Below are 72,089 nucleotides of genomic sequence, written 5' to 3'. Positions count from 1 at the left end.
CTGTTTTCTTCACTCTGTTTTCCTCTTCTCCATTGTTCTTTCCTTGCATACTTTGAACGACTTTGGCAAAGGGATATGGAGCTCCAAAGCTTGGTTCTTCATGAATTTGAGCTTCCAAAAGCTTTGCCATGAACTATATACAGCTCTCCCTCATTCTTGGATTGCTTTGGTGTAGCTAAAAGCTATCAAAAACACCAAAACTTAACACAAAATGGTTAAAACCAATTACTAAGGATCTTAATGAATTAATTGGGTTAAATGAATATGATTACTACTCAAAGGTGCTTAAAACCATTATAATTAGGTCTACAAAATAGCACTTTTTGGTAGTAATCACCTCCTCAAAGACAAACTCGGTGTCTTGGGCGCACTCTGTAGGCGAGACGCGAACAGTTTCGCTTCTTAAATATTCCTCTAGATAAATATATGAATGAGTGGAGAGGAAAACAGAAAGTTGGAAGGTTTAGAAGAACTCTGTGAAAATTGGTAAATTAAGAGTTGAGGGGTGACCTGCTTTTATAGGCCACTAACACAATCCTAACAGGACTTTACTTGTAATCAAAACCACTAACATAGTCCCAATGGTCCCAAGAGTTTGCCAAATGGAATAAAACTAAATTCAAAAAAAATATTTTGAATTTTATAAAAATTAGCCAAGGCCATGCGCGTACGCAGGGGGGCATTAAGGAATTTTGGCCCAACCAACCCAAAGCCCCACTCATTAGGCTAAGGAAAGTGGGCTAGTTTACCCACTAAAGGTATTCCTCTTTTTCCTATGTGGGACAAGCTAAAATACTTAAACCACATTTTTCACATTTACACTCTTCCTACAAACTATACTATTAGGATGTTGTAACATTTACCAGCAAAGGTCAAGAGATAAGCTTATGAAGGTCCTAACTCTCTTCACTTCCATTGATTTCTCCTTCAACAATTTTAAAGGCCAGTTGTCATCAAAAATAGGAAACTTCCCTTTCAATCTTGGACCTCTCCTTCAATCAGTTAGTAGGAAGCATCTCAACAGGTTTGTTGTGATTCCTATAGCAATTCCTAATGAGAAAATTAGAGAAAACAAAAGAAAAATACATAGATTTAATGTGGTTCAATAGAATGCTTACATTCACAGGAACAAGGTTGAAGATTTTCACTACTCCAAAATTAGGGTTACAAGAAATGGTATTTATACTAACCCTCGGGTATTGAGAAATTCCAAAAATACCCCTAAACCGTACACTACCCGAGTGGAACGGAGCAAAACGACGACATTTGCTATTTTTCTTCATATATATCTTTCACTCAATATGAGCCACATACTACAACAATCTCCACCTTGGTGAATATTCACCATTTAGGAAAAAAGAAAAACATAGCTTGGAACTCCACCTGGAACAATAGGTTGGGACATCTCCTATCTAACATATGGAGACATTAATCAAGTTCAAGCAATGCTTGAACTTTTCTATGGTAACAAGTTTTGTCAACATGTTTACTGCATTCTTAGAAGTGTGAAGCTTCTCAAGTAACAATTCACCAGAAGAAACCAATTCCCTGATCTTGTGAAACCTCACATCTATGTGTTTGGTCCTTGCATGATACACCTGGTTCTTTGCCAAATGAATGGCACTCTGATTGTCACAATATAATTGAACTCCACCTTATTGAATACCTAACTTCTTGACCAATCCTGTAAGCCACAATGATTTCTTTATCGCCTTAGCCACTGCCATATATTCTGACTCAGTAGTAAATAGTGCAACCAGAGACTATATCATAGACTTCCAACAAATAGGCCCTCCACCAAGAGTGAATACATAACCTATGGTAGACCTCCTGTCATCCAAGTCTCCTGCATAGTCTGCATCTACATATCCCTCAACTAAAAGATCACTTTGTTGTCTACTGAACATGATGCCATAGTCTGTAGTACCCCTCAAGTATCTAAAGATCCACTTGACTGCATCCCAATGCAAACTTCTCGGATTTGATAGAAACTTGCTCAACACACTAACAGCTTGTGCCAAGTTTGGTCTTATACAAACCATAACATACATCAAGCATCCCACTGCAATTGCAAATGGAACCTTTGATATGTCTTTCACTTCATCATCTATCTTTGGGCACTGATTAGTAGATAATCTAAAATGATTCACCAAAAGTGTACTTACTGGTTTTGCATTATCAATGTTGAACCTCTCCAACACTTTTTAAACATAACTACGCTAAGATAACCATAATCTCCCTGAAGTCCTCTCCCTGTGAATCTCCATCCCAAGAATCTTCTTGGTTGCACCTAAATCATTCATGTCAAACTCTTTGCTCAACAAAGACTTCAACTTATTGACCTCACTCATACTCTTTGCAGCAATTAACATGTCATCCACATAAAGTAATAGAAAAATAAATGAATCATCATCTAGGCTCTTTACATAAACACAACAATCAGACTCACATCTCTTGTAGCCAATCTGGATAATGTAGAAGTCAAATCGCTTGTACCACTATCTTGGGATTGCTTCAACCCATAAAGTGATTTCCTCAATTTACAAACCAAGTGCTCCTGTCAAGGTTGAATGAACCCTTCTAGTTGTACCATGTTGACCGATTCCTCCAAATCACCATGAAGAAAAGTTATCTTTATGTCCATTTGCTCTAACTACGTATCAAAATGTGCTACCAAACCCAACACTGTCCTAATGGAAGTGTGTCTGACCACGGGGGAAAAAATCTCATCATAGTCAACCCTTTTCCTCTATGAGTAACCCTTTGCTACTAAACAAGCTTTGAACTTTTCACCCTCTTTTTCTAAAACTGTTTTTTTTCTTCTTGTACACCCATTTACATCTTATTGCTCTCTTCCTCTCTGGAAGCTCCACCAACTCTCATGTCTAGTTCTTATGTAAAGACTGCATCTCCTCCACCACATCACCCATCCATCTACTTCTCTCTTAGTTGTGTACTGCCTCTTGGAAGGTAGTAGGATCCCTACTACTAGTAATTAGTGCATAAGAAGCCAAATCTTCAAAACCATACCTAGTAGGTGGCCTGATAGTGCGTCTGTGTCTGTCTATGGCTATACTATGATGTTGATCTTCTAAACTAGACCTCCCTACATTCCAAGCATTGTCTTCTATTCCATGGGTCTCTAGTTCCACTTGTATCAGTTGCTCATTTCTGCTACAATTTTTTTACTCTTGTTTCTCTTCTTTTTTAGTACACTATAACATGGTTTCTCATCAAAAACCACATCTCTACTAATCAACACCTTGTTTGCCTTTGGATCTCAGTGCTTGAAGTCTTTCACTCTTTTCTGATACCCCAAAAAAATACATTGTCTAGACTTCACATCAAGCTTCGATCTCTCCTCATTAGGAATGTGTACATAGGTTGGGCACCCAAACACTCTCAAACCAGAGTACTCTACCGCACTTTCTGTCCATACCTCCTCTACTGCTTTCATATCTAATATTGCCATAGGTGACCTGTTGATCAAGTAACATGCCATGTTCACTGCTTCTGACCAGAATTTCTTTTCATGTCTTGTATTCAATTTGAGACAATGAGCTCTTTCAGCTATCGTTATGTTCATCCTTTCTATTACACCATTTTGTTGTAGTGTCTTGTGTACTGTGAAGTGTCTCTTAATCCCATGTTACTCACACAATTTCGTGAACTTTGAATTTGTATACTCGGTACCATTGTCTGACCTGAGGCATTTTATCTTCCTTCCTGTTAGGTTTTCTACTTCAGTTTTCCACAACTTAAACTTGGCAAACGTATCTAACTTATGACGCATTAAGTACACTCAAACCTTTCATGTGTAATCATCAATAAAACTCACAAAATACGTATTTCCTCCCAATGATGCTACCATTACTGGTTCCCAAACATCTGTATGGACATAGTCAAGAAACCTCTCTATCTTGTGTGTGGTTGTCTTAAACTGCACTTTATTCTATTTCCCAAAAACACAATACTTGCATAAATCAAGTTTACATGTTTTGACGCCCTTCAATAGATTTCTCTTAAGAAGCTCCATCATCCCACGCTCACCCAATGACCTAACAGCATATGCCATAAGACTATACTGTATGACTCAGACTCTACGGTTGCAACTCTACCCACAATTGTGGTACCTAACAGTTTATAAATATTTCCTACTTGCTTCTACCCTTTCATCACTGTCATAGCACCTTTACTCACCTTCATTACTCCACTTGTAGACTTGTAACTAAACCCATTACAATTTAAAGTCCCCAATGAAATCAAATTCTTCCTTAAATCAAGTACATGTCTAACATCACACAACGTTCTAACAACACCATCAAACATTTTAATTCTGATATTCCCTATTCCAGCAACTTTACATGAAGTATAGTTACACATAAGAACATAACCAAAATTTACTAATAAGTATGTGTTAAACCAATCTTTATTGGGTTTCATATGATAAGAGCATACTGAATCCAAAATCCAAGAATCTACAAGATGATCTGAACTGGATGAAGCCGATAGCATATCACCATCACCACTCTCTGAGTCTTCTTCTGCCACTACATTCGTAGATTTTGATGAACCCTCTTTATTTTCTATACCCCATTTCTTTTTCTTTGGACAATCTCCTTTCATGTGCCCCATTTTTACGCACTTATAACATTGTATGTCCTTTCTCTTCCTGGATTTAGATTGAGATTTGTTGTTACTTGATTCACTCCGGAACTTGTTTCTCCCACACTCCTGATTTCTCCTTGCCACAAGCCCTTCACCCTGTGAACTCTCATCATTGGTTTTCTTTCTTTGATTAAAACCTAATAGAATACTTGTGATCTCCTCCAATTTGAGAGTTTCTTTTCCCCACATTAGAGTTGTGACCGGATTTTCATACATAGAAGAAGCAAATAGGGAATTCAGTAACATCAATGCATTGTCTTCGTCTTCGAACTTCACATCAACTCGCTTCAAATCACTGATGATATGGTTGACCACGTTGATATGCTGGCTTAGATCTGAGCTCTCTACCATCTTAAGACCATACAATTTCTACTTAAGATACAACTTGTTTGTCAACGACTTAGACGTATACCGACTTTCCAATTTCAACCAAATTGCAAATCGATGATTCCTCATCCATTACATGGTACATCACAACATCAACTAAACAAAGCCTGATAGTTGTCATTGCCTTTACTTCCAAATCCTTCCAATCTATGCCATTCATTCCTTCTGGTTTTTTTCAGAATAATGCCTTCATAATGCCTTGTTGCACTAACAAATCCTTAACCCTCCTCTGTCATAGACCGCAATTCCCAGATTCATCGAACTTGACTATGTCGAACTTTGTAGAAGAAATCCCAAACATCGGAACCTGATGCTTTGATACCAATTGTTGTGATTCCTGCAGCAATTCCTAATGAATAAATGAGAGAAAACAAAATCAAAACACACATATTTAATATGGTTCGGAAAAATGCCTACATTCACAGGAACAGGGTTGAAGATTTTCACTACTCTAAAACTAGGGTTACAAGAAAGGGTATTTATACTAACCATTATTTGACTCCAGCATTTGCCCATTTTTCTCTATATATGTCTTTCACTCAATATGAGCCACATACTACAACAAGATTCCCAACATGAAAGATTTTAAGAAGCTTTTTTTTAAGGCAGCAAAGGATTGTGTAGGCACCCTCTAAGTGTAAGTTGCCAATATGCTACACCACCGAGATTTGATGGCAGCCACTCACAACCTACATTTGATGGTAACCACTCACCACTGACATCTAATAGCAAGCAGTTAGGTTCCAAGATAGAGATTAAATGGGAAGACATAGCTCCTGAAATTGGATTCGTGACAAGGTTAGCAATTGTGTATTGGTCTCTAGTGTTGTGTAAGATATAGAGGAAATGCTACTACAAACATGTTGATAGAATTCTTTCAAGGATTCCCTGTGGGCAAGACCAACGAAGAGCAAGTGGTAGAAGAAGAGCTCACAGAATTCAGAGGTAGAGAATGTAGCACTGGTGCAGAGGGATTTAGTTACTCGTCAAGAGTCTTATTTCCATTAATGCAATCCTATGTTACATAGAAGAAATATTATAAGGTTTTTATTTAATAAAGAATTTAAACTCTAAAACCACTGATTCATGCCTAATTGGTGTCTCAGCTGGTTCGTGTCCAGCTGGTGCTCCTTGATGGCGAGAGTAATCAACAATATTTATAACCTATAACACCATGAACTAGGGTAGCAAATACAAAGCTACTATAGCATAGTGGCTCTAGGATCGTTCCACTGGGAAGGGTACTCAAGTTGAAAATGATACCAATTCAAAGTGAATTGGTGCTGTTTCATTTCAAGATTAGCTTAAGAAATAAAACACAAACTTTGGTTGAAAAAGGTTAAGCTCAGGTTAACAACACGGCAAGTGATGAAAATTACTTAAGAAGAAAAGCATTCCTTGGAGATTCAGGTTTACAGGGGAGGTTCCTCATGCAAAAGCATAGCTCCGATCAGTTGGTTCATTTCCTCACATTAGAGAATTAACATTAAGTCAATTCTCTAACATGTGCTGCATAAATACATCCCTCAATTGGATTTCAGCTCTAATTCTCTCACTGATGCAACTTGCAATGGTTTGAGCCTCTCACTTAGCCTTTACCATTCAAGGTGATCTTTAACCTTGGATTACCCGTCAAAAGCTCGCAAAAGGTAACTAATGGATGTCTCCTAAGAGTCCAAAAGCTTACCAAGTGTTGGCTATTCTAGAAAATCCTACCTTCAAGTCACCTACCAGAGGCTCGCAAGGGGTAAACTAGTGCATCTCCATGGTTAGAGATCACTTGCCTTACCAAGTATTGGCCCAGGTGACTCCAAGGTGTTTTAAGTTAACTAAAAACATTAAAAACCATTCACGGGACACACTCTCTCTTCATTCTTAGCTGAAACCACAAAGCTTCTGATTGATGCACTTGGAACCTTTCCCAGCAACCTTAACTCCAAGGAACTAAAGGTTTAGTTACTCATTCTCTGGGAAAAACTCCTCAGAGAGTGCATAACTAAGTAAAATAAAAATAATACAATCAAATTGATCAGGTAAGGCAAAGCTCAAGCTCTATATATTTCTTCCTTTGAAACTTTTTACAAAAGGTTCAACACTCTAACGCCCTCAGAACAGGCTCCTCGGGCTCTATTTAAACCTAAATTACAATGATAGCTATTACATAGATATTTTTGCCAAATTCCTAACTTATAAACTAAGGAATCCTATCATTGGTGACTTACAAGGAGAATTTGGGCATTTAGGCAACAAAAATCTAATGAAAAATATCTCCTGGTGTCGGTTACAAATATCGGGAAGCACTAAGGACCACTTCGCAGGTGACAAGTGAGGTCTGCGAAATTTCGCAGGTGCACAAGAGGGGCTGCGAAATTTCTTCATAGCAACCAGCTGCTTCAACACCTTCAAAAAGTTGACTTCCATCTTGTGGTGCTTGGCTTCCATCGCGGCGTGAGGCTTCAGGGGAATTCCATAGCACTGTACAAAAGTGTTGCGAAATATCTCGCAACAAAAGGCTGATTCCGCAGCACTTTTCTGAATCCTTTCTTCAGCTTGGAGCGGTTATCTTCCAAAGGCTGTAACTTCCTCATTTCAGCTCCAAATTGCACACGGTTTGAAGCATTGGATTGTTGACTTCCTAAGCTTTCAAATGACATATAGCATGCATAAATTGGACTTCAGGAAGTACTCCAAAATTGGCTGCAGTGACTATCATCAAGAATGCTTCATGGCTGGATTCTCTTTGCTTCCCCTTGCATTTCCACTTTGCTTATGGCAAAAGTGCTTCAAAGCTTTGATTCTTCATACCTCTAAGCTTCCCATTCTTTTCCAAGGATTCCATAAAACTCTCCTCAATCTCATAATGCTTTGGTGATCAAAATACTAACAAAAACACCAAAACTTACACAATTTGATTAGAATTGATTGCAAGGGGCCTTAACATGCTAATTGGGTTAAAAGACACTAACTACTACTCAAAAGTGTTTAAAAGGATTAATTAAAAGCTATCTAATAGCACTTTTTGAGTAGTAATCAACCACTCCACCAAGCTTTTCTACAAATATTTTAGTCATAAAAGTCTTTTTTCAATCATTAAATTATATTTGATTCTAATGAAGTATTACCAAAAGAAAATAAAATATTAACGAAAATTATTTTCTCATATTCATTTATTATATGAATAATGTAAAAAAAAAAAAATCAAATATAACCAGAATTAATTAAAAACTTATACATTTTCAAATTATTTAATCTTTATATTTAAAAGTTAAAATAAGTTAAATGAGTTTGCAATAATATATAAAAATAATTTATTCACTTTAAATTTATTTTTTATTTTCTTTCACACTTTTTCTTTTTCTACTTTTCTTTTCTATTTTCTTTTCCTTACATTTTTATTGAAAATTTTCAAGAACCAAGCATAGTCTTAAACATTCAAAAAATTAGCTAATTTAAAAATATAATATTTCAAATTAAATTTCTTTTACGTATTAAATAAAAAAAATTGTATGTTCTACCTACATGCAGAAAAGCTTTCTATTCAAAATTACAGTCTAAACTATGAGTGATAATTCATATTAGTAGGTCATATTCATATCATGTCAAAGTTTAAGTATTCTACTATATAGTTTAGGAAAAATTGTGTTTTAGACTTAGTTAGACCCAAAAATTAAGTTTTGGTCCATATAAGTTTACTATTTAAACCCAAAACCTAGAGGAAGTGTGAAAATTAAGAAGAAAAATATGAATTTTTTATCTTTCCAAAAATGACTTTTATTGACTATGAAAAAAAAAAAGTAGAAAAACATTAATTTAAATTTTATTTCTTTTGTAAACCCCAACAAAATTTAATTTAATTTAGTGATTTGGAAAAAAAAATACACCTTTTTTCAAAAAAAATAAAAATAAATTATTATTATTATTATTATTTAAAAATCAAACATCTTGGAAAATATATATTTTTAAAATTGTATATATAAAAAATAACTAAAAATTTGTCAAAATTATTTTTTTTTAAATGATATGTTTTTAGAACATATTTTTTAAAAAAAAATAGTTTTCTAAAAATAATAAATTTTCAGAATAATTATTAAAAAAAATTAAGATAAAAAAGTTTGTCAAACATTGTGGTAGAAAATACTCAAAATAGTTTTGAAGGGTATATTGGTCTCTTCACATTTTACATCCTTCCCATTAATTATGCAACTTTTATAGACCAAATCTTAATTTTTGGGCCCAGTTGGTCCAAATTGCAATTATCCCTATAGTTTAACCCAAATCCAACATAAATAACAACTCATGTCAAAAATGTAAACCCAAATACTAATTAATTAGTGAACATGTAATACGTCATGTAATTCATTTAATCCATTTAATAATTTGATCCTCCTGATTAATAATCAAATTGAGTTAGATTTGTATATATCTGTATTATTAATATGTCAATCAAATATATTTATAACCCAATTGACTTATTTATTTAAAAATAAATTTAAAATAAGTAAAATATGAGTTAAATAGTTTAAAGATATAATTAGGTTAGTAGCGGGATTATTAAATTGGTCAATTCGAAACAAATTCATGTTATTGAATTAAAAATTATCTATTTATTAAATGAGTTATGTAAGTTGATACGAATTTGATCCAAACTTATTTATATTCAACCAAAACCTACAAAAAATGTGTTGGATCCATGTCATGTTGAGGAATCATATCAAACTTTAATTTGAGAGGTTCATAAAGTAATCTTAGCTGAAAAGGAGACTTGGTTAAGAATTAAGATGAGTTGGTTGGGTGTGGGCTGTTAAAAAATTCTGAGGCAGGCCTGGCCCATGGTAGAGCTACTGAATGTGGATTATTAAAAATTCTGAGTCTGGCCTGGCCGATAGTAGAGTTGGCTGACCATGGGGTTGCTAAAAATTCTGAGCCTGGTCTGGTCCATACAGGACTCCACTGAGACTGCTAGGCCAACATTTAGCCATGAGGGCCTGAGTTGGGAAAAACTTGGCTGGCTGGATTCGGGTCACAACAACAAATATAGGCCTGATTTGTACAAACTAAGACCAAGTTAAATAGCTAGGCCCATATCCACCCCAATCAACACAGCTCATATTGAGCCTAGGGGCCTCTTTTGGGAAACAGTATTCTAAGGTCTTATTTGCACACTTCTTCTGTGTTTAAAAGATAGAAACTTTTATATATAAAAAGTATTGACTTATCTCATATTTTTAAAATTCACTTTCAAAAATTTTAAAGTTTAAGATAATATAAATGTTTTAATACTCAATTTTATAAAATAGTTTTAAAAACAATTGCATTTTTTCTATTTTTAAAAATAGAAAATAGAAAATAAAAAATAAAAAATAAATCCAAACAAATATTAGCAAACAAATAATATACCATACTAATTAGCAAGGTCTTACAAGTCCTTGTTCTGGAACTACACCTAATTCAACTCTCTTTTCTGTTCCAATTTTCCTTCAACTTTTTCCTAGAATAGAACTGATCTTTGAGTCTTTGGTACTTCTCATCATACATGAGTTCAGATTCTTGGCTATTTCTGTCTCCCCTCACAACAATTTCTAATCAATTTTCTTGTTGGAAAAAATTCCATTTGGGTCTTATCAGGAAAGAGGTTGGCATCCAATCTTCACACAACAAATGGTAAGATTAAATGGAAGGAACAAAGGGGTGAAGAGAAACATGAGTCAAGATCCCATGCGCTCCAGTTTCTAGAGAAAGGGTGGGACCCAATTTAGGCAGGGATTTGATTACCTTGTCTAGAAAACAAAGGGGTTGGACCCATGAAAAGAAATTGGAGGTTGGCAGGTTTTGAATTTTGCTATTTATTGGTTGTTGGCATGTATACACCCAGTCAAGTTTTATTAGGAGATGGTATTTTATTTGGCGCCTGTTGTTAGTGTTTGATTATGGTATTTGAACCACCAATTGGTGTGGGACATCTAGTCCAATTTAATAAGTGTTGAGAATTGAAAGTAATAAAGTTGTTCATCAAATTTACCTTTTGACAAACTTTATGGAATTTCAATTCCAAAGAAGACAAAATGTGTAGCATTCAAGTGTGACAATGTAATTATATAAGTTAGTCCCATGTGTTAGACCCCACATTGAAAATTTTATAATAGCTAAACAACTTTTTTGCACAACATTTCTTAATGAAATTTACGTTTGTCAAAAAGCTTGAATTAAAACAAAAAGAATTTTGAAACTTTTAAACATGCTATTTAATTATTATTCCAGTAATTTTACCATATTTTGTAGACAAAAAATAACTACATTAATATGCATTAAGATAACTCACGATTTACTTTTAAGCCCTATTGGAATTAACTTCTAAAGGCCAAAAATTTCTTTTAAAATTTAATGACAACTTCTTTATTTGTTTAAACAATTTTATGGCATTGTTTTATAAATTAAAATTCAAAAAAATGTTCCTTAGAAACTATGAAACAGGGTTAGTTTGATTAAGAAAAACACCCCAGAGAGGGAGTGAATTAGGTATTTAAAATCTTTTCAAAAATAATTAATTAAAATCAGAAAAAAAAAAAAAAAACTTAAATAAAAGTGCAATAAAGTAAAGAGCAAAGAGAAGAAAAATGTAAATTATTTTTATAGTGGTTTAACAACTCACCTACATCTACTCTCCTAAATCTCCTAACGGAGTGATGATTCCATTACCAAGGCTTCAATCCAAGTCTTCAATGTTTACCAGTAAATTCATCGACTCCAATGGACACTATAATCCCTTCAAGTTTTTCACCAACTTTAAGTTTATATCACTTAAGAAAGAATAAGTAGATGAATTTTTTTATAGTCTCAACCCTAGTACAAATATAGCTCAATACACAAAGAACACTATGATGAACTAAAGGGTGCACTAAAGGATTTGCAAGTTTGGAATAAATTCACTTAATTGAAGAGCTTTGAAAGAAGGAAAGTAAGTGAATATGAAATCAATGCAAGTGCTCTCTTCTTCTTACATGAAAGAAAGTTCTTCAATTCATAGAAAATGACCTCAAGCATCTAAAATAGCATGAAAGGCCTTGATTGATCGAGGACTGTTTGAGTTCTTATTCAATTGATTGACTAGTTGTTGGTGTATTTAATGCATAGCAAGTGATCAATTAACCAATTATTGGTGCATTTAATGCATAGCAAGTGATCCTTGGCATTTTTAATACTCAGCCCATCATACATCAACTACTGAAAAAAAAAATTACAAGCTCAACTAGCTCTCAACTAGGAAAGCCCATAGATTGAGTCAATTTCCTAACCAATTCAATCGATTCTAGGAACCCTTAGCTAGTTGCACCAAAAAGTAGCCAAAATGGTTATGATTTTCGCTTTAAGCCTCTAGTGACTTGTGTATCCCTTCTTAACGCCTTTACAAGTTATTTTTGAAAGAATTAAACCTTAGGTTTTGAGATAAAAATCATGTTCATCTACTTCAAAGATAAATGGTGACTTTTAAGCTTAGGCGATGATGAATAAAAAATAGTTTAGAAGTGCATAAAATTTTTTGAACCTAAGTGCACCAATGAAACTCATCTTATAGAGAAACCTAGACAACTTGAGTCTTCAAGTGATCCATTTCTTCATGACTTTTGGATTTTGCACAAAGGTACTTGAGCTTCCTTTACAAATCATCATTGAAACCTAAAAACTTCACTTGATTTGAACTTGTTAGTATATTTAACCTTGTTTTGGAACCATTAAAATATAATTAAGAGAATATTTGTGCTAACAATCTCCCCCATTTTTTATAATGACAAAACTAGGTTATCTAGGAATGAGAAAAAGAAGATTTCCCCCTCAAACTATTCATAAACGAAATCAAGTAAAGCTCAAAGAATCTGGATAGATCTCACAACTAGTTAAATAATACCATTTACCAAAACCTCAATAAGGAACAAGTACATTAGCACTTGTGAATAGATCATGATATCCATACAATATTAATTATCATCATCAAGATATCAAACTATAGTTAGGATAAATAGAATATCAAAATATTCAACATGAGTAATAAGCACATATCCAAGTATCCAAAACAAGATCATGTCATAATATCCAAAAGATATTATCAATGTTAGGAAGTGTCTTCCTTTTTGTAAAGAAAATTATATAGAATATTTCTAGGTTGATATATTATTGTAATATTAGACTTCCTTATACAATAAGGAAGGTTGTTGGAAATATCTCTATAAATATTCTAAGTCATGAGGGGAAAAAGTTATGAGATGGAGATGGACCTATAGAGATTATACGAGGTGGATAGAGATGTGAGGAAGAACGGAAGGTACCCGATGGAGTGAGAGGGCTTATAGTAAGGTATGAATACAAGGAGTGGGGAAACATGGGATGTTTCGGGAACCCAATAGTTGTATCTGGTTCTGTCCTCTGTAATATTCTCTATTGTATAATGGAATCATTATCTCTCATCCGTGGACGTAGGTATGGTTGGCCGAACCACGTTAAAACCTCGTGTACCGTATGTGTGATTGTTTTATCTTTGTGGTCTTGAACTAACATTGTTGGCATCAGAGCTTTCGTTGGCACTACAACTAGTATCAGAGCTTGGGTAGAAGATTTCTGGAAGAGTAAAAGATCACAAAGCACACAAGATGAAAACAAAAGGAATTTTCACTGAAGATGGAGTCGATTGCTCTTTCGTGGTGATATGATACAAAAAGGTTTGTGTCATGGAGAGATTGAAGATTAACTTCATGGAATTTGGTCCAAGGTGGAGATTGTTAGGAAGTGTCCCAATTTCCTAATTAGTATAGATTCATTTTTGTAAAGAATATTATATAGAATATTTCTAGGTTGATATATTATTGTAATATTAGACTTCCTTATAGAATAAGGAAGATTGTTGGAAATATCTCTATAAATATTCTAGGTCATGAGGAGAAAAAGTTATGAGATGGAGATAGACTTGTAAAGACTATACGAGGTGGATAGAGATGTGAGGAAGAATGGGAGGTACCCGATGAAGCGAGAGGGCTCGTAGTAAGGTATGGATACAAGGAGTGGGGAAACATGGGATGTTTTGGGAACCCAATAGTTGTATTCTGTTCTGTCATCTATAATATTATCTATTGTGTAGTGGAATCATTATCTCTCATCCGTGGACGTAGGCATGGTTGGCCGAACCACGTTAAAACCTCATGTACCGTATGTGTGATTGTTTTATCTTTGTGTTCTTGAACTAACATTGTTGGCATCAGAGCTTTCGTTGGCACTACAATCAAAACTAGGACTACTCATCCTAGTTCTAGTGGGACTCTTCATGATAGGTTATGGCACCAACTACTCCTGCTAAGACTATAAGTCATACTCAAACTACAAATACAATTACAATATGAATAAGACTCTTATGCATATTAGGGTCATAATTCCACTTTGAGTTCAACTCTTCATGTTGCTACCATATGCATCTATATATAGCTCATGTGTCTTCCAAGCTCTCTTTTGGTTTAGACATCTGAGTCACATCCATGTCGAGGCTACATGCCATTGCACTCATCATGTTATTTTTGTGTGTGCCCATAGGAACAACTCTTATACATGCTAAGCCTTCTTCTCATTTAATTCTTATCCATGCCTAGACAACCAACTATCCCTATGCTCATGCCCTATGTCGTTGTACTCATGGGTTGCATCTCATCCTGGCTCCTTGCCCATGGCTGTATGCTTTAGAAAAGGTTAATACCACCCCTTGCTCATGTTTGAAGCCCACGTTTCTTCCTATTGATGCTATGGCACCATGCCACATCCCATTCTTTCTTGGTATAGCAACAAGTCATGGCATTGTGCCTATGACTCCTTATTCATGCACAAGGCATTGCACCCCTTGTGTATAGCATCCTATACTATGTCGTGAGTCGACTTCGTTGTTATCTATGCCACATCCAAGCAACAAGCCATGGCATTGGGCCCATGGCTCTTCAAGCCACCCCACACAAGGCATTACGCCCTTATACTGTCATCAGGAGGAGAGTTCACATCACTCCCTATGTCATTACCGCCACAAGTTGCACACCACCACATGTCATAGAGCCCATGTGTGGGTGCCAACAAGGCTTGCCCCATGTGCCTTACTCATGTCGAAAGCCTTACACTAAGGCCTCTAGGTGTGGCCATGCCCAAGCCACCATGCTTTACCTTGAGTCACCTACTTGCCCCTCCCTCCCCTCCTTAAATAGTTTTAGGTCATTTGAAAGTTTTTAGAGGAAACATCACTTATTCTTGAGGAGAAAATACAAGACCTATTATGCGTATGCCCCATGCTTACACATGAACTATTGTGTGTGGGACTTATTGTGTGCACACCTCATGCATTAACTACTCACATTCACCTAAGTGTTGTCACCTTTTTGCCTATTTGATGCCACAAACCCTTCATTACCTTGTAGTTTCCCTAAGGGCTTCCCTCATGGGTGTAAGGTGTTTACCCATGAGACCTTTAACGTCGTATGGTCCATGTCAAGGGGCTAATAATAATCTTACACCCATAACCCATATTGGTGTTGTTTCATTTTCTCCATCTCTCACCCTTCGTAATGGCCTTTATGTGTCCAACTTAGCATAATAGAGCAAGTAGATCGCTCATTTTATGATTTAGGACCTTTATTACTTTGTTTCTTTGCACTTTGATTTAGTTGTTGTATTGCTAACACAATGGTCTCAATTTTTGGTTGCCTTATCCAACCACATCTTGTTGCCTTTCTTCTTGTAAAATGAGAAAATATGCTCAATTCACATTAGAAAAAGGGTTCATAAGCAAAATTTGTCCATGTACAACAAAATATGATTTATTTAGACCCATTAATAATTGAATGAGATGGTATTACTATTGATAATCTACCAAGGCCTTTTTTGCTAAGCACATATATGTGGAAAAAAAATTGCAAATTTGCAAGTTCATCCCATAAAGCTTTTAGTCGAGTATAATTGGTAACAATAGAAAGTTGTTCTTGTCTTAGAGAGATAATTTCTCTCTCAATTTGAAGAAAGCGAAGGGTACTGAGTTGAAAAAAACGCTCCTTTAGATCAGACCAAATTTTGACTCTAATATCTACATAAATAACATTATTGGCAAAATCTTGAGATAAAGAATTGAGGATCTAAGTTATCATATTGTTGTAATGATTCCACATATCATAGGTTGAATCCGTTGAAGAGGGTTTTGTGGTCGATCCATCAATGAAGCCCACTTTGTTCTTTGAACTCAAGGCTATAAGCATAGCCCTACTCCTAGTTGAGTAGTTTTCACTCAATGTTTTCAGAACTAAACTCATTGAACCACAAAAATTAGCGACTGTAGTTTGGTCGGTCTAGTGTTTGAAGCGATGGTTGAACTACAATCGAACTGATAATCTTATAAATATATCATTTACATTATTAAAATTTAAAATAATTATAAATTTTTAGATTATATATAAAGTAATTAAAAATAATAATATTCATTTTTCATTTTTGATATTATCAAATAAATTATGAATAAATATAAATTTATTATTATTTTAAATTTTATAAAATAATATATATAACATTTAAATATGAAGAATATATTAAAATAGAAGATAATTATTTTATTTATATTTATTTTACTTATAATATATTATTTTACTCATATTTTTTAAAATACTATTTATTGTAAAAAAATTAAAATAATTATGATATTTTATTTTGGGTTTGAAACATTTTAATATAATAATTATTAGCAACAAAGTGGTCCCCATCCCATCTCATGATCAATTATGGTTGGGCTTCCGTCGACCTTACCACATCAAAAGCACACTAGTATGAGGAGGCCTTTAAATTCAAATGGGAATGCTTTTGAATTCTCCATTGCACGATTAGTTAAACAACCAAGACAGCCCAAAGTGGAGCCTAGTAGGAGCCTCATATTATGGCTAGGCTTCCATTGACCTTAATAATGTGAAATGAGCTTCCACCTACTCTTTTGCCAAGGAAAGAAAAAGGTTTGGCCAACCTAGAACTAGCAAACCGGTTCATCGTCAAAAGGTTGAACTATTAATTTGTTCGATTCAAGGTTGATTCAATGTGTACTTTGGCCCAAAGGTTGGACTAAACTAGATTAAGCTCCGATCAACGGTTTGACCAATTAGACCGGCTAGTTTGGTCTAATTTTTAAAATATTTTTTTCACCCATTAAAGGTTATGACAAAAGGTTAATGAACTAAGACATCCTTCTTTAACTTTGTAAACCATCATTTTTTTTTTTTTTTTTGAGAAAATCATTTTCTAAATCAATACACATAACCACTAAATACAATTATTACTATCTCAAATAACCTTCTAAGAAAATCTTTGTATTGGATAAAATTACCCTTATAAATAAATATGGTCAAAGAATCCAAATCATTTATAATTAATTATTCATGTCGTAACCATGAATCATTATTGATAACAACCTTGTTAGTGCTAGGACTAATATTCTATTACAACAAACGTGGCACATTAAAAAATTTAGTCTTCTTCTCATATAACAAGAATACATGTAAAGTATTTTTAAAATCGCCCCATTGCCATGATATTATAATGAAATCAAAATAAAAAACATTTTAAAAAGTTAATGAGAAAAAAATTATAATAAATTTTATAATTTTCATGAATATTTTAAAATCAATCAACAAAAAAAGAAAGAAAAGAAATTGTATAATAAAACAGATTAGGATAATAATCTTGAGTTTACTCCATATAGTGAAAAATAAGTTATTTAGGGTACGTTTGAAAATTGCTTTGAAAAACACTTTTCTATTCTCCGAAATAAAAAACACAGAAAACATGTTTAATATCAAAAAACTGTTTTATGTTTTATATTCTATAGAACAAAAAATATAATATTTTTAAATAATATCTTTTAGTTGTTTTATGATGATTTCACTTATTTTTTAAGGATGGTTTTAAAAAATAATTATACAAACATATTGAATGATTAAAAATAAAACACTACTGTGGACCCCGCATTTCGGCTCATGCGTTTCCCCACTTGATGGCGAACTCGATTTTTATTTGAAAATTTGATTTTATTTATTGTTTGAAAAAAGACTTGGAGTCGCCACTTATTTTTGTTTTATTTTTTAAAGGGTAAACAAAATAAGAAAGAAAAACCCTAAGTGTGACTCCTTGTTTTGAAAAAGGTGGTCTGTGAAAAACCGGATCGGGTTCGGGGGTCATGTTACTTATCGGGAAGGTACGGTAAAGACCGTAACACCCCTCTAAGTCCCTAAAGACGGGTCTCTACTAATAAAATGAAGCAATCATGGCAATTGATAAGTAAATCAATGAATACCCAAAGTGATCATGCACGTATGAGAGTTTGAATATGCATAGACAATTACCAGAGTGAAAGTAGGTGCGTACCTAGGCAACAAGCCACCATGCGCTATCAAGAGAGAGGTTAGTGCACAATTAAGGAATAATTTCAAGCATGTCATAGAGCATAATAAGATCAATCATGCATGGCAATTAAATTAATCAATCAATCAATTCTAAAGTCACTTATGTGGGGCCCCCACCAAAGCCCGTTTATTTTTGCATGAATTAATTCCATAAACTCCATTACTCGGAATTACGAGATTGAATCTATGCTTATTTTAAAACATTTTAAAAAACAAAAAGAGTTGTGAAAATTGCTTGCCAAAAAGAAAGATGACAGCAAAATTTTACTGGAAATGGGACTCTTGGGTGATCTTAAAAATTCTAAGGATGAAAGATAGGATGCTTTGAAATGATTTAAAAAAAAAAAGAAGTTATAAAACGAGGATCCAGACATGCCTGACGGGGGAAGTTGAATCGCCTTCTTCTCCCATCCGGCGTCAAGCGCCGAATGTGAGATATCCGGAGAAGACGGAACGTTGGTCGGACAGAATTCCGGATGCGAGACATCCGGAGAAGGTGGAACGTCGGCGGACAGAATTCCGGATGTGAGACATCCGGAGAAGGGGGAATGTCGACAGACATAATTCCGGATGCGAGGCATCCAGAGAAAGTGGAATGTCGGCCGAACAGGATTTCGGATGTGAGACATCCGGAGAAGGTGGAATGTCAGCCGGATAGAATTCCGGATGTGAGGCATCCGGAGAAGGTGAAATGTCGGCTGGACAGGATTCCGGATGTGAGGCATCCAGAGAAGGTGGAATGTCGGCCGGATAGAATTCCGGATGTGAGACATCCGAAGAAGGGTGTGACGATAAATAAATAAATAAAGAAATGCAGGCACGACTCCACAAATCAAAAGCATGTGATGAATCTTCTCTCAAAATTTTCCAGAACAGAAAGAATGAGTAAGTATACTCCAGGCATCGAGGATAACCCACAAACAATCAAGAAACAGAGGAGAGCAGTTTAAAATAGTCGGTGTAAACAAGTTGAAAGCCAAGTTAGAAATCAAGCACAATATGGAGGCAAACGAACTCAGATTCCATAAGAACATAATAAAATCTCCAATGCTCGCATCCAAACACCAAAAATAGAATCTTATCGATATCCAAAAACAAAATAGAGAAGGTAATGAACAAGGTCCATACTTGAAAAGCTTCCTCGCATATCTAAGCTCACCTGACTTCGAGCCCTGTTTTCTGATCCCTCTTCGAAGATGCCCAGATCAAGACCTCTTTTCCCCAAAAAACTACCTCCCCAACTCTCCCTCTTCCTCCTTTTCAAATATCTCCAGCCAAACACCAGGAAAACTTCAATGCTCTCCTCCCCTCACTCACTAAAACCAAGCTCTCTCTCAAAAAATCCTCTTTTCTTTCTCCTTCTCCCTTCCTTTTTTCCTTTTCCTCTCCTGCCCTCCTCCGCAAGTCACTCTTCTGCCCTCCTATTCACCGGTCAGCAAGCATGGCTTGCCCAACCACTCTTCCCGCTGCTGCACGCCTCATGCAGACGGCCTCCTGCTCTCAGCTCGGGGTCCCCTACCTCTACAGTCTGCAGCTTTCCAAATCCCCTTTACAAGTGTCGAATTCTGATAGCTCCTCAAAGCACTAACATGATTCTCTGTCAACCTCTCCAAAGACGCCACGTGGTCTCCCGGGATCGTGCCACCTAACCAAATAACCTTCATGAAAGGTGAGAAAGAAAGTGCCCCAAAATGGGGGTCTACAACTACATACAAAAATACTATGTTTTAAAAATATTAAAAATATTTTAGGTTTTCAAATAGATTTTTATTTTATAAAAATGAGAAAACAATTTTTAAAACTATTTTTAAAAATTAATTTTTAAAATAATTATCAAAGATACCCTTATATTTTGGCCAGAGACAATTATTTTATAGTAGATGTGTCTTAAATAAGATTTAAAAACTATAAAGCATTGTTATATTAGTAAATGATTCGCATGGAAAAGTCAAGTAAAATCCAAAATCATCTCCCCATATTCACAAAATCCAAACCCCACTTCAAAGCTGAATCCAATCCCTCTTAAACAACTAGCAGACCAAGTGCAGCTATACCTACTTCATCTGTCCTCTATCCCCAATTTTCCTTCAACTTTGTCCCTAAAATTCAACCTCTGGAATTGTTTTTCTTTGAATTGAACCGTTGGGATTCTCCTGGCAGGACTTCCACTCTTCCATGATTTTGCCCTCGTAATAATTCCCAACCAAGCTTCTTTCTCAAGGCAGAGAATCCACTGGGGTTTTCGAATGGAGGAAGTCAAGCATCTAATCTTTATACTAAGAACCTAAAAAATTAAGAATTTTGTTGAGTCTTGAATCCGTGTGTTGAAAAGGGGATGATTCACATTGCAGCAGCCCAGCATCTTTCAGATCCCATTATTTTATATATAAGTTAATTTCTATATTTTATATTTAATAAATTTTAAAAATATTTTTAATCTTTTTAATACTTAAAAAATAATAATTTTTAAGAATTAGAAAATTTTAAATATTTCTCAAATCAATATTAAATAAACTTTTAATCTCATTATTGATATATATATTTTTTTATTTATACTTATTTTATTTATTTATATTATTATTTAATAATTTAAATTTCTAATAAACGAAAAAGCGTGAAATGCGTAAGGAGACTCCTGAGTGAGGAAGAGGAGGCATGGGTTCAAAACTCGGGAAAGAAGGGTGGGACCACTTTAAGTGATATTTTGATGAACTTTTCAAGATATCAAAGGAGGTGGGCCCATTAAAAGAACTAGTCGATGGCACGTCTTCAGTCTTGCTGGCTAATGATTTCTTTTATATTGGAGTTTTGTGCACATACCTCGAGACTACTTTATGCGTCCATTATGGCATTTGAACTACCAATTTGGTGTGGGCCACGTGGTTGGACAATCCACCATACTCTTAAAATGCTAATAAGGGTATATTGTTTTAAATATATAATTTAAGGAGAGGATTTTCCAATATTTTAACAAATATGATAAATATGATCAGCTTAAAAAAATAATAATAAGAATATAAATGAGATAATCACGTAAAAAAAAATCCAATTATTGCATCTTTTTATTAACTTCTCAAACTATATATTAAAATATAAGTATTAATGTTACATACCAAACTTTGGTATATAAATTCAAAAAGAGGATAAAAATTCCAGACTGGGGCATGGCACGTGGAAAGGGTAAAAGGACGGACCATTTTGGTACTAATTCTTCAATGAACTTTTTGACAAATCCTATTTGGAGGTTTTTTTATTTATTTTTATTTTTTGAAATAAAAACTGAAATATTAAAGCACTGGACCAATTCAGACCCATGGCTGAATCACCCACGAATTTAATGATTCTGACAAGACTATCAAAACCCATGGCTGAATCTCGAAGTCCTGGTATGACATTGCTGATAACTCAATAAAAATAAATAAATAAATAAAAATGTTTAAGATTGTTTTGAATCTTAGTTCACACTTTGAGGATTGACATTCAGATGGATGGAAAAAGGTTGCACCACCGCCACGTTCCACTCATGTTATCATGATCATGCTTTATGTTGTGGTGGGGAGACGCCCAACAGAGCAAACCTCTTTTTCTTCTTCCATTTATCTTCCCTTTTTTTATTTTTCTTTATTTATTTATTTATCCTCAACGTGTCAAGAGTGTCGTTGAAAAAGTACAAGATTATTGTAAGTTTAAAATAACGTTATTTAATTATAGTAAATTTAACCGTTGAGGTAACTCGTGATAGCCTTACAAAATAGTCAAATCGAGTCATATAATGAACTTCATCTAATATAGGGCTTGTAGCTTAGGCGGGTGGTTTAGATGGTGTTATTTCCACGTTAAAATTAAGTGGGTGGCCCACTAACCCAATGTTTAGCCAATTAAAAAAATGGAGAATTGTGTTTTGGGTCCAACTGGACCCAAAAGTTAACATTTGATTCATATATCATGTATATTTAAGCCCAATACCCAAACAAAGTATGAAAATTAAGATGAAGGATATTATCCTTCATTAATCCCTAAAATACCCTTAACCCTTATATAGGCACAAGTGAGTGTGAATTTTAATTTTTTTATATATTTTTTTTCTTTTTTCTATTTCCTATTAAGTATTACTTATTTCTAACTTTTTTTTTCTTCCAATCTATATTTCTATTTTATGTCAAATAAAAAGTAATAATGTTTTTTTGTTTTTCATTTTTAAAGATATTGAATCTTTTTGCTCTTATTATAAGCAATGATAAAAATTTTGGGATTTTTCATCCAAATATTTTTTTATCTTTTTGTATTTATCTTTTAGTTTTATTTTTATTTTTATTTTAAATTTATATTACCCTTTTATTTATATTTTTCTCTTATTTTTAATTATTTTTTATATTTTCTACATTAACCATATTTTAAAAAAAAATTTAATTGACTATCACTTCACTCTATATATATATATATATATATATATATATATATAATATATATATATATATATATATATATATAAATTTATATATATATATATATATATATATATATATATATAAATTTATATATATATATATATATATAAATTGAATCTTTTTGCTCTTATTATAAACAATGATAAAAATTTTGGGATTTTTCATTCAAATATTTTTATCTTTTTGTATTTATTTTTATTTTTTATTTTAAATTTATATTACCCTTTCATTTATATTTTTCTCTTATTTTTAATTTTTTTTATATTTTCTACATTAACCATATTTAAAAAAAAAAATTAAAATCGACTATCACTTCACTCTATTATATATATATATATCCTTTTAGCTTTGTAATGCAAAGTATTTTGATTCACAATAAGAAAATTGTCAGTACAATTTTTTTAGTAAAACTTTAGAAATTAAATTTCAAATAAAATATATTATATAAAATTTTATCTAAAAATTATTGAAAGTGGTATTTATTTATTTTTATTGACTTTCAAACTTCTCTAATTTTTTTACTTGAAAGGTAATAGAACATGTTTAAAAAAAAATTAGTTTTTCATTTTTTAAATAAATGAGTATAAATATATTAAAAAAATTAAAGACAATCTTAGTAAAAATTTTGATAAATATGATTATAATTTTAAATATAGATTCATTTGGATAAAATTTCACAAAAAAAAAAAAAAAAAAAAATAGTGGAAAGAAAGAACATTGCTAAAACTACAAAAACAAAATATGCAATTACAAAATTTTGATGATGAAATTTAAAAATAAAATTCGAAACAATTCTTGAGTGAGAGAATTTGACTGGGGAAAAAATATTTGAGTTGAAAAAAATGAGAAAGTTTTTCAAAATCACTTGAAATCTTGAACAAAAAATAGTCTTGTATAATTAGTAAATTTGTCTTGTACAGTTAGTGTAATACCCTTGTACAATAACTCAAATTTTATACATCATCTCATGAATATCTGATAATAGGTCGGTTAACCATGTTTGCTTTGTTTGGTTTTAAAAAAGAAAAAATTGTTGTATAATATTGTTTTACAACATCATAAGTGAGGACTATTAAATGACCATATACAAGTTAGATAAAGTGGTGAGATGAATGTATGCTTAACCAATGTGTGTAAGGAATGTCATTGATCCTCGGTTAGGGGAAATAAACAAACAAGTTTTTCAGAATCACTTAAAATCCTTTACAAATAATAGTATTGTACACCTTTGTACAGTTAGTATATTTGTCATGTACACTTAGTGTAATATACCTTGTACAGTGACTCAAATAAAACGTTATTTTATTTTATTTTCAATGCAAAATATAATTAAAAATAAGACAAAGAAATTACTTAAAAACTATTATTTAAGCTAAATTTATTTATTTATTTCCTTTTATTTTTGGAAATAAAGAAAAAAGAATAAAAAAATTTATTTAACCATAAGAAATATGAATATAAGATTAGTTGGAAAATTCCAATTTTATTTATTTATTTCATTTTATTTTTGGAATTAAAGAAATAAAAAATAAAAAATTTATTTAATCATAAAAAATATTGATATAAGATATGTTAAAAAAAATAGAAATAACCCTAAATTTATTTACTTATTTCATTTTTATTTATTAAATTAGAAAGTAATTTATTTTAATATTTAAAATGTGCACAATTGATTTATATTTATTAATTATGGATATATTAAAATTTTCTATTGACAAAAAATAATAAAGAAATAAATTAAAAAGAGTAATAAATATATATAATTTAGTTATTTAATTATTTTTCATATAAAAGATAGTCCACAAAAACACATAATCAATCAATTTCTTTGTTTAATCATAAACTATTATATTTTATTATTATTAAAATAATAATGGAAAAAAATAAAAAATGGATAATCAATGAATGAAATTTAATTCTTTTAATTATTTTCATATAAAAATAGTACTAATAAGGTTTCAATTTTTATTTTTAAATAGTTTTCATTTTTTAATTAAATGTTTTTTCAAAAGAAAATATAAAAAATATAAATCATATTACTATTTTTTAGAAAGTATTTTTTAAAATAGTTTTTGACATAATTTTCTTTATTTTAATTTAAAATAGAAAATAATGTTATTTCAATTATTTATATAAAAATTTAAATAATGAAAAATCCAATTTTAAATAGAATTATTATGTTGCATGAATAGTGGTGCAATAAAGACAAAAAAAAAAAGCTTATGTGAAAAGTCATTGAGTATTTTTAGTCCATCACTATTTTATATTTAATAAAAGGTAAATGTATAGAAATTTGAAGGATATATTGGTCTTTTAACATCTCATATCCTTTCCATCAATTATGGAAGTTATATGGACCAAATGTTAATTTTGAGCCCAAACACAATTCCCTTAAAGAATGCCCAAAATATCTAAACTGTTATAAAGATATTTACCCTTTGATGGAGTGGGCAAATTCTAATAATAATAATATTATTATTTGAAATAATAAAAGCAGTTATTCGAATAACACGTCCAAAACGGTTTTGAACGTGTATTCTTGGCCCTCTTCTCCTATCAATAAGATATATATATACAGAAACCCCTTCATGTGCGATGAGTGCTCTCTTCCATCAATTACAGAAAACAATTCTATGTATTAAAGTTTGATAAGGAGAAGAAGAGATCAAGGATTTAAGATCTATAAATTGAAGGGAATCTCTCATGGCTGCGTGTTCTTCAAACGGTATGTAATCTATTTTTATTTTTTTTATTTTATTTTCTGAGATGAGTTTGAATTCAATGATCTGGAATATTGTGTTAATTTCCATGTTAAATCTCAACAATTGGTATCAGAGCCGGTTTGAATTCGAATATTCAGAATCATTGTTTTATAATATAAAAAAATTAACAAAATAAAGACCAGCCTCAACGCGTAGAAGGAAGATTTTTATTTTTCCTTGCAACGTCGACTGGATCGATGCCGGTGAGGGGTGTTGGTTTGGCAGACTGGTTTGGCGTCAGTCCAATGGTCATTTTTTTTAGGCACTGCTTGGTTTAGCGTCAGTCCGGTGGTCATTTTCAGGCGTCATTGAAGCCGCCATCTCCAACTTTTAGGTGCCATTGAAGGCGTTGTTTCTCCAGTTTTCAGGCGCCAGTCCAAGCGCCATTGAAAGCGTCGTTTCTCTAGTTTTTAGGCGCCAGTACAGGCGCCGTTTCTCCAGCTTTCAGGCGCCATTGTCAGCGCCATTGAAGGCGTCATCTCCAGGTTGCAGGCGCCATTTCTCAAGCGCCATTAAAGGCGCTGGTTGCAGGCGCCGTTTCTCAGGCGCCATTAGAGGCGTTGTTTGCAGGCGTCGTTTCCTTCTTCAGGGGCCATTGGAGGCACCGTTTGTAGCGCCGTTTCAGGCGCCACTTTTCAGGCTCTCCAAAAGTGCCATTTCAGGCGCTAATCCAAAGATCTTAATTGATTTATTATTTGATTTGAATCTAAACCTTTGTGAAATTCTTATTATATATGAGGAATGCAAGTATTAGCTTTAGTATATTCAATGAATGCAGATTTCTTTGATTTTATTATGATTGATTATTGAATCAGATGATTATTAAAGATACTATTTCCTTGACTTTTTAACTCAAATAAAAGAATTACTTTCATCTTGTGAATATTTTATCTAAAGACAATTTATAAATGTAAGGTTAACTAGTTTAGATTGTTGCCAAAGTAACCTAAATTAGTGAGCCTTGTATTTATTGAATTGCATAAAAGAATAAAGGGAGACTTGTAAAATTCTTAATAATTCTCTTTATAATTAGGAGAATGAGACTAACCCAAAGGAGAGTCAATTTCTACTAATTATTAATTAATGTTTTATTTTGTGTTGCTTAGAAAGGTAAAATGGATACCCAAAGGTAACATATAAATGACACAAAATAGTAAAGTATTTTAAGCTCCCTCCAAGTGAACACTAGATATGTAAAATTTACCCAAAGGAGAATTTTAATGATATCAATAGTTCATTGCTATTTATTTTATACTTGAGGCCTTATTGTGAGCATTGTTCTATTTTGTACAGTTCCCACTTCATTACACTCTATTGCATCTGGAATGACTGTTTTTGATGGGTCGAACTTTTCTGAATGGTATGAAAGGGTTCAATTCTCACTGGGTGTATTGGATCTTGACCTAGCTTTAATAATTGATAAACCTTCTGAGGCTACGGATGACAGTACTCTGGAGCAGGTGGAACAATCAAAAGCTTGGGCAATATCCAACAGACTCAGTCTAATGTTTATGAGAATGACTATTGCCAATAATATCAAGATACCTCTCCCTCAAACCGAGTTTGCCTCGGAATTTCTGAAATATGTTGAGGAGCGCTTCAAACGAGCTGATAAGTCCCTTGCAGGCACATCGATGGCTGAATTGACCACCATGAAATATGATGGTCAGAAAGGTATTCAGCAACATATTTTAAACATGACTGAAAAAGCTGCAAAGCTTAAGGCACTAGGCATGGGTATGGATGAGTCCTTCGTGGTACAGTTTGTCCTTAACTCACTTCCATCACAGTTTGCTCCATTCAAAATCCACTATAATACTAACAGTGATCAGTGGAACTTGAATGAGCTCACCAGTAAATGCATACAAGAGGAAGTGAGATTAAGACAAGAAGGACATAATCTTGCCCTTGCTGTGTAACTCATGGAGTCATGAAGAAGAAAGGAAAATTCAGAAAAGGAAATAAGTTTCCACTTAAGAAAAGCGGACCTAGGGATAGTAGCCAAAGTCATGATGGAAAATTCACTGTAAGTTGCTACTTTTGTGGCAAGAAAGGGCATGTGAAGAAGGACTGTAACAAGCACAAGGCTTGGTTCGAAAAGAGAGGTATAAATCTTTCTTTTGTATGTTATGAATCCAATCTTGCTGAAGTTCCTTCAAATACTTGGTCAATTGATTCTGGAGCCACAACTCATGTGACTAATTTAATGCAGGGATTCCTTACAACCAGGAAACCAAAGGAAAGTGAAAAGTTCTCTATATGGGAAACCGTCTCAAGGTTGAAGTGGTAGCTGTTGGTACCTATCGCTTACTATTAGAGACGGGTCATCAGATGGATCTTTTAAACACTTTTTATGTACCTTCTATCTCTAGGAATTTAGTTTCCTTGTCCAAATTAGATACTACTGGATATTTTGTTTTATTCAGTTCTGGACAATTAAGTTTGTTGTTAAATTCTCTTACAGTTGGTTCTGGTATTTTATGTGATGGTTTATATAAAATTTCCTTGAATCATGAATTTGCACAAGCTTTGATAACCTTGCTTTCAAATGTTGGTTCAAAACGTGGCTTAATTAATGAAAATTCTTCAATCTTGTGGCACAGAAGACTAGGGCACATCTCTAGGGAAAGAATTGAGAGATTAGTGAATGAAGGAATTTTACAAAATCTTGACTTCACTGATTTTCATGTATGCGTGGATTGCATAAAGGGAAAGCAAACAAACATACAAAGAAAGGTGCCACAAGAAGTAATGAGCTCCTTGAGATAATTCATACAGATATTTGTGGACCACTCTCTATTCCATGTTTTACAAGAGAGAAATATTTTATCACCTTTATAGATGATCTATCTCATTATGGTTATGTTTATCTAATGCATGAAAAGTCTCAGGCCATTGACATCTTCGAGATGTTCATAACAGAGGTCGAGAGACAATTAGATAAAAAGATTAAAATTGTGAGATCAAATCGAGGCGGTGAATATTATGGCAGATATGATGAATCAGGACAAAATCCTGGTCCTTTTGCCAAATTCCTTGAAAAGTGTGGCATTCGTGCTCAGTACACAATGCTTGGTATGCCACAGCAGAATGGTGTTGCTGAAAGGCGTAATTGCACATTAATGGAAATGGTTAGGAGTATGATGAGTTACTATTCTGTACCTATTTCATTGTGGGGTGAAGCCTTAAAAACCGCAATGTATATCTTGAACAGAGTTCCTAGTAAGGCAGTTCCAAAAACTCCTTTCGAGTTATGGACTGGTAGGAAACCTAGCTTGAGACATATACATATATGGGGTTGTCCAACGAAGGCAAGAATCTATAACCCACATGAGAAAAAGCTTGATTCAAAAACGATATTTGGATATTTCATTGGCTATCCGAATAAATCGAAAAGGTACAGATTTTACTGTCCTAACCACAGTGTGAGAATAGTTGAAATCGGTAATGCCAGATTCTTAGAGAATGGCGAAATCAGTGGGAGTAATGAACCAAGAAAGGTAGATATTGAGGAGATAAGAGTGGATATCCCACCACCTTTTTTACCTCAAGAAATTATTGTCCCTCAACCTGTTCAACAAGTTGAGGAAAATGAGCAACATAATAGAGATGGTTCATTACCACCAGAAAATATTGCCATTGAAAATGCTGTAAAGCCACCACAACCGGCACCTTTGAGGAGATCTCAAAGAGAAAGGAGACCTGCCATTATAGATGGTTATGTGGTGTATCTACAGGAATCTGATTTTGATATTGGGATAAGGAAGGATCCGGTTTCGTTTTCACAAGCCATGGAAAGTGATGATTCTAGTAAATGGATGGAAGCTATGAATGAAGAGTTGAAATCTATGGCCCATAACGGTGTCTGGGATCTCATCGAATTGCCTAATAGTTGTAAACCCGTCGGCTGTAAATGGGTCTTTAAGACAAAGCGTGACGCTAAAGGCAATATCGAATGATTTAAGGCCAGACTTGTGGCCAAAGGTTTCACTCAAAAGGAAGGTATCGATTACAGAGATACCTTCTCTCCAGTTTCCAAGAAAGATTCACTTAGAATCATCATGGCACTTGTCGCTCATTTTGATTTAGAGTTACATCAAATGGATGTGAAAAGTGCATTCTTAAATGAGAATTTGGATGAAGATATCTACATGGAACAACCTGAAGGGTTCGCAAAGAAAGGAAATGAACACCTAGTTTGCAAATTAAAGAAATCCATTTACGGTCTTAAACAAGCTTCTAGACAATGGTATATTAAGTTCAATAATACCATTACATATTTTGGATTTAAAAAGAACATTGTTGATCAGTGTATATATTTGAAAGTTAGTGGGAGCAAGTTTATATTTCTGATACTGTATGTGGATGATATTTTGCTTGCTAGCAGTGATCTTGGTTTATTACGTGAAACCAAGGAACATCTCTCTAAAAACTTTCATATGGTTGATATAGGTGAGGCAAACTATGTTATTGGCATCAAGATCTTTAGGGATCGATCTCGAGGAGTGCTAGGTTTATCTCAGAAAGGATATATTGATCGAGTTTTAGAGAGATTTAATATGCGGTCATGTTCATCGGGAATTGCACCTATATTGAAAGGTGACAAATTAAGTAAAATGCAGTGCCCAAGGAATAACATGGAAATGGAGCACATGAAGAAAATTCCTTATGCATCAGCTGTGGGGAGTTTGATGTACACTCAAACATGTACAAGATCGGATATCAGCTTTGTTGTAGGCATGTTAGGAAGATACCAAAGTGATCTAGGATTCGAACACTAGAAAGTTGCAAAGAAGGTGATGAGGTACTTACAAGGGACAAAGGATTATATGCTCACATATAAAAGATCAGAACAATTAGAGGTTGTCGGTTACTCGGATTCTAATTATGGTGGTTGTCTCGATAGCTTAAAGTCAACTTTAGGATTTGTCTTTATGCTAGCAAATGGGGCAATCTTGTGGAAGAGTGAAAAACAATCAATTACTGCTTCATCCATGATGGAGGCCGAGTTTGTTGCTTGTTTTGAAGCTTCAAGTCATGCTTTATGGTTGCGGAATTTTATCTCAAGGCTTGGTGTTGTCGACTCTATTACTAAACCTTTGAGAATATATTGTGATAACACCGTAGCTGTTTTCTTCTCTAAGAATGGAAAATTTTCTAGTGGATCAAAACACATGGATTTAAAGTATTTAGTTGTTAAAGAAAGAGTCCAGAAACAACAACTGTCAATTGAAAATATTAGGACCACACTTATGGTTGCTGATCCATTAACTAAAGGATTACCTCCAAAGGCATATTTGGAACATGTTATGAGGATGGGCCTTTTAAGTAATCCATAATATGTATGATAATAAATGGTGGTTATGTAATTGACAATTTGCGCATTAAAATTGTTTCTGTTTATTCTTGTTTTCAATTATGGGTGCACGTTTTATTGTTTGATAAACAAGAATTGTCATGACAAGACAAATTACAGGGGCTGTTTGGCATTATGGACTGGGTTAGTAAGGGTTATTGATGTGTGGTGCATGGAAGGAAACATGACATTGTGTTTATGTGACTACCATGACTCGCATTTATGATCTAAACTGATTCAGTATTATGGTATATGATTTTGGACGTATTGGCTAAGTTTATTGAAATCGTGATCACGTGTCAAATTTATTTTCCTGTATATATTTTATATATAAAACTAAATATATTATAGTTTTCATAATCGGTTTAGTGGGCCAAGTGGGAGAATGTTATTTCCACATTAAAATTAAGTGGGTGGCCCACTAACCTAGTGTTTAGCCAATTAAAAGAATGCCCAAAATATCTAAACTGTTATAAAGATATTTACCCTTTGATGGAGTGGGTAAATTATAATAATAATATTATTATTATTTGAAATAAAAGCAGTTATTCGAATAATACGTTCAGAACGGTTTTGAACGTATATTCTTAGCCCTCTTCTCCTATCAATAAGATATATATACAGAAACCCCTTCATGTGCGGTGAGTGCTCTCTTCCATCAATTACAGAAAACAATTTTGTGTATTAAAGTTTGATAAGGAGAAGAAGAGATCAAGGATTTAAGATCTATAAATTGAAGGGAATCTCTCATGGCTGCGTGTTCTTCAAACGGTATGTAATCTATTTTAATTTTTTTTATTTTATTTTCTGAGATGAGTTTGAATTCAATGATCTGGAATATTATGTGTTAATTTCCATGTTAAATCTCAACAGATGGGTGATTAACCCGAGGTCAATTCGAATTAAAATATAATTAATCCAACTTCGATTTAACCCCAATTATAATCAAGATACTTAATTCAAGTTTAATCCAATCTCATTTTTCTAAACTTGAATTGAGTTTAACAGGTTATATATTTGAAATTTATCTATAATATTTTTAACAAACTTTTTAATGTATTTATATGAAAATTTAAATAGTATATAAAATAAAATTTCAAAATAGCAATAAAATAATAAACATAAATTTATATATATATATATATATATATATTTCTAAAAAAAAGTAAAAAATATATATATGATGTCATATATAATTTGATATTTCTTCTTAAAAATAGAAAAAGAAAATACATATTATGGATAATATACATTATCAATTTATAAAAACGTTAAATCGGGTCGGGTTAGATTGGAGTTGTTTGAACCTTAACCCGAACCCAATCCAAATTGAGGTCAAATTGAAAAAAATGTAACTCAAGCTTAACTCGAGTTTTAAAAATAATTGTTCAATTGCACAAATATCGGATTGGATTTAGGTTAGGTTAGGTCAACCCATTCAAGTTACACCCCTAATTTAATATAATCATTAACTAATTCTAAATTAAAAATTAATTAATTATGAAATTTATTTATTACATTAATACTATTATTAAGTTGACTTTTTTAAAAAATCTTTTTCTTTTTTATTTTCCCCTCTTTCACGATACAAAAACTTCACGTCACATCAATAGAAAGTTTTGATTCATTATAAAAATATATTATCATGATTGATTTATGAAAATTGGAGTGCGTTTGATAGTGATTTTAGAAAGTATTTTTAATCATTTTTATGTTTGAAAATAAAAAATTTTAAGTGTTAAAAGAAATAGAAATACTTCCTAAATCATTGTCAAACGCATTCTTAAGACTTTGATATTAATGATCATACGATAATACAAATGGTACAATTTTATGAAAATATTGATATTGATAAAAAAAAATTATGAAAATTGACATTGAAAATAAAAATCTAAGATGAAATTTTGAGAAATCTATTTGAAAATCAGATATGCATAAATTAAACTAGTTTTTAATAAGATATGCAAGACAAAATTAGTGTTATTGGTTAATATAATATATGATTTAAAATTAAATATTAATATAGAAATAAAAAAATTATTTTATTAAATTTCAACATTGGAAAACCAATATTAATACAAGTAAGCACAAAAATATAAAGATAAAAATAAATAAGAATAAAAAATAAACAAAAAAAAAAGCCATTCACACTAAGATACAAAAACTTCTATAGCATTTCAATTATGCCCATATATATGGATTAAAGAGAATTATTGCATTATTTTATGAATAATATTATAAAGAACAGAAGCAATAAGTATAATGGTATATTAAGGGTTTATTTGATAATTATTTTTTAGAACGGTATTCTATTCTCCAAAAATAAAAAATAAAAATAGGAAAACATGCAACCAAAAACTGTTTTCTGTTTTCTATTCTTAAGAATATGAAATATGTTATTTTTAGAGAAATTTTTTTAATTACTTTACATAGTTTTCACTTGTTTTTTAAAAAATAATTATACAAATATGTAAAATGATTAAAAATAAAATACTACACGTAAAATTTATTTTTAAAAATATGAAAAATATGTTAAAAACATTTTAGATTTTCAAATAAACTTTTATTTTATAAAATATCAAAAAATAATTTTCAAAAACTGTTTTTTAAAATTATTTTCGATAGTTGCCAAATATAAGCTAAACCTTCAAATACTTCATATATATTTTCTTACTCTCATATTTAGGATTTTCCTCATCTTATTACTAAATATATATGAATAAAAAACTTGAGACCAATAATTTTAACAATGAATCAAATTTCATTAAGTTAATATTTTATCTTTTATCTTATACACATCTTCATAGTTTATGTGACTCTTCCGCATATTCATTTATCATACGAATGACCCATTTTCTATGCAACTATCTAGGAAGTTATGGAATGTACCCTAGAAAAATTGTCTAAACCAAATCCTTTGTACCACAATACTTTATTATGTTTTATGGTCTCATCATGCGCAACAATCCCCTTGGTGCACACTATTCCCTAATATGCCATGGTCTCTCATGCTCTCAATCCTCTTTATGTGGGGCTTTTTTAACGAGCAGTTTTTAAAAATAATTATTAAAAAATGGTAGTTGAGAAAATATTGATAGATCTACGGCAATTTTGGCCACGTAAAAGATGTCTTTTGAAGAGACACCTTTCATAATTTTCAAAATCATGATACATATTTAAAAGAATTAAATTTAAGTTAAAGATATCTCTAGAAAAGACACTTTTTACGTGACAAAAAATCCAATATGCATTAAAGATATCTCTTGAAGAGACACTTTCCATAATTTGACAAATTTGAATGTATTATGAATTTGATTTTAAAACTAAAGATGTCTCTTGAAGAGACGCCTTCTATAATTCGTAAAAATTTCAATTTATGCAAAAGGTGTCACTTGAAGAGACATTTTCCATAATTCCACAAATTCCAATATATATTAAAGATGTCTCTTGAAAAGACACCTTGTACAATTCCAAGAAATTGGATTTGTACTAAAAGGCCACCATTAATAGAGGCTACGTTGTGGAATTAAGAGACACTTTCAGTATAAATTCAATTTTTTTAAAATTGTGTTAGGTGTCAAGAAACACATTTCACAATTCCCAAAAAATGGAATTATACTGAAGGTGTCTCCTGAAGAGACACATTCCATAATTTAAAAAAAAAAATGGGTTTATACTGAAGAGACACTTTCCACAATTTTCATATACAGTAGAAAATTTTGAGTTTATGTTGAAAAGAGACATCTTTAGCTTTAAAATCATTTTCACAAATTTTAATACATATTGGATTTTGTGAAATTGTGGAAAGCGTCTTTTCAAGAGACACCTTTAGTATAAATTCAATTTTTTAGAATTATAAAAAATATCTCTTCAAGAGACATCTTTAACTTTAAAATTAAATTCACGAGACATTCAAAATTATCTTGTGGAAAATGTCTCTTCAAGAGACACTTTTAATGCATATTGGATTTTTTGTCACGTGAAAAGTGTCTTTTCAAAAGACACCTTTAATATAAATATAATTTTTTGAAATTGTAGAAGGTGTCTCTTTAAGAGACACCTTTAGCTTAAATTCAATTCTTTTAATTATGTATTATGATTTTGAAAATTATAGAAGGTGTCTTTTCAAAAGACACATTTCATATGGTCAAAACTGCCGTAAATCTATTAATATTTTCCCAACTATTATTTTTTAATAATTATTTTTAAAAATTGCTACAAAAGTTAAAAAAAAGCCCCTTTATGTGCCATACATTCAAACTATTCTATCACATCACTATTTCTACCTTCTAAAATCCAATAAATTTATTCGCGAGACTACACTTATTCCTAAGAATAAGTTATGTACTTCATGTATTATATTCCAACGAGAGAATGACTAATTTTATGGTTAATTATTAATATTATTTTTTTTTTTACAATTTTTTCATGTAGTCTAAGTCTACTTTTATATGGACAATTTTTTCCTAAAATTACTATTAAATGTTCTCTAAATCTTTGCGTGAGTTATAATATTCAATCTTAATATATGCCTCTTTCCTCTTCCAACAATCATCACCTTAACACCTAAAGCTTCAATATCATTTGTTATGCTAGCAATTATATAGGCCAAAAATACACTTATTTTGCCCGTGGAAACTTTAATTCCATGAAAGCACAAGAATATAAAGATACAAATAAATTGTCCATATAAAAGTAGACAATGTTTTAATATTGTTTAACCAAGCACGGTTACATCCACATACGAGAGAAATTGATTCTATTATACCTTTAAAAAAATGTTACAAAAAAAAAAAAAAATTATTTGAAATATCTAGTGTTTTTCTGTTCCTCGTACTTAGGGCTATTTGATTAAAAATGCTGACATATTTTTAAATTTATAAATCTAATCCTTCACATATTTCAACCTAATAATAGATCTATTTTTTACCAAAAAAAAAAGAAAGAAAAAAACCTTTTTATGTTTTTTTTTTTTTTTGGTAAAAGTAACATTTTAGGACTTGCCTGAAAATAATCCAAATGTTGGGCATTTATGTAAAAACGGGTTAGTTTTCAAATTCAAATGTAGGAGGTTATTTTTACAAATTTGAGATTACTCAATCCCTTTTAATCAAATAATTTTTATATTCATACATGGAAGAAGTGTTTCTTGTTCTTCTTTTTCACGTCTTTACCTAATCAATGTTGACTACACTTTAAGGACATTAAACATCCATTCCTAACTCACAAGACGGGTTTTGCATATTAAATATTTAAAATAGCTTTGCGATTGAAATAAAATCAAAACCCAATACAAATTTTTTCTTTTTTCAAAGAAATAAACTTATGTGGAAATTTATTTCATATCAATCAAAATTTCATTAGATTAAGATTTGTTATGATTTTGGCTTTAATTTCCAACTAAAAAAAAAATATGCCGAACAACATTATAATGCCTTTAATGTATGACAAACAAAAATTATACATAAGTTCCAATTTCTACGCTCTCTTTTCTAACAGGCAAGAAAACAACTCACCCCTACTTACAATAAAATTTTAACCAGTCACCATTTGATGTGAAATGAGTAGAGCAAATCAACGAGTAAAAGGGAGCTTAACAAAATGGAAACGGGGAGGCATCTTTTGAAGCAGGCCGCATTTAAATACTATGTCAAGAGTTAGGAGACAACCAAATTTTAAACAAGAAACTTGTGTTTTGATGGGATAATTTGATAAATATATGGTTTTTGAAACCCAATTTTATTAAATATGAAAATCATATTTTAATATGGAAAATAATATTGTCTTCGTGGAGTCAGCCCCCTTTTTTGTCCCAAGATTGCCCTTCCCCTTCCGGTCTCCATCACCGATGAAAAAAGAATGGGGCGGTGGCGGCGGCGGCGGAAGAAAAAAAATCCCCGTTTGATCCCCAAGAAAATCCATCCCCCATTCGATTTCCGGGAAAATTCATCCTCGTTTGATTTCTGAGAAAATCCATGCAAAACCCCCAAGGAAAACCAAAAAAATTGTTTTTTTTTTTTTGCTCCCTGTGCTTTCTGGATCTGTTCTAGGGGTCTCCATCCCCCATTCGTCCTCGTTTGATTTCCGAGAAAATCCATGCAAAACCCCTAACGAAAACCAAAAAACTGCTTTTTTTCTTGCTCCTTGTGCTTTCTGGACCTGTTCTAGGGTCTCCATCCCCCGTTCGATTTCCGGGAAAATTCATCCTCGTTTGATTTCCAAGAAAATCCGTGCAAAACCCCCAAGGAAAACAAAAAAATTGGCTTTTTTTTGCTCCCTGTGCTTTCTGGATTTGTTCTAGGGGTCCGACCCCCATTCGATTTCCAGGAAAATTCATCCTCGTTTGATTTCCGAGAAAATCCATGCAAAACCCCCAAGGAAAACCAAAAAAATTGCTTTTTTTTTTTTTTGCTCACTCTGTTTTCTGGATCTGTTCTAGGGGTTTTGCGCGGTTTTTCTCCGAAATCAAACGAGGATGAATTTTCCCGGAAATCGAATGGGGGATGGATTTTCTTGGGGATTAAACGAGGATTTTTTTTCTTCCGCCGATGCCGCTGCCTCCATTCTTTTTTTTGATCGGTGATGGAGACCGAAGGGCAATCTTGGCACAAAAAAGAGGCTGCTCAGAGTGTATGAAGGCAAAATTATTTTCCATATTAAAATCTGATTCTCATATTTCATAAAATTAGGTCTCAAAAATCACATATTTATCAAATGACCCCATCAAAACAAAATTCCCCTTTAAACAAAGTTGAGGTCTATACTTATTAAAATAATACGGCTCTTTTCTTTGTTCTAATTAAAAACAAATAAATAAAAGAAAAAACAAATCATTCCTTGACTTTGTCCCAAACGTGATCCAACAAAAATTTTTATATATAAGATTTTTTTTTTCAAAAAAAAAAACATTTTTCTTACTTTCTATTTTTATTTTTATTTTTTGTGAAAGGCAACACCCAAACAAAACCTAACGGGGCTGCTTTTATTTCACGATATTGACCGGCGCAATCTCATGCATGACATCTTGTAATAGAGAATAGTATTGAATGGCATCTTTCTCCCATCGCCTCTTCCTTTACAAAAAATATCTTCGTTTCAATAAATCCCAACGCCCATTTTGTGATATTAATTAATACAAATTTGTACATTTTGTTGGATGTGTCGTTTTAAGGAATTGAGACCGATCACGGGGCCCAATCAAATTGGTTGAATTTTCATTACACTAGTGGGAGTTTGGCATCCGAAGGAGGCCTAAAGTCCACCAAGGCCGAAAAGAGAACGCGTCAATACAAGCAAACAAACCATTCAAACATTATACACCACGCGGTATACTTTGACGGCCTCCAACGTCTTCCATTCCCCCATCCTCTGCTTCTCCTTTTTCATCTTCTTCCATTTTTTTTTTCAGTCCCCATCTGGGTGGAATCCGAGATAGAATTGGAGGTGAGGTTGATGGGAGTGCACCTCGGTGAAGCCACTGGGACTTTGATCTTCTCTTCATTTCTTTGTCTCATGGGCGTCTCTCTCTGTTGCTTCCAATGAGAATTCTAGTCTTGTTGTGGCTCTTCTTCTTGCCCTTGTGCTCAGTCTTGTTTGGGATCGATATCGCTTTGGTGTCCGGTGAATGTCTTGGTGGTTCGAGGCTGTGTCTGGAGGATGAGAGGTCGTTGTTGCTGCAGCTGAAGAACAGCCTCAAATTCAAATCTAATGTGTCGGTGAAACTAGTGACGTGGAATGAAAGTGTGGGTTGCTGTTCTTGGGGAGGTGTAGCCTGGGACTCCAATGGTCATGTTGTCGCTCTTGATCTGAGTAGCGAATTGATTTCTGGGGGATTCAATAGTTCCAGTAGTCTTTTTAGTCTACGACATCTCCAGCGCTTGAATTTGGCTAACAACAGCTTCAATTCTTCTCAAATTCCATCTGGATTCGATAAGCTTGGTGATTTGACTTACCTGAATTTGTCGGATGGTGGCTTTTCTGGGCAGATTCCGATTGAGATTTCCCACTTGACAAGGTTGGCTACTATCGATCTGTCTAGCATTTATTACCTCACTGGTATCCCTAAGCTGAAACTTGAGAACCCAAACCTGAGAATGTTGGTTCAGAACCTCAAGGAGCTAAGAGAACTCCATCTTAACGGTGTAAACATATCGGCCCAGGGAAAGGAGTGGTGCCAGGCCTTATCATCTTCAGTGCCGAATCTCCAAGTGCTGAGCTTGTCCAGCTGTCATCTTTCAGGCCCTATCCATTCTTCCTTGGAGAAGCTTCAGTCTATCTCAAGGATTCGTCTGGATGACAACAATTTCACTGCACCAGTTCCAGAATTCCTAGGAAACTTCTCAAATTTGACACAATTGAAGCTTAGTTCTTGTGGATTAAAGGGAACATTTCCAGAAAAGATCTTTCAGGTACCAACCCTCCAGATTCTTGATTTGTCAAACAACAGGTTACTTGAGGGTTCTTTGCCAGAATTCCCTCTGAATGGATCTCTAGATAGCTTGCTGCTCACTGATACAAACTTTTCAGGGAAAGTACCTGACTCCATAGGCAATCTCAAGAGGTTGACTAGGATAGAGCTTGCACGTTGCAATTTCAGTGGGCCAATCCCAAACTCCATGGCCAACCTTACTCAACTGGTTTACATGGACTTGTCTGGGAATGCGTTTTCTGGTCCAGTCCCATCTTTTAGTTTGTCCAAGAATCTAACCCGAATAGACCTTTCTCATAATCATTTAGCAGGTCAGATTCTTTCCTCTCACAGGTATGGTCTTGAGAATCTAGTGACTCTTGACTTACATAACAATTCACTGAATGGAAGTCTCCCAATGCACCTGTTTTCCCTCTCATCACTGCAGAAGATACAACTAAGCAACAACCAATTTTCTGGTCCCTTCAGTGAATTTGAAGTCAAGTCTTTTTCTGTATTGGACACCCTTGATTTGAGTAGCAACAATCTGGAAGGGCCAATACCTGTATCCATCTTTGATCTCCAGTGTCTTCACATCCTTGATCTTTCTTCCAACAAATTCAATGACACTGTTTTACTAAGCACCTTTCAGAAACTTGGAAATCTTAACACTCTTAGTCTGTCATACAACAACTTGTCCATCAATTCAAGTGTTGGTAATCCCACTTTGCCCCTGCCGTTGAATCTTACCACATTAAAATTGGCTTCTTGCAAGCTCAGAACATTACCTGATCTTAGCACCCAGTCAAGATTGACACATTTAGACCTTTCCGATAACCAAATTCCCGGGAGCATACCTAATTGGATTTGGAAGATTGGTAATGGATCTCTTTTGCATTTGAATCTCTCTCATAATTTACTGGAGGATCTGCAGGAAACTTTCTCTAATTTTACTCCTTCTCTGTCCATCCTTGACCTACATTCCAACCAGCTCCATGGCCAAATCCCCACTCCTCCCCAATTTTCCATCTATGTGGATTACTCAGACAACAGTTTCAACGCTTCCATCCCAGATGATATTGGTATTTACATTTTCTTCACTCTTTTCTTCTCGCTTTCAAAGAATAACATCACTGGAGTTATTCCTGAATCAATATGCAATGCCAGTTACCTGCAAGTTCTTGACTTCTCTGACAACAATTTGAGTGGCAAAATACCTTCATGTTTAATTGAGTATGGGACTCTTGGGGTGCTGAATCTACGGAGAAACAATTTTAGTGGTGCTATACCTGGCAAATTTCCAGTCAACTGTCTTTTACAGACTCTTGATCTCAGTAGGAATAGTATAGAAGGAAAAATTCCCGGGTCTCTGGCGAACTGCACAGCATTAGAGGTTTTAAACCTTGGGAACAATCAGATGAATGATACCTTTCCTTGCTTGTTGAAGAACATAACCACTTTGCGAGTCCTTGTTCTGCGAGGCAACAACTTCCAAGGATCCATTGGATGTCCCAAGAGCAATTCGACCTGGGCAATGCTTCAGATTGTTGACCTAGCTTTCAACAATTTCAGTGGTAAATTGCCAGCAACATGCTTCTCGACCTGGACAGCAATGATGGCTGGTGAAAATGAAGTCCAATCCAAGCTCAAACACCTGCAATTTAGGGTTCTACAATTCAGTCAATTGTACTATCAGGATGCTGTAACAGTTACCAGCAAAGGTCTAGAAATGGAGTTGGTGAAGGTCCTAACTCTCTACACCTCTATTGACTTGTCGTGCAACAATTTTCAAGGGGACATACCAGAAGTGATGGGGAACTTCACATCGCTCTATGTTCTCAACTTATCGCATAATGGTTTCACGGGCCATATCCCATCGTCAATAGGGAATCTGCGACAACTTGAGTCATTAGACCTCTCGCGAAACAGGCTGAGTGGAGAGATACCCACACAGCTTGCGAAACTAAATTTCCTTTCAGTCCTGAACCTCTCATTCAATCAATTGGTGGGAAGGATCCCAGCAGGTAATCAAATGCAAACATTTTCAGAAACTTCTTATGAAGGGAATAAACTGTGTGGGTGGCCTCTGAATATAAGTTGCACTGATCCACCACCATCTGAAGACAAAAGATTTCAAGACAAAAGATTTCAAAACAAGGAAAAATTTGATTGGGAGTTCATAATCACTGGATTGGGATTTGGGGTAGGAGCAGGAATAATTGTTGCGCCCCTAATCTTTTGGAAGAAGGGGAGGAAGTGGTTAGATGAATGCGTCGATAGATTTGTGTTGCTGATCCTTCCCATTGTGCGACTGCTTTACACCAACTATGGGAGGGTTGAGGCAGAGGAAGCATTTGGAATAGAGCTCACAGACATCACCGGAGGCTACGAGGATTCTGATGAAGAGAAGGATGAGATTGAGTTTGGATCATTTGACGTTCGATTTTGCGTGTTCTGTACAAAGCTTGACATTGGTATGAAGAAACCAATACACGACCCTAATTGCAGTTGCCACGACTCACCACCCATTTTGTCTTCATCCTCCTCTTCATCATCATCTTCTTCCCAGATATAGAATCAAGGAGCTTTGGAGTTGGACATCTGTGTTTTTCCTTTTACTTTTTTATTTGTTTTGTATATACATACAAATCCATCAAACCCAAAGGAGGTGATGAGAACAACACCTTTCATATATTTTTGTAATATCTTGATTCAAGAACAATTCCCCTTTTTACTTGATTCTTGAACAAGGGAATGTTCATTCAGGAATTTCATCAAACAGGAGGAGACATATGAGTGATGGATGCGACTCAACCGTAACACGAAAGGGCGGGGGCGCAGTTAAAAAAACTTGGGGGCGTAACAGAATCATTTACTACAATCTATTGAGCGACGATACTAAATAGGCGACTGAATATTCGATAAGACTTCTTCCCTAACATTGGTTTAGAACTGGCTACTCATTTGCTTAATTATTTATTTAAGGGACAATTATGTTAAAAGGGTAGTGGTAAGTGATAACACATTAAAGACCACAAACTTTGCATAACCATTATGAAAGGGTAGAGCAAGTTTCTAAATTGCTCTTAAGGATAGATGCATATTTTTATAAACAAAAAATGCACAAAATACCCTTAGTAGGGTTTTTAAAAAATTTCATGTGAACATAAGTGAGGTGACAATTATTTAATGGGAAGGAAACCAAAATATGTCAACCTCCCAAATATGTTTAGAATTTTAAAACTCAAAATTCCAAAAATATCAAAATATCCATAATTATATTGAAATTAATTTTTTGTTCTACTATATATTTAAAAAATTTTAAATACAAGGTTTATTTTAAATATATTTCTTGTTTTTTGTTTTTAAAGATAGAAAGTAATGCTTAAAAATAAAAATTCTAATATAAGATATAGGCTAATTTTATATCCTTAAAAGTTACTTCAAAAAATTTTAATATTTGAGATAGTAAAAAAATTTTAATTCCTCAAATTTTTAAATACTTTTTCAAAATCATTACCTTTTTAATATAATCCTCCAAAAGTTTTTATATTTTATATGAAAGTTATTATTACTGAAAAAACTGAAGTCTGATAGGGTAACATCTAATAGGGTGAATGGGTGTAATTAAATTTTTTAAATAAATATTAATATATTATGCACAATTTTTCCATGTGATTAGTTAGGGATAATCAATTCATTCAACAATGGGCAATGCAAACAAAATAATAAAGATATGCAGTGAGACACAAGGATTTTTACGTGGAAAAACTCCACACTAACTGTAGAGTTTAAGACCGTTAATCTAAATCTACTATATGAGATCAAGTTACATAGATTTACCCGTCTGTTTTACTCGATTTACTCTTTAATACCTACAACTTGATCCACGTCCATAACGCAACAACTTTCGATAGTTCCAATGAATATACTTTAGTCTCATTGAAGGGATGCTGGTCTTCAACCCTAAACTCAAAGCTTAAATCATTCGAATGAGAGATGAGTAATGGTGTGGCTAGTTAGGCTTTCTCAAAAGGAGACTCATTTGAAATATTTCCAATCTCTTCTTGATCTCTAACCCTAAAAGGGATAGAATGAGGTATTTATAAGAAAATATGTTGAAGAGGTTCAGTTTCAAAAGGTTTCCAAATAACATTTGCATGAAATTCTTAAAAATCTCTTCCAAATCTCGGCAGTAAAGGCATGAGCGCTTGAACGCACTTAACCACGGCTTGAGCGCTTCAAGCGCTTGAGCAGTGCTAAGCGCTTGAGTAGTGCTAAGCACTATTGCTCAAGCAGTCCCAACGTTTGAGCGTTATTGCCCACTCAAACGTTTGAGCGCAATTACCTCTCAAAGATTTGCGAAGATTTTAAATAAAATTAAAATATAAAATAATTAATTTTAAAAAGGAAAGAACACTCTTAGTCATTTTCCAACTTATCTTTTCTTAAAATAAAATTTCTTAACCATGCATATTTCAATTTAAATATTTTTCCAATTTTGAAAAATTCATGAATATTTATTTCCAATTAAAAATACCAAAATATCTTAAGACCACATATGCAATATATAAAAAGCATTAAAAAAACAAAATAATTAAACAATAATTCTTCATGGCCTTCAAGGATCCTATTGCATAATTAGTAGTAAATTTGCATAAAATCCAAACTACCAATATTATGAAATATTCTTGCAACCAAAAATAGGGTTAGAAAATTTAAGGAAAAAACAAACCCAAGAAGCGCAACACAACCATAATATTCACTCGAGTGCCCACAATTCTGAAGGATCGTTGGATGCAACTTTGGACCACTAGAAGGAAAGCTTGATCATTCGAGCGCTCGAGTGCTTGACGCCATCACTTCAGCACTAATTTGAGTGTTCGAGCGTTGCATCATTTTTCTGTGCACCTAAGGCAGTTTTTGTACCTTTTCTAACCATCTTAAGCTCCAAAAACTCTTATTTTATTTTATTTTATTGGGAGAATGTCCATGGATCCGTTGTGATTGGTCAAAATGCTTTCATGCTCTCTTTGGGTTACAAGGTTGATCAAAACTTGAACTTTTGCATAAATAAAAGTCCTATACTCCTCAAAATGGAGTTTACAATCAATCTAGCCAAAATGAAAAACTTTTACATAAAAAATTTAAAAAAAAATACTATACTCCTAACCACCAAGCTTACAACCCAAACTAGGAAGCAAAACATATAAACCAACAATTATTAACATATTCAATATAAAATAAATCAATGACATTCATTTATCCCTTTTGGCCATGCAATAACCAACCCTACAAAAAAAAAAAATATATGTGAGCACACTCTAGAACAGGTCTAGATTGTAAGAACCTAACCTAAGGCTCTGATACTAGTTATTGAGAACTCTGGATTACTTTGTTCCTTGGCCTTGGATCTTGTAGGTTGCATGCAATTTATCCTAGGCATCTCTAGAACTAAAGTAGCAGAAATAAGTGGCTTTAAAAACCATTATAGAATATAGATATAAAGAAAAAAAGCTCATACCTGCAATCTAGATGTTCCTAAATTGAATCCATGTCAATGAATATGTCGTGGGTGTTGAAAAACTTGTCTACCTAAGAGCCTTCAACTTCCACCTAATTTGTCTCTCCATGGAATCTAACATGAGAGAAGAGTGGGCTTCTTTATCTCCCATGAGGGTAGCTAAGGTTTCTCTTTTTAGAATTTTAAAATTTTGAGTAGGAAGACTGAAACCCTAAACTCTTAAAGGGGGTTTATAAGGCTTTCCAACGAGCTTAAGTGATTTGAGGCCAAATTGGGCTTGGGTCTCCTAATCTAACTCACTTGAGTCTTAATTAATTAATTATTCCTAAGAGGTTCCAATTAATTAAGTAGCCACTTAAGATGGTTAAATCATAAGATCTAGTGCAACCTTACATTTTTACCAAAATGCCCTTATGCACACTTATGAATTACATATACCCAAAATACTCTCAAAATGTGCCACTATGAAATAGGAGCTTTAATGGGAACTATTGGAACCCATTGGAATACTGGCTCCCTCACTCCAATTTTGAAGTTAACTAAACACTCCATTAAAGATAGTCAATTTCACTTTAATATCATATGAAGTTACAATGAGACAAAGTTTGAGTTCATGATTATTCATTACTTATAGACTCCTTATGAACTGGTGTTTGTAATCTAACAAGGTAGTGCTATCAACCCATCAAGATTACCTCTCTAATCCTTGAGTTATAGATCATTCTATTATGTGATCAATTGACATACTCTAACTCTAAAGAGCATATGTAAAATTTTACTAAAGGAATTACTACGACCACAGATTTCATGATCACATGTCCTTTGAATCACTTAAAGGAATACATTGTCTCAATCTCATGAGATATCATGGTGCCTCTATTCAGAATGCCCATTGTTACCAGTCTCCATCAACAATAATCGAATCTATAGGGAATATAGGACTACTTTAGGGTCTCATTCATAGGTTAAAACCTCGTATTGATTTCAATACATACTCAACATTCTCTTAAGGTTAAGAGTTCATGCAACATAGTATCTTGGTGAATCATGATAATTTGATAGCCTTACATCATGATTCATCATATTTCTTGTCTAATGTGTAACCATACACACTCACCATGGGGACCCTATTTCGACGGCCAAGACAAGTCATCCCTCAAATTAGGAAGTAGTGCACTATAGTCTCTCTTGGATTACCTAAATCCATGAACCAATTGTGAACAACTTATCATCTTGTAAGGAACCTATGACTTGTATCATTTGTGCAACTCCTAATGCACCCAAGTTATGTACAATGCAAGTGATATAGACTAAATGATCAAATTAGTGTCAATACATAAAAAAGATAGTTAGGCGACAATTAACTTTAATTTTCGTACATCATGTTTTGCTTTTAAGGGCTCAATTCCAACAGATAAGACCTTGGGGTAGTCATATATTCCCTATAAATTAAGTCATTGTTGATTAAGGCATACTACAACAAGTATTCTCAAGATAAGCACCATTATATCTCATAGATTTATGACAATATGCCCTCTTAAGTGATCCTAATGGCTTATGATAATGAAATTTGTAATCAAAGTAATTCCCTTAATGGAATTCGACACATACGCTTTGTGAGATAAAGTGTGTTAATTGATCATATGATAGGAGGATTTAAGCTTTAAGGATGGTAAGGGTAATCTTGAGAGGATAATGAATAATACCTTACTAGATTACGAACCCTAGTTCCTGGGGAGCTTGCATGTAGTGGTTAGTAGATTACAGACCCAAGAAATTGATTAATTTGATTTAATTAATTTATTTCTCAATATAATTTTATAGAATAGTGGAATATAGTTGAATTTTTTAGTAGGATGTTAATTCAACTTCAGAATTAGATTATAAGAGATCTAATATTTTCCTATGGATCCTAAGGTTCCCTTGAGCTTACTCCTTTGTGGCATTCTATTTTTAGGGATTTATGGATTTTTTTATTCATATTTATGGATAAAGGTGTTTTGGTAAAAGTGTAAGGTTGCACAAAAGCTTATTAATGACCTTCTTGGATTAAGCTAATTAACTAATTAGAGCTTAATAGGGTTAATTAATTTATCAGGATCCAATGAATTAGATTAAGTGACCCAATCCCAAGATGGGTTTAAGTCACTTAGGCCCACAAGGAAGTCTATATAAACCTTCTTAGGGGTTTACAATTAGACACTCTTAGTCATTGTATTTTAGAGAGAGAGAGAACCCTAGTTTTCATTCTTATGGAGAAAGAAGTCCACCATTCTCAAGTGCCAAGTTCTAGAAGAGAGTCATACGGTAGAAGATCTTCGGTTTTGTATATCCGTTTCAACGATTGGAAATTGATTTGAGAACATTTAATTCAAAAGTAATGTTTCTAAATCATTAGTTCTAAGGAATTTGATCAAAAATATTTTTTTTTTTGTGCTTAGATCTAAATCCCTACGAAGATTATATTTATGTAACCTTTTGATCCAATGCTTAGACTATATTTATCCCAAGTATTCTAATAAGTTAGAGATAGAACGAGTAGGCAAATTAAAGCACCTCAAAGGTGTAATTATGCATTTTTGTTTGCCTATGCACTAAGTGTAGCAAAAAAAAAAAAAAACATTGAAAATGAGGAACCTTATACTTATCATGAGGTCATCACTAGTAGATTATAGTCTACATAGTGGATAATTGCTATAGATGAGGAGATTAAATGACTTTAAAAGAACCATACTTGGAAACTAGTTGATAGTTCTAAGGAAAAAAAAAGTTACTGGTTGCAAAAAAAAAAAAAAAAAAAAAAAGCCTTTAAAAGAAATAAATGCATTCTAGGAGTGCAGGTGCTCAGTTCAAAGCATATTTGGTGGCAAAGGGTAACATAGGAAACGACGATGTAGATTTCAATGAAGTGTTTTCTCTAATTGTAAAACATAGCTCAATTAGGGTATTACTTGTTATGGTTGCTATACTTGATTTAGCATTAGAACAATTTGATGTCAAGATTAATTTTCTACATAGGGAGTTGGAAGAATAGATTTATATGTCTCAATTTGAGGGATTTATTATTTTGAGAAAGGAATAACATATTTGTTTATTGAAGAAATCTCTTTACGACTAAAAGGAATGTCCTTGAGATTAATATAAAAGTTTTGATATTTTAATTTATGACTGATAATAGTTACTATAGAAGTGAATATTGCAGTAATTTGATCACAAGAAATTATCTAATGGTTCTTTTATTTAATTCTTGCTAGATGTTGATAACATGTTAATTTCCTACAAGAATATGTCTAGGATCAATAGGTTGAAAACTCAACCTAAGGAAGAGTTTGAAATGAAAGGCCTTAAAACTACGAAGAAAATATTAGATATGAAAAATCATAAAGATCGAGGATCAGGAAAATAGTACTTATCATAATACTTGATAAATTGCTAAATAATTTTTTCATATATCTCAAAGGTATTTATATAAGATACATAAGGCTATTTTATGATAGCCAACTATATAAAATAATAAACAACTATATAGAATAATATACAATTGTATAAATCATAATTGTATAATCAATCACAATTGTAACTTACATAAATCACAACTATGAATATATGTTGACCCTCTATCTCAAGTTGGTGCATAGATATCATGCATGCCCAAATTCAATAAGATGCATAAAAAGGACCACTCGTAACAACATGGTTCATCATATTTTCCTATTGATCTGCACTCTTGATGTTGGGAACCTTTATCATGCCAAAATCTAGGTTATCCTTGATGTAATTCCTGTCAAGTTCAATATGCTTAGTTCAATTGTGTTGTACTAGATTATTTGCAATCTCAATAGTTGTCATGTTATCACAAAAGAGTACCATAGGTTTCTTGGGACCAAACCTAAGCTTGCTTAAGGGAATTCTTAGCCAAGTAAGTTCCTTAGTTGAATGATGGAGTGCTCAATATTCAGCTTCTGCACTAGATGATGAGACCACATTTTATTTCTTACTCCTTCAGGTCACCAAATTTCCTCCTATGAATGACACATACCCTAAGGTAGACTTTCTATTTGTTGGGATTGAGCCTCTAAAAGCAAGATATGATGTAACAAAGTTAAACTCCATTATCTCTTAACTATTTATTTTTATTCATTGATATTAATTTGATCATTTAACCCATATCACTTGCATTGTACATGACTTAGGTGTATTAAGAGTTGCACAAAAAATACAAATTCATGGGTTCCTTACAAGATTACATGTTGTACATAGTTGGTTCATGGATTTAGGCAATCCAGTAGAAAATATAGTTCATTAACTCTTAAATGGAAGGATAACTTCTCTTAGCCATCGGGATGAGGTTCCCATGGTGAGTACACTAGTGTGCATGATTATAAATTGGATAAAACCTACGATGAATCATTTCATAAGATTATTAAATTGTCATGATTCACCGAGCTACTATGTTGCATGGGTTTTTAAACTTGAGAGGATGTTGAGCCAATGTTGAAATCAACTGGAGGCTTTGACTTATGGGTAGGACCCTAAAGTGGTTGCATATCCATACAGATCGAGTATAGTGCATTAACTCCTAAATGGATGGATAACTTGTCTTGGTCATTGGGATGAGGTTCTCATGGTGAGTGCACTAGTGTGTATGGTTATACATTGGACAAGACCTATGATGAATCATGTCAAAAGACTATTAGATTGTCATGATTCACCAAGCTAGCATGTTGCATGGGCTCTCAACCTTGAGAAGATATTGAACCTATGCTGAAATCAACAAAAGGATTTGATCTATGGGTGAGACCCTAAACTGGTTGTATATCCATATAAATTGGGTTACTGTTCCTAGAGGTTGGTGTTAACAGGTATTCTTAATAGAAACGTAATGATATCTCATGGGATTGAAACAACATGTCCCCTTTGGTGATCCAAAGGAAAAATGATCATGAAACTTGTGGGCATAGTAATTCCTTTAATGGAATTTGACATATGCTCCTTGGAGCTAGAGCATGTCAATCGATCACATGATATGAGGATCTGTAACTCAAGAATTGGAAAGCTAATCTTGATGGGCTGATAACACTACCCTGTTAGATTAGGACACCAATTCATAGGGACTTTGCACACAATGAATAGTAAGTCAGAATCGAGCTTTTTCTTATTGTAATTTTATAGAATATTGAAGTGCAATTGACTTTCTTTAGTGGATTATTGAGTCAACTTTAGAATCTATTTTTGAGGAAGCTAGTATTTTTCTATGGGTTCCATGGTTTCTACTGAAGCTATTAATTCATGGTGGCATATGCTTTGAAAGTATTTAGGGTATTGTAACTCATAAGTGTGCATAAAGGCGTTTTAGTAAAAATACAAGATTGCACTAGATCTTATGAATTGACTTTCTAGAATGGGCTAATTAATTGATTGGAGCTCATTAGGGTTAATTAATTAATTAGAAGTTAAGTAGGTTGGATTAGGTGACTAAAAGTCAATTTGAACTTAAGTCACTTCAACCTACAAGGAAACTTATATAAACCCCCTTAAGGGTTAGGGTTTCACCATCACCATTTAGTTTTTTGAAATTTTAGAGAAAGAGGCCCTAGCCACCCTCTAGAGAGAGAGAAAAGTCTGCCCTTCTCTTATGCCAAGACCCATGGAAGGAGAAATCATGTAGAAGATAGTTTATAGACGAGTTTTATAACCATCGCCATAGTTTCAGAGTCTTCATTGGATATAAATCAATTTAGGAACATCGAGATTGTAGGTTTGAAGCTTTTGTCTTTAGATCTATACTCTAACATGGTTTTTGATGTCATATATTTATGTTGCTATAGATTTAGAGAGGCTAGGAATATAGGCATGCACCTTACGTGCTCTAGGGTTAGGAAATGGAGTAATCTAAATTCCTAACTGTGGACCCGCATTTTTCACGTGCGCCCCCACTCGATCGGCGAGACTCGCTTTTTATTATTTGTGAAAAATTAATTTTTGGAAAAAGTTGGAGTCGCCACTTATTTTATTTTTATTTTAAAGGGAAAATAAAACAAGAAAGAAAAACCCTAAAATGTGACTCCATAATTTTTGGAAAAAGCATGTCTTTGAAAAACCCGAGTCTTAGTCCGGGGATCAGGTTACCTATTGGGAAGGTACCTTTAAAAGGTAGCACCCCTCTAAGCCCTTTAAAGGTCTCTACTGACAAATTAAGGGAAGTGTGGCAATTAATCAGTTAATTATAGACATCTAGATAAGCTAGGGTGATTTCAAATATTGCATGCCTAACGAGAAAACAAACCATAAGACAGAGTCGAAGTGCGTACCTGAACGGCTTCTCAAGCGCTATCATGAAACATAAGAGTTAGTGTAGAAATCTATCACACAACATGTGTCTTATCCAAGCAAATCTAGTATATATTTAAACACCCAAGAATCACATCATGCATGGATATAGTCACCAATAGCGTACATGTCCATTAGAATTCTCGAAAAAAAAGATGAGAAGGAGCGTACCTAGACAGCAAGCTAAAGCGCCTTTATGGGAAGCAAGGTTAACCCAATAACAAATATGAAACATATTCAAGCATATCCCAAGAGGAATCAAAATCAATTAATACCAACGATCATCTTTAAAATCAATATTAGTGAAGATATCAGGAATGTAGGACCCCCACCAAGGTCCATATTACTCTCGCATGAGTTGATTCCATAAATTCCATGACTTGGAATTATGGAGTTTGTTCATGCTTGTTGAAAATCGAGAAAACCATGAAAAATAAAGAAAATAGTGAAACGCATGCCTGAAGGAAAGTGGCAGCAAAAGATCATTGAAATCTAAATTTTATGCCTAGAAATCTCTAAGGATGGAATTGAAGAAAACTGAAATGTTTTAATGAAAAAGATTTTGAAATCCAAATTTAAAATGTATAAGATCACAAAAAGAAGAAGAAAATCATTGGGAGTATGATGTGTGGCAAGGTGACCAAGAGGGAGTAGAGCTTGGGAGGTTTAGCTGTTGCTGGATTGCTGATGGTTGTATGAAGAGGCCTCTATACATTGCTGGCATGTCTGGAGTAGAGTGGCCATATTTATTTCAGAGCATGTGCTCACTTGCTGGCTCTCATTCTCAAGTTTCGAATCTTCACTCAGAAGTTCATCTGATTCATCAATTTTCTTATAGTTCACTTATGGGTTTTTCCGTAGTTCAAATCTGAGTTTTCTAGCTCATTGCGAACTTCATCTTTTGCCCTTTCAATAGTACTAACTGGTCTTCTTAGCTCGCATGGGAAAATTCACTGATGTAGCTTTTCGAATAAATACACGGACTGTTGCAACATCTCCAAGCTGTACGTGTTCCACTTATGTGAAATCCTTTGCATAGCTTTCTCTGGTTGAACACTTGAGTCAGTCTGGAATTGAATTCTGAAATGGAAGCCTGATATGGCATGAAGAGGCCGCTGTCCAGCACAAAACTTTCTGGCATATTCAATGAGCCATCAAATCCAACAGCTGAGTCTTAATATTCATCATTAATCCACCATCTTCTTCAGATGAAGGAGCTCCATTGATTCTGGTTTGAATCTAACCTTTGCACTGATTTTATCCATGTGCTCATTGACAGTTTCTTCGGATGATAATGCCTCTCCTCTAATTTACTAACACGGTCTTTGTAGTCAATTTTCAAAACATGTCGCTATTCACATTATTGCAAGGTCAAGAAATGAGAGGAGATTCATAAACTCCAACGTGCTCTCCTTTATCTAACCATTATAAAGAAGAGCCTTAAATCAGCCACAGCATCTTATATTCTGCGAAATGTGATGAAATTTTGGGGCGTTGACATTCATCAATTATGACAGCTTCCCATTTTGATTCATATTCCATTCACCCTATCATTGACATTGAAATTGGTGTGTAATCTTTACAAGGGCAGTAGGTGACATATTGGCAAATGGTCATAGTCAGAAGTGAGCTGTCACTCTCTAACCTGTCCCCTCAACCCTCGTTAAACGTTCAGGCCTGATCGCCCAAGGGTTTTCCCCTTCCAAACAGTCTCATTCCATTTAAAACTGTGCTTCTCATTTTCCGAAGGCTATATCCGCGTGCCCAAATGTTTGGAATACATAATTCTGGTCAGAATGTCTCTACTGACAGCTGCAGAATCTGAACCAAGCCATTTCGAAACCAGTATCTCTTGGTCTCCGATTAAACCATGTCTCTTTCTACTCCGGATCAAGACCTTCTCCTTTAACGAAAATAGGAAGTCTCATTATAAGATCACCGTAACTATATATCTTCAGCAAGGTCATTACCAAAGTGTAGAAGCACATTCTGATTCACTATCTGAAGAAGTGCCTGGGACGAATCACTTGATGAAGAGCTAGATCACCGTTGGAGGTACTTGAACTACTGCAGCCATTTACTCTTTATCTGGGATTGAGAGAGCCATCTCTAATTGCCTCAATAACATGTCATCCTCAACGAATTTTGTATCAATATTCTCCTTAGGCATTCATTCCCTGATTCGTTTGGCCATGTCATCTCCCTAGGTTCTTCATAATATTATATACTACAGAATCTGACTTGGCTAAATGCTTCAAAATTTTAACAGATTCAGAAAGGTCAAATGCAACCTTAGATTGCACTGTAGTATGAGTGATAGGAGAGACAAGGAATTTCATCTATGACTGGATGACAGCAACTTCCTTCTTATTGATAATTGTGACAGTATTTGAATCTTATGCAACACGATCCTAAACCCTCCATCTGAATGTAATACCTGCTTCATAATACTTTTTTTTATAAGCAACTCCTTCAATAGGCTTTCAAGTCTTCATAGCGATTGGATGAGCGTTGTCTAACGTGGTGGCTTTGGCCTCGAAGATTTTGACTCCAAAATTTACCGTATCCAATACTCCTATGTATATCATTACACCAAGTCCTAAAAGAGTTGAGGATCTCAGCAATCTGGTCTGAATTGTAATCAATAAAACGTGTGGCTTCATCAAGGCTGCTGAGTTTAAATTTTGTAGAAGATGAAGAGAACGAATTCCTGTGAGCATCAGACTCCGAATTGTATGAAAACTGGATTGGACCTTTCTTTAATTATGAAGACGATGTGACTAAAGTATCCTCCCTACTCCATTGAAACCCTTTGTCAGTTGAAGCTTTTGAGAGACGTCCTTCAAAATAATTTGACAATTGAATCTGTGGGATGATGTGGCTAAACTTTGCAGTGGAATGTTTCGCTCGGGAGCATGAGTAGAAGTGAGACATTCAACAGATGCTACAAAGCTGTATAAGTACATTTCCAATCGCCTGAATATATTTCATTAGGAGCGCCTCAGGATGATAAACATGTAAAGATCCGCATAATTTCTCAGCCATTCTAGTATACTCCAGAAACTGAGCTTGGCAACAGAACCATATTTCATTCGAGTCCTTGCCGCAAAAAACTGCTAGATATATGGCCGTTCGTATTCATGTTAACAGGCAGCTGGGATTTGCATTCTCCTTGGTTTCTGAATCTTTTACAGTGCATTATAAAGACTTTTGGCCACTTGTATCTGCATCATCATTTTCCTTTTCTCACATTCAAACGGACAACAAAAGTTCTTCTCTTCAGTTCTGTCTTTCAATAGAGCAAATACGATAATTATTCCCAAAAGTCTGATGACCAGCAAATGTCCTCAGAATTCCCTCTTTCGTCTTGCTTTAAATCCCCCCATCATCAGTCTCTGCCAATGAAGCATGAGCCCTATTAATTGTAAAACAATTTCTGATAGTTGTAAAGGAAGTCAAAACTGATTGAACCAATCCATGTCCCTTGTGGGCAGATTTTCCATAATAAGGTTATGAGAATCCTCTGTACTGCCAATAACTTCAAAGCCTTCATGCTCTCCTTGACAGTGACTTCCGATTCACTTCAAAATTATCACATACTTCTGATCGTTTGAAACATGAATCGTGACCTCGTCAATTTTACTAGTACCAGAGTAGCTTCCATCTTGATAAGTGGAAAGGAAGAATATATCTGAGCCATCATAGAATCATCATTCGTTCCATCCCATGATGAACATCAAAATCAATGACTAACACATTTTAATTCATGTACACGCTGGGCATAACAAGCTGCAATGGCCACATTTCCAAAACACGAAAGTCCATAGGACGCTTTGAAGTATCATGATCTGAAGACCTTATCAATGCAAAACCCATTGGTGGGTCTGGATGCTCTTTGATGCTGCTATGTGCTACGTCTAGGCATTACTACTGAATCAATTAAGGAAATTCCTGCTCCAGCTGCAAGTAGTGGTAGTAGCATATGTTGGTTAATCTTCAAGCAAGCTTATCAGTGTGCGACATGCTGAAAGAGTCATAGCTTTAGCAAGTCCTTCATGCTGGGAGGGATCATCAAGGGCATGAATTGCAAGGGGCCTAACATATTTTGGATCTTTTTTTAGAGAACACAAAACACCGGTGACAATCTCATAACACCGTTCAAGCTAAGCAAGTGTATGTTCTCGAATTTCTGCATCAAGTCACTCATTGGAAGCATCACCTTCAGGGACAAGGGCTTGTGCCTTTTTGTAGTGGTAAAAGAACCACAACTTCACGAAATCTCCAATCCTCAAACCTTTTGCAAACTGCTCACAAATCTGCAGGTTCTGGAACTTTATTCGAGAGATCGAAGGCCTCTCTAGCGAGGTTTTCCTTCTCTTCGGTGTTAGAAGTTACAGCAGCTTTCTCAAGAAACTCCACAGCTAAGTAAAGTTTGTGATCAGTCCCCTTGTAATAGCCTAGCCAACCCTCTCGCAATCTTGCGCTAATATCGTCAACTGTTACTTTGTCATTAGGACCAGTGTAATACTCCATTAGGGAAGACGTTAACCTAGTAGCAAGTCGATCACCTTCCTCGGAACAAACAGGTTGGTGGAGTGTTAATTGAACTATATTTTTGTTGTAGATTAACATCAAAACCCTGAACCAAGTGTGTCACATGATGCTGAGGAAGAAGTTGGAGCAAAGATCTTGAAAGTATTCATGGAGAACTCGCAGCAAAGAAACAAGAATTGAATATTGTAGACGGATGTATAAACTGAGCCTAAACATTAGCATCAACAACTTGTGTTTAAAGTATGGAGATGCATAAGCTGTTACAATCCCCTTGCTTCACATTTCCATAAATAAATAAAACGAATCAACCCAGTTCCCAACTTTGTACCAGCCCAGATATCAATGCTGTCCAAGAAAGTAAATTCATCACTGGCATTTTCTGGAATAGCTGAATAGCATCCAATTTTCGGCCACTTTGAGCATATCCTGGAATCATAGCAGTCCAAGAAATTGAATTCTTTGAAGAAATTGAATCAAAAACCACATGACCAATATAGGCGAACCGCATTTTGCATACATATCAACAAGGGATGATTTTACAACATCATCATCAGAAACTGGAGACACAATAAAGGTTGCATGCACTTGCTCGCCTTGCTTAATTACATCCAAGATCGCATAGGCCTTAGCAAGGCAAGCAGAGACATAATGATCAGGTTGCAAACTGTCTTGTTTGGACATGGCCGGAAACATGGAAAGTGTCAAGTGGGGAGGTTAGCTTGGTTGTTGGCTGTAAGAATTGAGGCCCATGAAATTGGGTCTCTATGGGGCAGCTGGTTGAACAAGTTAAGGACATCTTGAATGAGGCCACATTTGCCATACATGTTTACGAGATTGTTGGAAAGGGACCTGTATTGATCTATGCCAGTCTTGATGATATTGCAATGGAGTTTCTGGCCAATAGGTGGGGATTGATGTCTGGCACAGGCTTGCAGTTGGTAGACAAGGTGAGAGTAGCACATCCATCACCCTTGCTGACTCAGAGAGAAACTTTGTATATCTTTTCCAAGAGACGAGGGACTCGAGATTCTGTCTACCTCACAGATTTGGCTCAGCAGCTACAAAAATCCTTCAAGTGGAGATCATCGCGAGACGCAGCCTTCTGACAATTTCTACCATGGGGATACAAGTCGACGTTACTCGTAATCCTTTGGAACTAATTTCAGGATTCTGCATGTTGTGCTTCTTAATGGAACTTGAAGATACCTCATCTTCATCTTGAAATACAGCATCAGGTCAAATATTTATTTACTAACATAGGCCAAACGCTGTGGAGTCAGGTCTATGCCCACTTTGACCGTCTCCGGAAACAATTCGATTACAATTTCTAGACGTCTTATATGCAAATAACCAGATGTTAATAAATTCCGAGTGACCACGTCCGATGGGGCGTTTCATCGAATAGCCGTTGAGCACTTGAAGCCGCACCACATTTACGATACACATCCATAGGAACAATGGACAGCAAGTGTGGGGTTGTCCCTGTTTCAGCAAATGAACTTACATAGAAACCCAGCATTGTGTCCTCCTAGGTCTGTACTTTTTTACGAGTGACATGTTCAGAAATCTACAAATGAAGGAGGACCGAGCCTGAAAGAGCTTCAAATCCTACAACCCTAAGAAGGATTCCAATGGATAGAAAACGTTGGAAGATGCAGCTCCATGCTGAATGGAACCACCAAAGAAATTCCCCTATTTTATAAGCATCATCCACAATATAATTCACAATCCGGCCAGAGAAGTCCTCCTTGATGCTGTCCCGGATGAAAAAGTCGGTGGTACATTCCCTCTCTTCACCTTATCAATGACAGCGGGCTCAAAGTCAACAGACACAGCACCGGGGACATGCTTTCTAATACCACTGTGTCATTCCGAGACTTTCCATCATGACCCAATCATTTTCTGCATTTGTTTTTATTGAAACATCAATAGGACCATGCACTGACTCTCGTGGTCTCAGCTCAATAGTTATAAACTGAAGCTTTCTTTCCCTTTTGAATTATTCATGACATCCCAATGAACCTTTTCAAGCTGAAGGATGGCCATCTGTGGGAGGTCCATATGGTAAAAGGATATGTAGAATAATATGCATAATGTTCTGAAGATTAAGGCATGAACACAGTTGCATTTAAGGCAAGTAATATATTTATACCCTCCAAAGCTGTAATGGGCACAACCTTCTGACAAATTCTGTTTAATTCTCTGTATTTCGCCACTTTCTTTAATAGCACCCTTCTATTTCGTTGCCACCACTGGACGACCAGCAAACCCATGTAGAAGAGTCTTCCTTTAATGCATATAGCCAGGCACTTTTGAGAAGTAGTTTCCTTTAGCATAGGCCTCGACAGTACTCTTGTAGTATCTTTGCCAGGAAAACATTCTCAGACTTTGTCCAACCTAGGTTCCCCACATCTTTCCATATAAATTCTTCCTATTCTTTCTGAATTTTAGTTTTAGGCCACGCCATGAACCAAAGTAGTTCACTATGCAATGAATTTTTGATACCTTCCACTCCATCCAGATAAATTAAAACTTCTACTGAATCACATTTCACAAAGGATTAACATTTGTATGATAGATGCTTCTTCTCTAATGCAGACTGAATCATGAGCCGCCTGTGATAATCTGTTTGTCACTTGATTTATATGATCATCCAAATCATTGTATGAGAACTACCCAGATTCACAGTAGTAGGTAATGGACGGGGATGGAAGAAAAAACACAAGACTCAGAATCATCCCTTGTCGTGTCTGAGAACTTTTTGACTGTAGCCACAGAAGCAGACTCAAACTCTCTTCTCTGAATTTATTTCTGATTCTCGAATTCTCTGGAGTTACTAAGAACTTGGCTTTCTTTGCTGTCCGAGGACTAATCACAACTGACCAAGGAGAATACCCAGTAGGTGTGCAAACTATCGTGCAGCAAGGTATGGGTGACAGAGAAATAGAAAAAGATGCGAAAGAAGCAAAGAAACAAAACAAAACAGAGGAAAGGTGGGCATAGAGTAAATCATCAAGCAAAGCCACATTCCATTATTTTGTCAATGGGCTAAAAAAAAAGGGTGAGGATATCAGAGGAGAAGAGAACGGTTCTTGAATATCAATATCCAATGATAATCCCAGACATCAGCCATTAACAATAGAGATTAAAAAGATTAAAATAGAAACCAAAAACGGAGCATGCTCATGTTTAAACATATTCAGCAAGAAACGATCAGTCCTAAACCTCCACAACAATCAATAAGACAATACCCAGACTTGCAGAATAATATTTAGGATCATATAGGGATGAAAGGATGCAAATTTGGTGTGACCATACCTGGAAGAACCAATCTTTGAGGAGTATTGCTCGGCTTCAAGCGAGAAGAATGCGTGCTGTCAGTCCCTCTCTCTATACTTCCCCTCAAGACGATCTCCAAAAATTTTCAGAATTTCCCCCAATCCTCCCTTGCGTGCTTTCCCCTTCCCTCTGTGCTTCCCCTCAAGACAATCCCGGAATCTCCCAAAAGAATACTCCTTTTCTCCATGCGTGTCCTGCCAGTCCCTATTTTCTCCCTCCTTTTCCTTTTTCTTCTTTCTCTTCCTTTTTAAAAAAATCAGAATGCTCATCCCCTCTCATGCAGGGTCTTCTCTTTCCATATGTATACAACCACATTAATTCCTTTTCCTCACAAAATATTTCTCTTACCTTTTGAGTGCACATACCTTAGTGAGAGTTGAATAGCAGCCCCTATTCTCTTATCAAACAATTAAAAAAACGAAAATAGAGAGAATAAAAACAAAAAGAGTTAGCAATCTTACAACCTATCAAAGATTAAAATAAAATAAAAATAAATAAAGTAAAACAAAATAATTGAATAAAATAGTCAATCCTATGCGGGTCATGCAAGTCATACAAAAAGTGAGTCTAAAAGTGCCTAATGGGCCAAGTGTATCTAAAAGCTATCCTAAAAAATGAACGAAAAGTCTAAGTCTAAATTAGGGCTGCCAAGGTCACAATAAGGGATCAAATAATCCCTCAACCAAAATCTCCGAGGTGACTCAGAAAAAAGGTAAGTGGTATGAGTAGCCATGGGCCACCAAGGAACTATTGGGAGTATTGAAAACGAATTTTAAAGACATGTGCTAAAGGGACAAAATTGAGGGTCTACAAATATGCCCCTCTTCGGTATAGATCACGAGTGTAGAGAATGTGAGTAGAAATACGAGTAATGAGCAGAATGAAGTGAACTATACCGAAGAATTAAAGAAGGACCAGAGATTTTGTCCTAGCACATGAAGAGGTAGATCAAAAGATGGGGTCTCAACGACATGGATGGGACAACTCTATGTGGGGGGAAATGATAATAAAGAGAGAAGGCATGTGACGAGTAGCACAAAGATGGGAAGAGGTGAAAAGGATGATTCAAAGTCATGGACGATATGAATGACTCTGGATCATGGACAAGGTGAACGACTCTGGATCTAGAATAGGATAAAAGACTCTGGGTCATGAGCTCAGGGCTCTAATTGGAAAGAATGACTCTGGGTCAAGATGGAAAATGACTCTAGGTCGAGAGCCCTAGGCTCTAAACGGAAAAGAAATGACTCTGGGTCAAGATGGAAAATGACTTTGGGTCAAGAGCTCTAGGCTCTAAATAGGAAAGAATGACTCTGGGTCAAGATGGAAAATGACTCTGGGTCGAGAACTCTGGGCTCTAAAAAGAATGAATGACTCTGGGTCAAAATGGAAAATGACTCTAGGTCGAGAGCTCCAGGCTCTAAAAAGAATGACTCTGGGTCAAAATGGAAAATGACTCTGGGTCGAGAGCTCCGGGCTCTAAATAGGAAAGAATGACTCTGGGTCAGGATGTAAAATGACTCTGGGTCGAGAGCTCTGGGCTCTAACTAGGAAAGAATGACTCTGGGTCAAAATGGAAAATGACTCTGGGTCGAGAGCTCCGGGCTCTAAATAGATAGCCGATCAGGATACTTTCCGACTCAAGGTGTCGGGTCAAGGCCACTCACAAGTGGCTAGAATGATGAAAACGAAACATCGTAGGGATGTGAGTGATGCAAATGACTCTGGGTCGTGAGCTCAGGCTCGGGGTGCTATGAATGACTCTGGGTCGAGATGGAAAATGACTCTGGGTCGATGAATAGCTCAGGGCTATGAGCTCCGGGCTCTACGACTGATCGGCTAGAAGGAGAATGCGATACGCAAACTCCAAGTCAAACCACTCATGGGCGACCAAATGATGAAAGCTCAGCTAAGAGCTGGAAAGACTCCGGGTCTATAGGGAATGATAGCTCAGGGCTAGCGGGCTCAGGGCCTAAGGGAAAAAGGATAGCTCAAGGCTATAAGACTCAGGGTCTAGAAGGAATGGATAGCTCATGGCTACGAGGCTCAGGGCCTAGAAGGGAATAATAGAGAAGGCCAACTCGAAAGTAGACATGAAATAAATTGGCTCAAAGCCATATACTCAAAATGTCAAGGGTCGGACTACTGAAACCAAGAAGGGAAATATGCCCCAGTATCCAAGGCGCTCACACTGCTGAAACAACCAGTAAACCAATCATCTGCTAGAATCAATGGGTCAAGAACCAATACATCATGACAAACCTCTGAAAAGTCAAAACTGAAAGAGGCCTCTGTGTCTGAAAAACTGCTCTGTCGACGAATCTCAAAAGGTAAATCTCAAAGCGTGTATATCGTGGCTCATCTAAAAGCAAATCTCAAAGTGCACAAAATGGTGCTCATCTGGATAACCCAATCGACAAGATAACAACGATGATCGAAAACAAATCCATCTCATGAACATCTAGCTAAAGGATCCACCCATGCTCCTCAGGTGAAATCTGATGTGATCCATCTCTATCTCAACAAATCCATATAGGGGGGTCCTGATACAGTCAATCATCGAAAGCTCTGAGCTAGTACTCAATCTGAAACCAAACTGGCTACTGTCCTAATCTCAAGGATACTCAAAGAAAATGGGGAAAAATGCCCCAGTATAAGATCCAATATCAAAGTCATGACGTAAACAACCGCCACTAATCATACATCCTCATACCACTGCGCGAACAAAATCTCATCAAGGAGAGGGGAATATGCCCCAGTATGGATATCTGATGTCGAAGTCGTGAGGCAAACAACTAACAATGATCATCCATCTATGCACCGCTGTCTAAACACAATCTCATCATGGAAAGGGCAATATGCCCTAGTATGAATATCTGATGTACAATAAAGAATCTGTCAAAATCAATCAAACATCTCCATAACCATAAATAGGGATAACCATACCGTCCAACAACAACTAGGAATCTCGGAGGAAGGGGGAGATATGCCCTAGTGTGAATATATAATGCACAACTAAAGGATGAATCCAACATCATCAATCAACTGTCCTCAACTCAACAATAATCCACTAAGAAGTCAGAATGATGTATCGACCAATGCCTCAAGGGAGACACTCTAAATCTAATCTCAAATGAATAGCCAAAATGATGAGGAATGTGGTAATCTCAAAAGTAGAAACATGTCTCTGATGAATCCCTGACTGAATCTGATAGGAATCTGGTAACCTCAAAATGGGGAAATATGCCCCAGTATGCCAGATCTATACACTGCACTGAAAACTGCCTCCAACTCAGTAATAATCCACTAGTCTATCTCAGAAATACTCTGCGAATGGAACCGCTAGGGGCTCGACTATGCTCTACTGGAACTGATATAGTCTCAACATACCCTACTAGGGATCTCTGATCGGTGAAAATGCCCAGACTCAAAGAAGGTGCTCCACTAGGGACTCATCTCAACCAAATGAAAGGGGAATATGCCCCAGTGTGGATATCCGATGTACAGTAGAAGCCAGACAACATCAAATATCATCCGTAAGATGAAACAATCATCCACATCTATCACCAAATCACCTCCAAGCGCCAAAGAAGCATCTCCCAAAAGAAGAAACATGACAACATCTATATATCAACCAAATCCCAAACACCAACCTAAGTAGAGGCTGTCAAAGATAACATCTGATCTCATGGTCTCAGAGTGGTCTTAAGACACGGGACGTAATGTAGGTCAGGGTGATAGGGTGAAAGAAATGAAGGGAAACTAGGCTCAAATACCCAATGATCAAATCCATACCCTCGTGTACAAGATGTAATGCATAGAAAAATCTCATGAGTCGTGGACTTAGAAGTAACCAAAGGGAATGTTGATGACGAAATGAGAGAAAGGATGAATGATCAAACCATCAATGAAATATGTGAATGATGTGAAGAAGGTATCAATCAGTAATGGGTATCAACATGTAGGGAATGGATAAAAGGTGGAACAAAGATCTGGAAAGAGTAATGGGATACAAAAGGAAGCAATGAGAAAGTGGGACGAGTGATGATCAACCCATGTTAGTACAATAAAGGAAAGTCATATCACCAATGATGGAATAGTGGGTAAGACAATGATCCGGAGACCCTAGTAAAAGGTCGCTCATCTCTCATACCTAATACATATCAACCATGGTCCAAGAAGCATAGGATACCATAGAACTCTCACATGAACCCTCAACACTCCAAATGCATAACAAGAGTGGCTCAAGGATGAAAACTCGTATAAAAAATCTCACAAGAACCCACAACGACCAATATACCCAGTAAATAAACCTCAAAAGATGATATAAGTGCCCAATGGAGCAAGATACCATACACAAACATGTCATTGCGCTTTTCTCTTTTTTTTTTTTTTTTTTTTTTTTTTTTTTTTTTTTTTTTTTTTTTTTTTTTTTTTTTTTTTTTTTTTTTTTTGTTTTTTTTAGCGCATGCTCTGATCATCAATAAGTCAAACTCCAATGGGAAAGATACAAGAAATGAATAAACTCTCTCAAATCACTGATGAATACATGAACCCCTACCCATGAGACAACCTCTCAAACTAAAATCTCCGAATCAATGCCAAATGATGGGATGAATGGAGCGATATGACTGCCCTCTTTGCACTAAGATGTGAAGAATCATCAGCCCAAGGAAGAGAAGAGATAAAATGAAGCAAATAATGATAGAGACAAGAAAGTGAATGAATATGTGGTGATAATAAAATAGAACAAATAGGGTGATAAGAGGATGGTAACAAAATGAGAAGATAGACCTATAAGTCTAAAGCTCATGAGACTTTCCTAGCAAAGCATACATATACATCAAAGGGCCCCAACCCGGGTATAGAAATGGTAATCAAAGCTATAAGAAATAAATAAGGCTATAACATACCACGTGAGGCTCAATGGGCTAGCAACGGTCTAATATATAGAGGTGATAAAGTATGAGGCTAACCGAAATGATGGCCACCCATCCTGCGACCATGGTCTCAAATGTAATACTTCTTCAACTAATCCACATTGGTGGGGTTTGAGAACTAGTCTCTATCCAGATATGTCAATCATATTTCCTCTCTAGGGTCAACTCTCTAATGACAAGTGGTGTACTCCAAGTAAGTCCATAGGGTCTCCTGGAATAGATGAATCTCCATGACCATAACCGGGCTAATATCGTCCTAAACATATCATCAACATAAGCGGGATGCCCCAATATAAATAAACTGAATCTCTTCTGAACTCTCAACAATGAAGATCTCAAGCATATCAAGAGAGTGAACTATCTCTGGCTAATCTGTGCCAAGCATCCAACTATCATCCAATACGTTCATCTCATGCTCATCATGAAGAAAATCATGTCAATCAAATCTCCCATCTGAGAAAAACTAACGTCCTCTATAAGAACTCTCATCTGATAAACTTTGACTCATAATCCACTAAACTCATCATATGTACGAAGTCACCCTCAACAATGTCACTGGCTAACTGGGTGGTGGGGGTGGGTGGTAATGAATCATACGACATCTCATCCTGAACTAGATGCTATCTATCTCACTGTCCATCAATCGTCTGGCTCAAACCTGCTAATGCATCCTGGATAGAGTCATGGTGACTGTAAGTCGATCAACTGTATCATGCTGAGGATCCATACCTGACTACTTTGAAACCTTGACCAATCTATCTCCAACTCTAATATAAAAAGTCGAATCCAAACTGAAGCAAGTAACGTTCCTATAAGGTACAAAGGCATGAAAAGATAAATGACATGAAGGAAACTCAGAAGAGGTGGAAACACACTAATCACAATGTAGAAAAGGTGGCCCAATTGAAACTCAAACATGCACCAAACTCTGAGCACACCAAAAAGAGACCATGAAGAGGATAACTGAACCTAATTATGACCAAGGCAGCTCTGAAGGTCCACAGATGCACCCACGTGTAGGAGTGAATTCTTAATTGGGTCTAGGTTAGCCTACAAGGTTAAGGTGGCTCTATAAGATAAAATGGGTGGGTCAAAGGATCCCTAGCAGAAGCGATCGTACCCTCCAGTGGTACGCAACCCTCTGCACGCCTCCAAGGAGACGGGGTGCTTCCATGCAAGGTGGTCATCACCTCCACACATGCACTTCCTCGCGTTCCCAGGGGGTTTCTTAATGGTGAAGGCTCTCCCATATCTCAACACTCAAGGATAATCTAAAGTGCACAATGAAGGATGTGGGTGCATCCGAAAAACTTAAGATCTAAAGTGAGATAGTGAACGAAGACAAGCAATCATACGAACATGCAAGAGAAAGGGTTGTCATGCAACAAGCAGTCATACCAAGCAGATAAGTATCATACAATCAAAGTCCTATCTAGCATATGTGAGAGTGAATCATGCTGAAGTGAGCAAACAATCAAGTGATCATTCAAACAATCATGCGAAGCAAATAAATATCAAACAAGCAAAGTCCTATCTAACATATGTGAGAGTGAATCATGCTAAAGTGAGCAAAACAATCAAGTGGTCATCCAAGGCAATCAAACATGTTAAGATAGCAAAACCAAACAAGCAAGCAAATCGAATCACCTTGCCTAAAAAAAGAGGTACCCACTAATCGACCAATTAAACGCCACATTTTCCTAACTAGTGTTCAAGCTTGATCTTCAAAATCCCCAGTGGAGTCGCCAATTTGTGGACCCGCATTTTTCACGTGCGCCCCCACTCGATCGGCGAGACTCGCTTTTTATTATTTGTGAAAAATTAATTTTTGGAAAAAGTTGGAGTCGCCACTTATTTTATTTTTATTTTAAAGGGAAAATAAAACAAGAAAGAAAAACCCTAAAATGTGACTCCATAATTTTTGGAAAAAGCATGTCTTTGAAAAACCCGAGTCTTAGTCCGGGGATCAGGTTACCTATTGGGAAGGTACCTTTAAAAGGTAGCACCCCTCTAAGCCCTTTAAAGGTCTCTACTGACAAAATTAAGGGAAGTGTGGCAATTAATCAGTTAATTATAGACATCTAGATAAGCTAGGGTGATTTCAAATATTGCATGCCTAACGAGAAAACAAACCATAAGACAGAGTCGAAGTGCGTACCTGAACGGCTTCTCAAGCGCTATCATGAAACATAAGAGTTAGTGTAGAAATCTATCACACAACATGTGTCTTATCCAAGCAAATCTAGTATATATTTAAACACCCAAGAATCACATCATGCATGGATATAGTCACCAATAGCGTACATGTCCATAGAATTCTCGAAAAAAAGATGAGAAGGAGCGTACCTAGACAGCAAGCTAAAGCGCCTTTATGGGAAGCAAGGTTAACCCAATAACAAATATGAAACATATTCAAGCATATCCCCAAGAGGAATCAAAATCAATTAAATACCAAACGATCATCTTTAAAATCAATATTAGTGAAGATATCAGGAATGTAGGACCCCCCCACCAAGGTCCATATTACTCTCGCATGAGTTGATTCCATAAATTCCATGACTTGGAATTATGGAGTTTGTTCATGCTTGTTGAAAATCGAGAAAACCATGAAAAATAAAAGAAAATAGTGAAAACGCATGCCTGAAGGAAAGTGGCAGCAAAAGATCATTGAAATCTAAATTTTATGCCTAGAAATCTCTAAGGATGGAATTTGAAGAAAACTGAAATTGTTTTAATGAAAAAGATTTTGAAATCCAAATTTAAAATGTATAAGATCACAAAAAAGAAGAAGAAAAATCATTGGGAGTATGATGTGTGGCAAGGTGACCAGAGGGAGTAGAGCTTGGGAGGTTTAGCTGTTGCTGGATTGCTGATGGTTGTATGAAGAGGCCTCTATACATTGCTGGCATGTCTGGAGTAGAGCTGGCCATATTTATTTCAGAGCATGTGCTCACTTGCTGGCTCTCATTCTCAAGTTTCGAATCTTCACTCAGAAGTTCATCTGATTCATCAATTTTCTTATAGTTCACTTATGGGTTTTTCCGTAGTTCAGAATCTGAGTTTTCTAGCTCATTGCGAACTTCATCTTTTGCCCTTTCAATAGTACTAACTGGTCTTCTTTAGCTCGCATGGGAAAATTCACTGATGTAGCTTTTCGAATAAATACACGGACTGTTGCAACATCTCCAAGCTGTACGTGTGTTCCACTTATGTGAAATCCTTTGCATAGCTTTCTCTGGTTGAAACACTTGAGTCAGTCTGGAATTGAATTCTGAAATGGAAGCCTGATATGAGCATGAAGGAGGCCGCTGTCCAGCACATAAACTTTCTGGCATATTCAATGAGCCATCAAATCCAACAGCTGAGTCTTAATATTCATCATTTAATCCACCATCTTCTTCAGATGAAGGAAGCTCCATTGATTCTGGTTTGAATCTAACCTTTGCACTGATTTTATCCATGTGCTCATTGACAGTTTCTTCGGATGATAATGCCTCTCCTCTAATTTACTAACACGGTCTTTGTAGTCAATTTTCAAAACATTGTCGCTATTCACATTATTGCCAAGGTCAAGAAATGAGAGGAGATTCATAAACTCCAACGTGCTCTCCTTTATCTAACCATTATAAAGAAGAAGCCTTAAATCAGCCACAAGCATCTTATATTCTGCGAAATGTGATGAAATTTTGGGGCGTTGACATTCATCAATTATGACAGCTTCCCATTTTGATTCATATTTCCATTCACCCTATCATTGACATTGAAAATTGGGTGTGTAATCTTTACAAGGGCAGTAGGTGACATATTGGCAAAATGGTCATAGTCAAGAAGGTGAGCTGTCACTTCTCTAAACCTGTCCCCTCAACCCTCGTTAAACGTTTCAGGCCTGATCGCCCAAGGGTTTTCCCCTTTCCCAAAACAGTCTCATTCCATTTAAAACTGTGCTTCTCATTTTCCGAAGGCTATATCCGCGTGCCCAAATGTTTGGAATACATAATTCTGGTCAGAATGTCTCTACTGACAGCTGCAGAATCTGAACCAAGCCATTTCGAAAACCAGGTATCTCTTGGTCTCCGATTAAACCATGTCTCTTTCTACCTCGGATCAAGACCTTCTCCTTATACGAAATAGGAAGTCCTCATTATAAGATCACCGTAACTATATATCTTCAGCAAGGTCATTACCAAAGTTGTAGAAGCACATTCTGATTCACTATCTGAAGAAGTGCCTGGGACCGAATCACTTGATGAAGAGCCTAGATCACCGTTGGAGGTACTTGAACTACTGCAGCCATTTACTCTTTAATCTGGGATTGAGAGAGCCATCTCTAATTGCCCAATAAACATGTCATCCTCAACGAATTTTGTATCAATATTCTCCTTAAGGCATTCATTCCCTGATTCGTTTGGCCATGTCATTCTCCCTAGGTTCTTCAATAATATATATTACTACAGAATCTGACTTGGCTAAATGCTTCAAAATTTTAACAGATTCAGAAAGGTCAAATGCAACCTTAGATTGCACTGTAGTATGAGTGATAGGAGAGACAAGGAATTTCATCTTATGACTGGATGACAGCAACTTCCTTCTTATTGATAATTGTGACAGTATTTTGAATCTTATGCAACACGATTCCTAAACCCTCCATTCTGAAATGTAATACCTGCTTCATAATACTTTTTTTTTATCAAGCAACTCCTTCAATAGGCTTTCAAGTCTTCATAGCGATTGGATGAGCGTTGTCTAACGTGGTGGCTTTGGCCTCGAAGATTTTGACTCCAAAATTTACCGTATCCAATACTCCTATGTATATCATTACACCAAGTCCTAAAAGAGTTGAGGATCTCAGCAATCTGGTCTGAATTGTAATCAATAAAACGTGTGGCTTCATCAAGGCTGCTGAGTTTAAATTTTGTAGAAGATGAAGAGAACGAATTCCTGTGAGCATCAGACTCCGAATTGTATGAAAACTGGATTGGACCTTTCTTTAATTATGAAGACGATGTGACTAAAGTATCCTCCCTACTCCATTGAAACCCTTTGTCAGTTGAAGCTTTTGAGAGACGTCCTTCAAAATAATTTGACAATTGAATCTGTGGGATGATGTGGCTAAACTTTGCAGTGGAATGTTTCCGCTCGGGAGCATGAGTAGAAGTGAGACATTCAACAAGATGCTACAAAGCTGTATAAGTACATTTCCAATCGCCTGAATATATATTCATTAGGAGCGCCTCAGGATGATAAACATGTAAAGATCCGCATAATTTCTCAGCCATTTCTAGTATACTCCAGAAACTGAGCTTGGCAACAGAACCATATTTCATTCGAGTCCTTGCCGCAAACAAACTGCTAGATATATGGCCGTTCGTATTCATGTTAACAGGCAGCTGGGATTTGCATTCTCCTTGGTTTCTGAATCTTTTACAGTGCATTATAAAGACTTTTGGCCACTTGTATCTGCATCATCATTTTCCTTTCTTCTCACATTCAAACGGACAACAAAAGTTCTTCTCTTTCAGTTCTGTCTTTCAATAGAGCAAATACGATAATTATTCCCAAAAGTCTGATGACCAGCAAATGTCCTCAGAATTCCCTCTTTCGTCTTGCTTTAAATCCCCCCATCATCAGTCTCTGCCAATGAAGCATGAGCCCTATTAATTGTAAAACAATTTTCTGATAGTTGTAAAGGAAGTCAAAACTGATTGAACCAATCCATGTCCCTTGTGGGCAGATTTTCCATAATAAGGTTATGAGAATCCTCTGTACTGCCAATAACTTCAAAGCCTTCATGCTCTCCTTGACAGTGACTTCCGATTCACTTCAAAATTATCACATACTTCTGATCGTTTGAAACATGAATCGTGACCTCGTCAATTTTACTAGTACCAGAGTAGCTTCCATCTTGATAAGTGGAAAGGAAGAATATATCTGAGCCATCATAGAATCATCATTCGTTCCATCCCCATGATGAACATCAAAATCAATGACTAACACACATTTTAATTCATGTACACGCTGGGCATAACAAGCTGCAATGGCCACATTTCCAAAACACGAAAGTCCATAGGACGCTTTGAAGTATCATGATCTGAAGACCTTATCAATGCAAAACCCATTGGTGGGTCTTGGATGCTCTTTGATGCTGCTATGTGCTACGTCTAGGCATTACTACTGAATCAATTAAGGAAATTCCTGCTCCAGCTGCAAGTAGTGGCAGTAGCATATGTTGGTTAATCTTCAAGCAAGCTTATCAGTGTGCGACATGCTGAAACAGAGTCATTAGCTTTAGCAAGTCCTTCATGCTGGGAGGGATCATCAAGGGCATGAATTGCAAGGGGCCTAACATATTTTGGATCTTTTTTTTTAGAGAACACAAAACACCGGTGACAATCTCATAACACTGTTCAAGCTAAGCAAGTGTATGTTCTCGAATTTCTGCATCAAGTCACTCATTGGAAGCATCACCTTCAGGGACAAGGGCTTGTGCCTTTTTGTAGTGGTAAAAGAACCACAACTTCATGAAATCTCCAATCCTCAAACCTTTTGCAAACTGCTCACAAATCTGCAGGTTCTGGAACTTTATTCGAGAGATCGAAGGCCTCTCTAGCGAGGTTTTCCTTCTCTTCGGTGTTAGAAGTTACAACAGCTTTCTCAAGAAACTCCACAGCTAAGTAAAGTTTGTGATCAGTCCCCTTGTAATAGCCTAGCCAACCCTCTCGCAATCTTGCGCTAATATCGTCAACTGTTACTTTGTCATTAGGACCAGTGTAATACTCCATTAGGGAAGACGTTAACCTAGTAGCAAGTCGATCACCTTCCTCGGAACAAACAGGTTGGTGGAGTGTTAATTGAACTATATTTTGTTGTAGATTAACATCAAAACCCTGAACCAAGTGTGTCACATGATGCTGAGGAAGAAGTTGGAGCAAAGATCTTGAAAGTATTCATGGAGAACTCGCAGCAAAGAAACAAGAATTGAATATTGTAGACGGATGTATAAACTGAGCCTAAACATTAGCATCAACAACTTGTGTTTAAAGTATGGAGATGCATAAGCTGTTACAATCCCTTGCTTCACATTTCCATAAATAAATAAAACGAATCAACCCAGTTCCCAACTTTGTACCAGCCCAGATATCAATGCTGTCCAAGAAAGTAAATTCATCACTGGCATTTTCTGGAATAGCTGAATAGCATCCAATTTTTCGGCCACTTGAGCATATCCTGGAATCATAGCAGTCCAAGAAATTGAATTCTTTGAAGAAATTGAATCAAAAACCACATGACCAATAGCAGGCGAACCGCATTTTGCATACATATCAACAAGGGATGATTTTACAACATCATCATCAGAAACTGGAGACACAATAAAGGTTGCATGCACTTGCTCGCCTTGCTTAATTACATCCAAGATCGCATAGGCCTTAGCAAGGCAAGCAGAGACATAATGATCAGGTTGCAAACTGTCTTGTTTGGACATGGCCGGAAACATGGAAAGTGTCAAGTGGGGAGGTTAGCTTGGTTGTTGGCTGTAAGAATTGAGGCCCATGAAATTGGTCTCTATGGGGCAGCTGGTTGAACAAGTTAAGGACATCTTGAATGAGGCACATTTGCCATACATGTTTACGAGATTGTTGGAAAGGGACCTGTATGATCTATGCCAGTCTTGATGATATTGCAATGGAGTTTCTGGCCAATAGGTGGGGATTGATGTCTGGCACAGGCTTTGCAGTTGGTAGACAAGGTGAGAGTAGCACATCCATCACCCTTGCTGACTCAGAGAGAAACTTTGTATATCTTTTCCAAGAGACGAGGGACTCGAGATTCTGTCTACCTCACAGATTTGGCTCAGCAGCTACAAAAATCCTTCAAGTGGAGATCATCGCGAGACGCAGCCTTCTGACAATTTCTACCATGGGGATA

General features: G+C 35.2%; 2 protein-coding genes and 1 pseudogene across 2 annotated transcripts; 1 reads left to right on the top strand and 2 right to left on the bottom strand.

The window, feature by feature from the left end:
• The first annotated feature begins 38,405 nt into the window (after positions 1 to 38,405).
• LOC117910610 (receptor-like protein 7) lies at positions 38,406 to 42,223 on the top strand. Its single transcript, XM_034824706.1, has one exon. It carries the CDS (start codon positions 38,611 to 38,613, stop codon positions 42,052 to 42,054), a length of 3,444 nt encoding a protein of 1,147 aa, XP_034680597.1. The 5' UTR covers positions 38,406 to 38,610; the 3' UTR covers positions 42,055 to 42,223.
• Positions 42,224 to 55,641: 13,418 nt separating this feature from the next.
• LOC117910609 lies at positions 55,642 to 56,962 on the bottom strand (annotated as a pseudogene).
• A 13,758-nt stretch (positions 56,963 to 70,720) lies between these two features.
• On the bottom strand, positions 70,721 to 71,646 carry LOC117910608 (pentatricopeptide repeat-containing protein At4g14050, mitochondrial-like). The gene is made up of 2 exons (XM_034824705.1): positions 71,293 to 71,646; positions 70,721 to 71,074 (listed from the first exon to the last, which is right to left on the bottom strand). Exons 1-2 carry the CDS (start codon positions 71,644 to 71,646, stop codon positions 70,721 to 70,723), a joined length of 708 nt encoding a protein of 235 aa, XP_034680596.1.
• Positions 71,647 to 72,089: the final 443 nt, after the last annotated feature.

Source organism: Vitis riparia, unplaced genomic scaffold, assembly GCF_004353265.1.
Source record: "Vitis riparia cultivar Riparia Gloire de Montpellier isolate 1030 unplaced genomic scaffold, EGFV_Vit.rip_1.0 scaffold786_pilon_pilon, whole genome shotgun sequence".
Taxonomy (NCBI): domain Eukaryota; kingdom Viridiplantae; phylum Streptophyta; class Magnoliopsida; order Vitales; family Vitaceae; genus Vitis; species Vitis riparia.
This window is presented reverse-complemented; position numbering and strand designations above follow the sequence as displayed.

What these genes read in the sequence shown, in the direction of transcription:
- LOC117910610 (XM_034824706.1), top strand. Translation starts at nt 38,611, where the DNA reads ATGAGAATTCTAGTCTTGTTGTGGCTCTTCTTCTTGCCCTTGTGCTCA.
- LOC117910608 (XM_034824705.1), bottom strand. Translation starts at nt 71,646, where the DNA reads ATGTCCAAACAAGACAGTTTGCAACCTGATCATTATGTCTCTGCTTGC. An exon ending in CAGCATTGATATCTGGGCTG is followed by an intron (nt 71,075 to 71,292) that starts GTACAAAGTTGG and finishes CTTCTTCCTCAG; the next exon opens with CATCATGTGACACACTTGGT.